Genomic DNA, 72,089 nt, shown 5'->3' on the forward strand with positions numbered 1-72,089 from the left:
CCAATCACGGCTGATCACAGTGTAAATAGGAAAAGCCGGTGATCGGCTTTTCCTCACTCGCGTCTGTCAGACGCGAGTAGAGGAGAGCCGATCGGCTGCTCCTCTGACGGGGGGTCTGTGCTGATCGATTATCAGCACAGCCCCCCCCCCAGGATGCCCACACTGGACCACCAGGGACGCCACCAGACCACCGGGATTGCCAAGGACAAGGTATGCCACCCTAGACCACCAGGGATTCCAGTCAGTGCCACAATGGATGCCAATCAGTGCCCATAATGGATGCCAATCAGTGCCCACAATGGGCATCACTGATTGGCATGCATTATTGATTGGCACTGATTGGCATCCATTAGTACAATATATTATAATACGATGCCGCCTATCAGTTCCCATCTGTGCCGCCTATCAGTGCCTACCCATGCCCACCTGTGCCGCCTACCCATGCCCACCTGTGCCGCCTACCCATGCCCACCTGTGCCGCCTAACCCATACCCACCTGTGCCACCTATCCATGCCCATCCATGCCAATTTGTGCCACCTATCAGTGCCCATCCGTGTCGCCCATCAGTGCCACCCATCAGTGCCGCCTATCAGTGCCACATATCGGTGTCCATCAATGCCACCTCATCAGTGCCACTTCATTGGTGCCGCCTTATCAGTGCCCATCAGTGCCGCCTTATCATTGCCCATCAGTGTAACCCCATCAGTGCCCATCAGTGAAGGAGAAAACTCCACAAGTATTACAGCTCTTTAGCTCTCAGGTAGATGGCGATAAAACACAGACCAGCCACTTCAAAGGCTGCAGCCCAACCTCTTCGTGCCACAGGGATCCTTTGAGGAGTGCCGGAAGACCCGACAGGGATCCTGTGAGGACTGGAACATCTGCAAAACCAATGCGTTTTCAGGGGCCACAACTTCACCTCCTTCATCAGGGCTACCATGTAAATCTAAGATAAAAAAAAAATGGACAAAAGTTCTTAGAGACAAGTCATTGTAACAAATCATTATAATGTATGTTACAGTGATTTGTGTATAAGAATATTTCTTTTGTGTTACATGGTGGTCCCTGATGAAGGAGGCAGAGTTGTATCTCCCCGAAACTTGGTGGCTTTGCAAACAGTCTACCATTGCTATAAACGTGGATTTGAATTTGACTGTGTGTCGCTTTAATTCTTTAACTGTTAAGGTTGTTACTTGTGCTTGATTACATTTATATGCATTTTATAGTCGATATGTAGTAAGAGAAGTAAATTCCATTTTGAAGGAAAGAGAGACCCTGGGAATAAAGTCCTAGAAGACATAGGAAGTCATTAAGTGATTCAGCAAGCTGGCGTCCGCCCAATACTCAGATATCTGTTCTGGGTGGATCGTTTTTGTTCTCTTTAATAACACAGGACATCGAATATCAACGGATGCAACAGACAGTTAAATAATATTTATTATTCTAAATGCCACATATAATGTTTTCTGTGCTCAGACTGCTACAGAGGGATGTTGGATCCGGGTACAATGTCATTGTCCTCATGGTGTTCTCTTTCCAGAGAGGAGGGACGACGCTTCCATTGCTGCCTCCGCAATATGCAATTGCTAGTTGCCTGGCTCTTGATAGAAGGGTCTATGTAATAGTAATTCAACCAGCATTTTAAGGCGGAGGTCAGAAGTGGTAACTTTCTGTATTTCTCAGACAAGGTGTACACCAGCAGGGTAGGTTCTGGTCTCCTGGACCACGGGCTAGTTTGGTCAGACCTAGTGTTTTCCCAACCCGTGGAATGTTTCTTCTAAGAGGAGTCTGTGCACAGCATAGCTCGGGAATGGTCAATATATTAGACTTTTATGGAGCATCAAGTTGTGGCCCTTGACATCCGAAGAGGGTAGTTTTGGATACAGGTTCCAAGAGCTGTACAATAAGAACTAAAGGGTGTCCAAGTCAGGGGGTCCCCATTTTTTGTAAACAAAGTTCACAGTTCATAATATATTTTTTTTTGGGGGGGGGGGGGGCTGGACCGTGGCCAGTGTGATTAAAAAATAGCTCAGGGAAAATAAGACAAAAATGACCTAGAACCTGTGATCAGTGGGGGTGGGGGGGATAACCCCCATTGTTGGTGTCAGTGGGAGGAATAGCGTCCCATCTTTGGTGTCAGTGGGAGGAATGGTGCCCCATAGTTGTTGTCGTAGGGAGGATAGTTCCCCATCTTTGGTGTCAGTGGGAGGAAATGTGACCTATCATTGTTATCAGTGGGAGGAATGGTGCCCCATAGTTGTTGTCGTAGGGAGGATAGTTCCCCATCTTTGGTATCAGTGGGAGGAAATGTGACCTATCATTGTTATCAGTGGGAGGAATGGTGCCCCATAGTTGTTGTTGTAGGGAGGATAGTTCCCCATCTTTGGTGTCAGTGGGAGGAATAGTGGCCCATAGTTGTCGTAGGGAGGATAGTTCCCCATCTTTGGTGTCAGTGGGAGGAACAGTGCCCCATCATTGGTCTCATTGGAAGAAGTTGTGCCTATTGTTGGTGTCAATGGGAAGAAAAGTGCCCCATCATTGCTGTCAGTGGAAAGAGTAGTGTCTGTTTGTGGGGTGTCAGTGTGAGGAATAGTCCCCGTCATTGGTATCAATGGTAGGAATTAGGGATCGACCGATTATCGATGTGCCCTCCGATATTCACTTGTATCGGTCAAAACACTGTGAGGAAGTGGGAGCTGGAACCCTCTAAAAAGAGGGTTTCCGCTCCCCCCCCCCCCACCCCAAAAGAATTATATGCCAAATGTGGCATGTCAGGGGGTCACCGTCCCCTAAAGCAGAAGTTCCATTTTTGGGTGGAACTCCGCTTTAATGCAAAAAAAATAGGGATCGACTGATTATGGGTGAGGCCAATTATCGGCGGCCAATATTCCCTTTTTTTTACGTATCGGGCAGAAACGTTCTTAATATTACCGATGTTGCTTCAAGGGGTTTTACTGGGGTGATGCTTGCAGCTGCATGCATCACCCCTGTACTGTTCTGTAGAGCGGACGGTCGGCTTTATTGTAATAACAACTGATGTGGCTCAGCAACTGCTCGGCTGTTATGACAAGTGGACGCCCCCCCCCCCCCACCACCTTCCGCTGCTAGCCCGGGCTCTCATTATTGTTGTCAGTGGGAGGAATAGTGATCCATTATTGGTGTCAGTGGGAGGAATAGTGCCCCATTATTGGTACAAAGAATTACCGCTCCAAGGTAATGACTTCCAAAACAGCTATGTCCACAATCCCACAGGGTGCTGGCTCTGTTTGCAACAGGAAATGAAGTAGAAAAGATGTAGCTGGATAGCCGCACTCCAAAATATTCAACTTTATTTCAAGCTATGACTAAGCACCGTGTTCGGTGTGAAACATGTCAGCGGCTGTGCAGTTAGTCTGTATACAAGCCTAGATGCCATGATTTTAATAAAATTTTTAAAATAAAGTTGAATAATTTGGAGTGCGGATATCCAGCTACATCTTTTCTACTGCCCCATTATTGGTGTCAGTGGAAGGAATAGTGCCTCATTATTGGTTATCAGTGGAAGGAATTGTGCCCCATTATTGGTGTCAGTGGAAGGAATAGTACCCCATTATTGGTGTCAGTGGAAGGAATAGTACCCCATTATTGGTGTCAGTGGGAGGAATAGTGCCCAATTATTGGTGTCAGTGGAAGGAATAGTGTCCTATTATTGGTGTCAGTGGAAGGAATAGTGCCCCATTATTGGTGTCAGTGGAAGGAATAGTGCCCCATAATTGGTGTCAGTGGAAGGAATAGTGCCCAATTATTGGTGTCAGTGGAAGGAATAGTGCCCCATTATTGGTGTTAGTGGGAGAAATAGTGACCCATCATTAATGTCAGTAGGAGGAACAATGCCCCTTCATTGGTGTCAGTGAAATGGTGCCCCATTATTGGTGTCAGTGGGAGGAATAGCACCCAATAATTGGTATCAATGGTAGAAATAGTGCCCCATTATTGGTATCAGTAGGAGGAAAAGTGCCCCATTATTGGTATCAGTAGGAGGAAAAGTGCCCCATCGTTGGTATCAGTGGGGGGAATAGTGACCCATCATTGGTGCCAGATAGAGGAATAGTTCAGCTTTGTTGGTGTCAATGGAAGAATTGGGTTGGTTAAATGGAGGTCATAGGCTGCAGTTTGGGGATCAGTGCCATGTAAGCAGGCCTAAAACATAGACTTAACCAAACGATAGATAATCTTCCCATGAGAACACAGGCAAAGAAAGTGACCTGACGGGGCTTCTAATTCTTCCATCTTAAGCACACAACGTAACGTTGGTGGTATACTAAAGTTTTGGAAACACGGGTCTACCATTATCCAGAAATAATGTAGCTGGCGCTGGATTGGAAGAGCCGCCGGCTCTGGCACAGCACAGCTCCTTATGCTGCTTCCTGTTTGTCGTCTTCTTTGAAGTTGATACTTTTGACCAGCTCAGTAATTAGCTCTTGCAGGACTTTTGATCTTTGCTTTCCCACTTCCAGCACGCTTGTGTGATCCACCGAATCCGCCATCTCATACGCCTGGGCCACGCGGTTCGTGATCAGAGAGAGGCCAAACACTCGCATCCCACAATGCTTTGCAACCACCACCTCGGGCGCTGTGCTCATACCTGCAAACAAGAGGTAATTTTACTTAAAAGCACATCATTAAAAGTCAGTTGCTTAAAGGGGACCTTTGTGGGGGTTCTTATCTTGGACTACAAAATAATTAGCCTTTATGATGTGGATATCTGAGATTGGAAGTAGTTGAAAGAAAATGGGCAGGGCTGACACCACTCAGTCCACACAAAAGTTGCGTGTTGTCAGCCCACAGCAGGACATTTAGGTGCTGAATACATTTCTGGAAGATAGACAGTTATTTCTCTGTAGTGTCTCAGGGTGTTTAAAGGGATAAAACCCAGGGACATGTGCATAGATTGCAGAGTATTCTGTAATATGCCCTGACATACATTTTATAATCTTCTGTCATTTATTGGAATACAGTCTATTTAAATTGCAGCCTTGAGCTTCCAATGGAGATAGATGTTCCTCTTTCAAAATATATATGGGTCATTGACCATTTCAAGTACACAATGTTTATTAAGTTCAGCCTTGAAAGTATCTGTCTGAGCAACATTACCATAGATGTGTCACAACAGGCAACAATAAACACAAAACTACGGACACTGATCTCACTGATATCCAGTGGCGGCTGGTGCTCAATTTTTTTTTTTTGGGGGGGGGGGGGGCGCAAACAAACTGAAAAATTAAACTGTTAGTAATGCAGGGCTGTAAATAGCCATTTGTCAAGTGATTATGTATCATTACTGCTAGATAAAACTGTGCCCATCAATTGCAGCCTCACTGTGCCCATCAATTGCAGCCTCACTGTGCCCGTCAGTTGCAGCCTCACTGTGCCCATGAAATGCAGCCTCACTGTGCAAATTAATTGCAGCCTCCCTGTGCCCATTAAATGCAGCCTCACTGTGCCTGTCAATTGCAGCCTCACTGTGCCCATCAATTGCAGCCTCACTGTGCCCATGAAATCTAACCTTACTGTGCCCATCATATGCAGCCTCACTGTGCCCATCAAATTCAGCCTTACTGTGCCCATCATATGCAGCCTCACTGTGCAGGTCAACTGCAGCCTCACTGTGCAGGTCAACTGCAGCCTCACTGTGCCCGTCAAATGCCGCCTCACTGTGCCCGTCAAATGCCGCCTCACTGTGCCCGTCAAATGCCGCCTCACTGTGCCCGTCAAATGCCGCCTCACTGTGCCCGTCAATTGCAGCCTCACTTTGCCCATCAAATGCAGACTCTTCGTGGTCATCAAATGCAGCCTCACCATGCCCATCAAATGCAGCCTCACTGTGCCTGTCAAATGCAGCCTCACTGTGCCTGTCAAATGCAGCCTCACTGTGCCTGTCAAATGCAGCCTCACTGTGCCCGTCAAATGCAGCCTCACTGTGCCCGTCAAATGCAGCCTCACTGTGCCCGTCAAATGCAGCCTCACTGTGCCCGTCAAATGCAGCCTCACTGTGCCCGTCAAATGCAGCCTCACTGTGCCCATCAAATGCAGCCTCACTGTGCCCATCAAATGCAGCCCCACAATGCCCAAGCCATGTTCATTACATGAACTTGCAGGGTAGTTGTGGTGCACCCCATTCATGGTGAAATGCCATTTAATTTTTTCCATTGAACAGCACTGAGTGGCTGCATCTCTTTTCAGGTGTGGTCAACTGCCTGCTTGTACTGCCCCTCCCAGCCATGTAAATGAGCCCCTAAGGTCTTATTTACAAGTGTGGTCTCAGATCTGGGCATTCCTCTCTAAGGGTCCAGTTACTGACTGTCTGCCTGACACCCTTTCCATCCCAGATTACTTTTTATCTCTATTACCTGTTCAGCAGCTCCATACATTCTCTGCACTCATTTAAGGTGGCCATAGAATAGATGATTCCTTTTTTATTATTTCATTCCTAGTATGGCCACCTTAAATTTATGCAGAGAATGTACTGAGCTGCTGAACAGGTAAAAGAGATAAAAAGTAATGTGGGATGGAAAGGGTGTCAGTCAGTGATGGAAATGGTCAGATCTGAAGGAGGGGGGAGAGGGGAGGATTGGTGTAAATTGGGAAGGTGTACAGACTTCCATTAGGGGGGGGGGGGGGGCGGAGATTGGTGTGATTGGGAAGGTGTACAGACTTCCATTACAGGGGGGGATCGGCATTACGGGGGATCGGTGTGATAGGGAAGGTATGCAGGTGTAAATCCGCATAGGAGCCGAAAAAGAAAACATAGTCCCTCCAGTTACAGTCTCCCCGGTTCTCCCGATGAACTGATGCCCAGCCCAGGGGTCCCGCCTTATCTGAAGCCCTGGATATAGCACTGGATGGATGACCAGTTAGTCACCTACCTATATGCAGGCTGGGCAGCGATTGCCCTGGGCACCCCACTGTTCAATCCTGTGTTCTCCGGGCTCGGTAGCAGCAGGTGGGGAGGTGTACATGAGTGTCTGATGGCCGGCCAGCCGACTCAGAGAGGCTCAATCCGGATGGCCGGACTTCCAGCCAAGAATCCCCTGTACGCATGCGCCGCTTACAGGTTTAGGAGATATTTTTTTTTACCTACAGGTAAGCCTTATACAGTGGGAACTACACTTGCGTGGGTTTCCTCTGGGTGCTCCATTTTCCTCCCACACTCCAAAGACATGCAGGTAGGTAAATTGGCCCTAGTATATGAATGGGACCTTGGATTGTGGGCTCCTTGAGGGTAGGGACATGTGATGTGAGTGTGCGATGTACAGGGATAGGGACAATTCTAGACACTCACTCAGGTTGGACTGGTGTCTTTATTCAACCTTACTAACTATGTAACTGCAGGGAGACCACATTTAAAGCTGAGTTCCGACATTTTTTTTTTTTTTTAAAGTCAGCAGCTACAAATACTGCAGCTGCTGACTTTTAAGATATGGATACTCACCCGTCCAGCGCGCTCCCCGAGATGTTGGCACTCGAAGCCGATCTGTCGCTCGGCTCTTGGGTGCTGGGAATGCTGGCATCTTGGGTATGGGAATCAGGAAGTGAAGCCTTGCTGCTTCACTTCCCGGTTCTCTACTGCGAATGCACGAGTCACGCTGCGCAATAAGGACAGTCCCTGCTGTCTCTGGGATCCGTGTGTTTCCCAGCAGACAGCGGGGGCCTGGAAGTGGGTGCAGATACCTGTGTTATACAGGTATCTGTACCCCCCCCCCCCCCCCGAAAGGTGCCAATTGTAGTACCGGAGGGGGGGAGGGTTCCGATGAGCGGAAGTTCCACTTTAGGGTGGAACTCCGCTTTAATACTGGTGACTAGCTCTTTGTTTGCCACCTATGTGATTTGGATGTGGGTTTCCTCACATCCAATTCATATAGCAGGAGAATGTGACCGGCTCTCTTTGGAGCCAGTTGACATATGTCCGGGGCGGCTGCGGAGCGCACTGCACAGAAAAGCTGTGCGCCTTTAGCTCTGTTTCAGGGCCGAAAATTCAGGCAAAGGTTTGGCCCTGATTCGTCCCTGAACCGGAGAATGGGGATGCAGCCAGTTCCAGTGTGAACTGAGCCTCAGGCATATTAAAGTGGCCCCCCAACCTGAATTATTGTATGTCACTTTAGCATGCCATTTGGCACACATTATGTGAAATTGAAACTTGATGAATTGGGGTCTATGGGTTTGCCCTCGTCTCTGATGTTCTAAGGAGCTTTGTTGGGGGAGGTAGTTGCTGAAAAAAATTCTTTATTTTTATTTTTAATTCATTCATTTCTATTTCTATAACACTTTTTACACTGGGGACCTAAAGCACTTTCACCTGGATCTGGGACAGAAGGGTAGGCAGCCATCTTGGGCACGGTCAGTAAAACATCATACTAGGGCCAATTGTAGACAGGAGCCAATTTACCTAACTGCATGTTTTGAAGTGTTGTAGGAAACCAGAGTACTGGGAGGAAACCTACAGGGGAGACATAGAGAATATCAGGACTCAGACAGTGTCACTTGACATATGCTGTAATCCAAACTCACCCACAGCATCAGCGCCCAGCCGCTGCAAGAACCTGGCTTCTGCGACGGACTCAAAGTTTGGTCCCCCTACCATACAGTACACCCCTTCATGGGTGAAGTCTGCATGGCCGAGCCGGCGAGAGATTTCCAAGGCTGCGGAGCGCAGGCCCTGATCGTATGTGTCCCAGAGGGAGGGGAAGCGAGGACCGAACCTGCAACACAGAAAGCAATATTACTTCTTCTTAGAGTGGCCATGTTATAGATCTGTACACTACTAACATTCAAAGCTTAATTACCTTTGTATTATTAAATGGCAAATATATAGGCTACTCGCTAGAGCCGCACGATTCTGGCCAAAATGAGACTCAAATTTTTTTTGCTTAGAATAAAAAAAGAATGATTCTCGTGGCATAAAATCTTTCACATTATACAAAAAAAATTGGGCTAACTTTACTGGTTATTTTTTATTATTATTATTCATCAAAGTGTAATTTTTGCCCAAAAAATTGTATTTGAACGACTGCTGTGCAAATACAGTGTGACCTAAAATATTGCAACAACCACCATTTTATTCTCTAGGGTCTCTACTAAAATTTTATATATATATATATATATATATATATATATATATATATATATATATATATATATATATATATATATATATATATAGAGATAGATAGATCTATATCTATCTATATCTATATTAATGTACGCTAATATGCGATGGTGCCACAACAGAAACTGAGGGAGAATCTTCCCAGGAGGAGGCTCCATCCAAAATAAAGTCAGAGCGATTTACACAGAGTTCCCCTTTAAAGTGTATCTGAACCTAAAACCAAACATGTAATGTATTATAGCTTATCAGTCAGATATAATGGTTGAATTTTTTTCCTTTATTTTTACCTGGTGACTATGCCTGTAACAGACTTCCTGTCCCGGGTGGCACTTTTGCGACTTAAAAAATGCGCAATTCCCATTGCGACTTTGATGCGACTTTGGATGAGTGCGAGTTTGGCCGTGACTAATGTGATTTTTTTGTATGTCCTCTACAAAGTCACTAGACATATGCAAAATTGAGAAATTCATTTTGTTTAGTTTTGGTTTCTTTCTTTCCTAATTAATTCCAAGGTTTCAGAACGATTTGAATTTGATCGGTCAAAAATTGATCAATCGATTTAAAATTCTGAGTGAAGAATAGCTGGGTGTTAAATAACAAATATGTTGTATTTACCTCCTCTGTGCAGTGGATTTGCACAGAGCAGCCTGGATCCTCCTCTTCTGGGGTGCCTCTTCTGTGATCCTGGCCCCACCCTCCGGTCGAGTGCCCCCACAGCAAGCAGCCAAGCCACTCAGACATGGAACTGCGGCCCCGGCCCACCCCCTTTCTCTCATTGGCTGAATGACTGCTGTAGCAGTAGCACCGTGCTCAGCCAATGAGGAGGGGAGTCCCGGGCAGCCGAGACACTCCGGCAACATTGATCTAGATGGACCTCAGGTAAGTATAAGCCCTTGTACACACGGTCGGACATTCCGACAACCAAATCCGTTGGATTTTGTAAAAAACTCGAAACTGTTGCATACACACGGTCGGACAAAGTTGTCGGAAAATCCGATCGTTCAGAACGTGATGACGTTATTTCGTTACGACGGGACTACGTTCACGCTAGTAGCCAATAGCTTTTATGTAGGAATTTGATCTGAGCATGCGTGGCACTTTGTCCGATCGGAATTCTCTACACATGATCGGAGTATGTCCGATAGGAGCATTTTGTCAGAAAATTTTACCAACAAGTTGGAAAACTTGGTCCGTCGGATACTCCGACAGAAACAGTCCGATGGAGACCACACACAGTCGGCATATCCGACAAAACGGTACGATCGGACACATTCCGTCGGAATCTCCGACCGTGTGTACAAGGGCTTAGGGGGGCTGAGAGGGGCTGCTGTACACAGAAGACTTTTTATCTTAATGCATAGAAGGAATGCAATAAGATAAAAAACCTTCTGCCTTTACTCTTTAACTCCTTTAAGGAGCGGCCTGAGAAGTTGGCCGTCGGGTCCTTAACAACCGATGACTCATCAGCTGTCAGCGAGTTTCACCGCTGACAGCTGAATGTAAAAAAAGACTGGCAGCAAAGAGAAAGAAATTAAAAAAGAAAACAGCGCTGCCCCCCCCCCCCCCCCTGCATACCAGGCACTTATCCGAGCGTGCAGTCCTGCAGGTCAGGAAAGGGGGTGGACGATGTCACTGGGTGGCCCCGCCCCTTAGTTATTCAAGAGCCGGCAAATGTCTTGAGCCTTCGTTGGGACTGTTTTTTTTTTTTCTTTTTTTCGGGTTGTCGGTGGCGGCAGGCATCGTGATTGATGATGGATCTACACTGGGGGCATTTTTTTAAAGAGGAAGTAAAGCCTGATGGGTATACTTCCTCTTTGATTCCCTGCAAAGGTAAAGCATAATGGACTACTATGCATCGCATAGTAGTCCATTATGTGTCACTTACCTGACACAGGAGCCAGCGAAGTCACCGCTGTCCCCTTGTGTACAGAACATCCATCTTCTTGGTGGGTCTCGCTGCTCCGACGCTGTCATTCGTCAGAGCCGTGATGACGTCACTCCCGCGCATGCGCACGGGAGCCGCCACTCGCGGCATATCGCCGTTAACTGTGGCACTCTCAGTGCGTCTGCGCACCGCTGTCTACGGCGCATGCCGTGGTGCCTGTCTTTTGACAAATATCTCCTAAACCGTGTAGGTTTAGGAGATATTTCTTGGACCTACAGGTAAGCCTTAATCTAGGCTTACCTGTAGGTCAAAGTGGTTTGTAAGGGCTTACAACCACTTTCAATTTTTTTAATAAAGGAATTGTTAAAAAATTGTGTTGTGTTTTTTATTTACTTTTTACACTTTTTTTTTTGTGAATGACTAGTACCCCATACTGATTCACATGGGGGGGGGGGGGGGGGGGGTGGATAAACATTATTACACCACATGTAAATGATCCCCACTGCTCAATGCATTTTAAGAGGAAGCTGGTCACAAATTTTTCTCCCCTCTCACCTCTCATCGTTTGGCCCTCTCAGGGGGTTTAAGGCAGCCAATCCCGGCATATTGATGTGATCTCGGATGATCATGAGGTCCCCTGGACTGTACGTCTCACATAGTGACCCCGCAGCATTTGTCACCATCAGGACCTTGACCCCCAGGAGCGTAAACACTCGGATGGGGAGAGTAACCTGGAAAGACATTGTCAGAATAACAGCGACCGATGGGGTAAAAGTGTGCTGTACAAGGCTGTATGTCCTATACAAAACACAGATAAGAGTGAGCCTGAAGTCCATGAACTGGAGTTAGCCGAGAATCCAATACAGGAATCCCATACACTGTACAGGACCAGAGACACCTCACTGCACAGTACTGACCCTTCATAAATGCTGGGGTTCCTAGTATACGGAATGGGAGATCTGATACTGTGCAAAATTACATCTACTATATATAGAACAAGAAGAAAGACTGAGACTTGAAACAAACAAACCTAGCAAGAGAAGTGCTACGGTGCTGTGCCTGTACATATAGAAGAAGAATAGATACAGAGATTTACACCCAGCATACAGGATAAGAGAAGTGGCACTGTGCTGAGTCCATACATACAGAATAAGAACAGATACTGAGAACTAGACCCGGCATACAGGATAAGAGAAGTGGTACTGTGCAGAGTCCACACATACACAATAAGAAGAGATACTGAGATTTACACCCAGCATACAGGATAAGAGAAGTGGCACTGTGCAGAGTCCATACATACAGAATAAGAACAGATACTGAGAACTAGACCCGGCATACAGGATAAGAGAAGTTGTACAGTGCAGAGTCCATACATACAGAATAAGAACAGATACTGAGAAGTAGACCCAGCATACAGGATAAGAGAAGTGGTACTGTGCAAAGTCCATACATACACAATAAGAAGAGATACTGAGATTTACACCCAGCATACAGGATAAGAGAAGTGGCACTGTGCAGAGTCCATACATACACAATAAGAAGAGATATTGAGATTTACACCCAGCATACAGGATAAGAGAAGTGGCACTGTGCAGAGTCCATACATACAGAATAAGAACAGATACTGAGAACTAGACCCGGCATACAGGATAAGAGAAGTGGTACTGTGCAGAGTCCATACACACAGAATAAGAACAGATATCGAGATTTACACCCAGCATACAGGATAAGAGAAGTGGTACTGTGGACAGTCCATACACACAGAATAAGAACAGATACCGAGATTTACACCCAGCATACAGGATAAGAGAAGTGGTACTGTGCACAGTCCATACATACAGAACAAGAACATATACAGAGAATGACACCCAGCATACAGGACAAGAGATGTGGTACTGTGCAGAGTCCATACATACAGAATAAGAATATATACTGAGAATTAAACCCAACATACAAGTCAAGAAGTGGTAATGTGCAGAGTCCATACATAGAGAATAAGAACAGATACCGAAAATTATACCCAGCATACAGGACAAGAGAAGTGGTATTGTGCAGAGTCCATACATAGAGAATAATAAGAGATACTGAGAACTACACCCGGTATACAGAACAAGAGAAGTAGTATTGTGCAATGTCCATACATACAGAATAGGAACAGATACTGAGAAATACACCCACTGTGGCACTGTACATGATGGTACACTGCTTTCTAGGCACTGACAATTAGGAAGGATGCCCGACTTTGTATCGGTGTAGTTGGGATTGAAATGAGAAGTAGGCAGCAGAGTACAAGGGATGTAATTCTCAGATAGAACTCAAAGAGTCAGTCATCCTCCTGTCACATGTGTACATCACAAAGTCTTACTTTCCAAAGTGGATATCCCTCGTAGAGGTGGAAGCGACCTTTCATAACAACGCATGACTTGCCTTGAAGGATGCCAAACACCAGCTGCCCCGAATGCCCAACCACTGGAATGACAGAGAATACAGAATAATGAGAGGTCTTCGTCAATAAGAGGTAGTGACATAGGTCAGATAAAGAATTGAAGGAAGTGGCCATTTTTTTTGGAGAATGAGCGAGGATTTTTGTGAATTCATGAAAGCAGCCATTGGGGGAAATTTGCTAAAACTGGAACGCTCAGAATCTGGTGCAGCTGTGCATGGTAGCCAATCAGCTTGTAACTTCAGCTTGTTCAATTAAGCTTTGACAATAAAACCTAAAAGCTGATTGGTTTCTATGCAGAGCAGCACCATTGTGTGCAGTGAATTGGAGGAAACTGAAATCTTTTAGTGGAAAATTTTGCACGCCGCCGTATTTTGTAGAGGGTTTCAGAAATTGGTCATATTCTTAAGTCATTTTGTAGAAGCCGCCACGTACCTGTGCTTGTAGGGAAATGTGGAATTTGGTTGTAGTCAAAGGTTTTTGCGTCAGTCAGCGTATCTGCGAGAAGCCCCAGACCAGAGCCACAGATGATGGCCATCACGGGAGGGGACTGTACACGGTCCATGAGCCAACGAGCTGTCTCCTCGCAGTCCTCATACCTGTCAGATTAATAGAAACTAATGTGAGTCAGGGAATTTTTTTTTTCATGCACAGTGGATGTTTAGCCCTGGTGTATCAGGCTCTGGTGTTTAGGTGTGGGTAAAGATACAGGTGCATCATTAAAGCGGGAGTCCGCCGGGGGTCCGCGTTTTTTTTTTTTTTTTTAAAAGCCAGCAGCTACAAATACTGCAGCTGCTGACTTTTAAAATAGTGACACTTACCTGCCCAGCGCGCCCGCGATGTCGTCACCCGAAGCCGATCTCTCGATCGTCTCTCGGGTGCTGCCGCCGCCATCTTGGGTATGGGAATCAGGAAGTGGAGCCTTTCGGCTTCATTTCTCGGTTCCCTACTGCGCATGCGCAATAAGGATGGACCCGCTGCCTCTGGGATCTGTGTGTTTCCCAGCAGACAGCGGGGGACTTTCGGAAAGGGGCGTAATCTACGCCCCTTTCCGCAGAGAGCCATCCCGGAAGTGGGTGCAGATACCTGTACTGTACAGGGAACGTCCCGCAAGCGCACCGCCCCAGTGTTAGAGATCACATTCGAATGAATAGGAGGCTATTTCCAGCGCTATAGCGCCTGAAAACCCCTCCAGTGTGAAAGGGATCTAAATGTCAGAGACTCGTGAGATGAGGCTAAATGCCTCACATACTTTGTCAGACAGTAGTACAAAGAAACCCAATGGTTTTCAACAACAGTGTTGTGGAAGTACACAGGTTATGATGTAGCAGTAGAAATGGGTGACTCAAATGTTAAAGGGAGAGGTTGGCATCAAGTAGTGGAGGTCAAGGTGAAAGCTAAGGTGCTACATGGGTGTGTAAATGATTGGGAGTTTAAAAAGAAGAAGGGTTCCCAGGAGCTCGCTGGAACCATTTGGGTAAGGGGAGGAAAGAAAAGAAAAGAGGTTCAAGAAAGTGGAGGGGTTGGGAGTAAAGTAGGGATAAGATGGCGGGGGGGGGGGGGGGAGAGAGGACACTCAAGAAGGAAAAGAAAAGAACAAGGGGAAAAAAAGGAGCGGGGAGTTGAGGAAGGGTTGGCATTATGAAGGGAAGGTGAAAGCTATGGTGCTACATACAGTGGGGAAAATAATTATTTGTTCCCCTTCACATTTTGTAAGTTTGCCCACTTACAAAGAAATGAAGGGTTTATCATTTTTATCATAGGTGTATTTTAAATGAAAGTGACAGAATATCAACCAAAAATCCATAAAAAACACATGATACAAATGTTATAAATTGAGTTGCAGTTCAGTGAGTAAAATAAGTATTTGATCCCCAAGAAAAACATGACTCAGTACTTGGTGGAGAAACTCTTGTTTGCAATCACAGAGGTCAGATGTTTCTTGTAGTTGGTGACCAGGTCTGCACACATCTCAGGAGACTTTGGTCCGCTCTTCTTTACTCATCTTCTCTAAATCCTTAAGGTTTCTTGGCTGTCCCTTGGCAACTCGAAGTTTCAGCTCCCTCTATACATTTTCTATATGGTTAAGATCTGGAGACTGTCTAGGCCAGTGGTCATCAACCCTGTCCTCAGGGCCCAATAACAGGCCATGTTTTATGTATTACCTTGGGGAGATGCAGACTAGAATACTACAATCACTGAGCAGCAAATGATATCACCTGTGATGTATTTCAGTTATCTTGCAAACCTGGCCTGTTAGTGGGCCCTGAGGACAGGATTGATGAGCACTGGTCTAGGCCACTCCATGACCTTAAAGCGGAGGTCCACCCTAAAGTGGACCTTCCGCTCATTGGAACCCTCCCCCCCTCCGGCGCCACAATTGGCACCTTTCAGGGGGGAGGGGGGTGCAGGTGCCTGTACAGTACAGGTATCTGCACCCACTTCCGGCGTAGATTCTGCAGAAGGTACGCCCCTTTCCGAAGGTCCCCCGCTGCCTGCTGGGAAACACACAGATCCCAGAGACAGCGGGGACCATCCTTATTGCGCAGTGCGACTCGCACATGCGCAGTAGGGAACCGGGAAATGAAGCTGCAAGGCTACACTTCCTGATTCCCATACCCAAGATGGCGGCGGCAGCACCCGAGAGACGATCGAGAGATCGGCTTCGGGTGCCGACATCGCGGGCGCGCTGGGTGGGTAAGTGTCATTATTTTAAAAGTCAGCAGCTGCAGTATTTGTAGCTGCTGGCTTTAAAAAAACGGCGGACTCCCGGTGGACTCCCGCTTTAATGTGCTTCTTTATGAGCCACTACTTTGTTGCCTTGGCGGTATGTTTTGTGTTATTGTCATGCTGGAAGACCCATCTTCAGTGTTCTGGCTGAGGGAAGAAGGTTCTCATCCAAGATTTTACAATACATGGCCCCGCCCATTGGCTCCTCAATGTGGCAAAGTTGGCCTTTACCTTTAGCAGAGAAACGGCCCCAAAGCATAATGTTTCCACCTCCATGCTTTACTGTAGGGATGGTGTTCTTAGGGTCATAGTCAGCATTTTTCATCCTTCAAACGCGGCGAGTTGAGTCAATGCAATTTCCAGTTTCCGAGACCCTTGACGTCACTTCTGCCCTCCGTGGAATGCAGGCTGAGTGGCAGCTAACCCAGAAAAGCCTAGTTTTATTATATGCCCATTTTTACTACTATTTTGTAAGTTGATCCTTTTAATGCGCTATTAAAAATCCTTTTATGCCGCATACAAACCGCACACGATCGGAATTTCGGCCGGCAAAAGACTGATGAGGGTTTTTTATCGGAAAATGCGACCGTGTGTATGCTCCATCGGAATTTAACTGGCCGAATTCCCGCCAGCAAAAATTTGATAGCCTGTTCTCAATTTTCCCGATGGAAAAACTTTCTATTGGAAATTCCGATCGTGTGTATGCAATTCCGAAAAACTCACGCATGCTCAGATTCAGCTATGAGATGGAAGCTATTGGCTACTAGGTATTGAACTTCCCTTTTCTAGTCCCGTCGTACGTGTTGTACGTCACCGCGTTCTTGGCTGTCGGAATTTGGTGTGACCGTGTGTAGGCAAGACAGTTTGAGCGTAAAACCATCAGAGCTTTTTCCGACAAGAATTCCGATCGTGTGTACGTGGCATTGCAGTACTTCACTATTAGTGCCCTTTTGAGCATAGTGGATACTACAGTTGTTAAAGAGCAGTTGTGGAGATCTGAACAGGAAGCCCGTGAGACCTGGTATTCCCTACACCAGATTCACGCCTGTTTGACCCCCAGACTGAAGAGCTGAGGGTCCATTCCTTCTGGTGAGTGGGGATACAAGAGGGGAGTGTGACACATGGCACAGCATGTTTCTTGAAGCGCTTCAGCACTTTTTTTGGACAGTTTGGAGCACTTTTAAAATAAGATTTTTTCATGAATTTTTGACTCTTTATATTGTGTTTTCACTGATAGTCACATATTTTTTAACTGCAAGCACTGTATTATTTCCTGTACCCTTTTCACGAGTTGTAGCAAGGGTACAGCAGCTGCAGGGTTTGAATTTATTTTGTTCATATATTGGTTGTGCAGTATTATTATATTTGTGATGTTTCCGTTGGCTCTCGGGTGCTACCGCCGCCATTCATGGTAAACCGGCAGTGAAGCCTTTTGGCGCTGCACTTTCTGAATGGCCCAGCGGCGGGGGAAGCAGAATAGGGCCAAACTTCCAAATGATCTCACCGTGGCAAGATCTCTTGGAATATGGGACAGATACCTGTCAAAAACAGGTACCTGCTCCCCCCCGAAAGGTGCCACTAGAATGCATTAAGATAAAAAACCCTGAGGGTTTACTTTAAGGCTGTTCAGCTTTGACAAAAAAAAATGTAAGCTGGTTGGTTTCTGTGCAGAGCTGCACCAGATTTTTGCACTCTCCAGTTTTAATACATCTCCCCCAGTATGTCAGACAAATGCAGACACAGAGCTGCTACCCCCCACCCCCCAGCTCCGAGCATTGCTATCAGCTCAACATTTAGGGGCCACCTCTTTAAAATTAAAAAAAGTAAATCTCTTTTGTTTTTGGACCTGCAGACATGGAAAATGGAAGCGTTCCCAAAGGAAGGGGAACTACAGTGAAGTTAAAGCGGTATTAAAAGAGAAGTCTAGCCTGAACTTTTTTGGCTGGGCTTCTACTAATGGTCACAGGAGTGCAATTCGTTTTCCACTCCTGTGACCCGTTTTTAGCGGAGAGAGGTCTAAAATCCGCTCTCCGCTGACATCAGTCTAGGCAGAGCGTCATCCCGACTTCCCGAAGTCTGGATCCACCACCTGCCTTGATTGATTGAGACACTGAGGCGGTCGCTCCCCGCCCCTCCACAGCTCATCCCTCCAATGAGTGTGGATTATCAGAGCAGGGGAGATGCTGACTAACAGGCAGCATCTCTCCACTCAGGGAGGAGTGAGAACCGAGCCATCGGCGATGTCGTGTGGCTCGGTTCTCAGTACAGAAGCGGCGGGGGACAGATGCAGCATCAGTCTGATGCTCCATCCACCGAGGTAAGTATGATTATGCAAAAAAAAACAAAAAAACATACTTTTCTTTTAAACCTTAAAGGGTAAATTCACCTTTACAGAAAATCTGTAAGGTAAACTTACATTGGACCCCCTCCCCAGGACCTCGCGATCACCCGTTGTGAGAGATCGAGACGCCACTTTACTGGTCCAGGGTTTTGAAATCCCCGTGGCTTTCTCTCCTCTTCTCCAGCACTGAAAGGATGGGCTAGACGGGTTCTGATTGTGCTGACCAATTAGAATGCCTCCTAAACGTACCTTTATGAGGTACGTTTAGGAGATTAAGCCAAGGGGACCGGTGAAACGGCAACCGAATGTGTCAGAGCAGGTATAGGTTCGCTTTAAGGTGAACTTACCCTTTAAACCCATTCATTACATATGATGGCTGCATTTGCTCATTTAGGTTTTTCCCCTCTGTTTTCACCTGGTGATCTAGCCAGTGATATAGTGCCCCCACTCTGCATGAAGGAGCACAGCAGACAGCAGCATTGTCAGAGGACCGATCATGCCATATTCCTATTACAAAGGATGTTTACATTCCATGTAATAGGAATAAAAGTGATCAAATTTTTTTTTTTTTTTAAAGTGTCAAACTAAAAAAATAAAAAGTGAAATTTAAAGCGCCCCTGTACCCGTGCACCCACACGCAGAAGAGAAAACATACGTTCCACCCACATATGAAAACGGTGTTCAAAACACACATGTGAGGTATCGCTGCGATCGGTAGAGCGAGAGAGATAATTCTAGTCCTAGACCTCCTGTGTAACTCAAAACATGTAACCAGTAAAAAAATTGAAAGCGTCGCCTATGGGGATTTTTAAAGCGGAGTTCCAGGCTTTTTATGTTTATTAAAAGTCAGCAGCTACAAAAAGTGTAGTTGCTGACTTTTAATAAACAGACATTTGCCTGTTCCACGGTCCAGCGATGCGGCCAAACGGAGTGTCGCTCCTTTCCCCCTCCTCTCCGCCGGCGCCTCCATTGCCACTCTGGGCACCCGACCGTGACAGCTTTTGGCTTCACGGCCGGGCACGCACGGCGCATGCGCGAGTCACGCTGCACTCCCAGAGTGGACAGGCAATCCCAGGAGATCGCCTAGAGGGAGGGGTCGTCTTGGCGGTCCCTGGGCAGAAGGAGGAAGTGGGACAGGAAGTCCCCCTCCTAACGAAGCCCCCCCCCCCCCAAAAAAAATTACATGCCAAATGTGGCATGTAAGGGGGCGAGGAGTGCTTAAAGCGAAAGTTCCATATTTGAGTGGATCTCCGCTTTAAGTACCGAAGTGTGCGCAATTTTGAAACGTGACATGTTAGGTATCTATTTTACTTGGCGTAACTTCATCTTTCACATTATGCAAAAAAATTGCGCTAACTTTACTGTTATGTTTTTTACAAAACTGTTTTTCCCAAAAAAACACTATTGAAAAATTGCTGCGCAAATACCGTGCAAGATAAAAAGTCGATTAGTCCATTATATTCTCCAGGGTCTTTGCTAAAAAACATATATAATGTTTGGAAGTAATTTTCTAGCAAAAAAAATGATGATTTTTACATGTAGGAGAGAAATGTCAGAATTGGCCTGGATGGGAAGTGGTTAACATTTCTTTAAATCAGACTCTCAACCTTTTCAACATGGAGGAACCCTTGAAATAACCTTTTCGGTCTCAGGGAACCCCTGTTAAAAATGTCTATATCTACAACTCACGATACATTGGTGTGATGGTCAGTGGAAGAGTGCTTCTTATATCTGTGGTCTTCTGGAAGAATCCCCACCTTACATATAGCTAAAAAGATCATTGGTGTCACTGGGAACTTATCTGAGAGGCAAAAATTGGTCATTGCTCAAGGAACCCCTAGCAACCACTGGAGGAACCCTAGGGTTCCACGGAACCCTGCTTGAGAAACCCTGCTTTAAATGAACATCTGAATAGGTCTGATCTGCTCAGCTCGCTGACAACTCTCAAAGTAGCTGATGCACCAAAATTGGAAGAAACATTTTATGAAAAAATCAGACAAGAATTATCATTGGTTGCTGTAGGCCAGCCTTTATCAACCTTTTCAACACAGAGAACCCTTGAAATAGTTCTCCGGTCTTGGGGAACCCCTTCTAAAAATGAGAAATCTACAACTCATGATACATTAGTGTGATGGTCAGTGGGAGGAATGCTCCTTACACTTGTGGTCATTGGGAAGAATTACCACTTTACAGATAGCTAAAAAGATCAATGGTGTGAGTGGGAACTTATCTGAGAGGCAGAAATTTCCGAATGCTGAAGGAACCCCTAGAGACCTCTGGAGGAACCCTGGTTGAGAATCACTGCTGTAGGCAATTGCTCAACTTTCCCCCCCCCCCTGGTTTTAATGAATCAAACCCCGGAGATTGCAGTTGTGACTTGCTTTTACTCTTATCATCTTTTGGGAGTCTCACACCCCCTGTTGCAATCCTCACAATGTAAGATGAATCAAACTTTCAATAGAAAAGGGGAACACTTAGTCCTCTGAGCTGCAGGTTTTCCTGAGAGATCTATCAGAGCGGCGTGAGATTCGCCTATCCTGCATTCAGCCAAAACGGAGAAATTCGTTTTGGGAGGACTTGCCAAAGACTGGAACGTTCTTGCCCCCCCCCCCCCCCCTCCCTGCTACTAGAGTAAGTAGTATCCACTTACCTGAAATCCTCTTTGCTCTGCATGGTCTTCCTGTCTCCCATCTGTCAGCTGCTGTTAGAATGTCACTGTGGACCAGATATATAAGGATCTCTTGTATTGCCTGGGGCTGCAGTTAATGATTTGCACGGGACAGTCTTTGGTTGGGAGGAGGGCAGTGGGCGTTGTGGTGTCTTCTCCCTTCAGTCAGGAGGGATGAGGCTGAAATTACTTCCTACACTTGCAGTAACTGTTACCTATACTTACATACCTGTAGAAGGCTCAAACCCAAGCTGATGACCAGCATGCAATGCTGGAACCAGGTCCTTTAGCACCGAAGACAAAAAATGTAAAACGGCCCCCCATTCCACCAATGACCTCTGAACTACCTTAGCAACATAGCTTGTGGGTGTTTTCCTTTTTTTTTTTTGCAGCCCCTTCTTTTCTTCTGGAGCACCCAAAGTGGCCTCCTCTTCTTTCTGCCCCTTGGCACAACCCTGTCTGATGACCCTGCGGTCACGATTGCTTGCCTTGGTTCCTAATACTCAAGATGGATCAACATTTTTAAAGTGATATTAAACACACACTGTTTAAATGACATTGTCCCTTCTCTTTTTTGTATGTGAATGACGGCACTGTCATTATTTTAATTTAAAAAAACAAACATCTAAGTACCTTTTTCCTAATCAATATCCAGCTGTCGCATGACCCAGCTCTCTCCCAGCCTGTCTGCAGGAGGACCTTCTTGTCCTCGTCTACTGGTCACACGTTCAAAATAAAAACAATATAAAAAACACTGCCTTTGGAATACAGAGTAAAAATAAATAATACCAATAAATTGTTTTAAATTGGCATACAAATTTATATTTGAAATCAAATGCTCATTATTTTTTGGCAATACCATGGTGTGGGGGCGGATTCACGCCAGTCATAGGCTCCTCTTAGCCCTTGTACACACGGTCGGAGAATCCGTCGGGATGTGTCCTATCGGACCGTGTTGTCGGATAATCCGACTGTGTGTGGTCTGCATCGGACTGATTCAGTCGGAATATCCGTCGGACCCAATTTTCCAACTTGTTGGAAATATTTCCCGACCAACCGGGCCGATCGGACATACTCCGATCATGTGTAGAGAATTTTGATCGGACCAAGTGCCACACATGCTCAGATAAAATTCCTACATCAAAGCTATTGGCTACTAGCCTGAATGTAGTCCCATCGTAACGAAATTACGTCATCACGTTCTGAAAGATCGGGTTTTTTGCCAACTTTGTCCGACCGTGTGTATGCAACAGTTTCGGACAAGATCCGACGGACAAAATCCGACAGGCAAAATCTGACGAATTTGGTTGTGGAAATCTCCGACCGTGTGTACAGGGGCTTAGAATAAGAGGGAGGTGAAGACTCCATTAATCTACATGTAATATCCCGCCCCCATTGTGTTTTGCTGGTTAGTGGGCATGGAGGAGGAGGGAGGGAGTGGGCTGTCATTTACCACTGTGTATACTCCCATACTACATTTACCACTGTGTATTCTCCCATATGTCTGATTCTATAGTCACTACTCCGATGTGATAGGGAGGAAATGCTCAGCATAGAAACTCACTGAAAAGTGAGCATGTGAAGAGTAGCCACCACAGCTGCAAAGTCCCTAGCTAAATTGGGGACATGGACAGCAGGGGGAGATGGATAGCAGCAGGATCAACCAAGTTTTTTTTGTAGAATATGGAAAATGTATCTCATAGTGACTGAGTGAGTATGAACAGCATGTAATCCACCATTTATTGGTAGTTTTTTTATGATGTGGGTTTAGTGGCACTTTAAAGTAAGAATAAATCTTCACTTAAAATAGAAAATTCTCCCCCCCCCCCCCCCCCCGGCCCATCCACCTGCAACCCCCTGGGACATATCATACATCCCATGTTCCGGGAGGCTGCGGGACCAGTTTGAAAGCGCCGAGTGATCTTACGCATGCGCTGTCGGGGGCCGGCTGTGACTTGCTGATGGTTCTCAGTGGGCTCCCCCACCACTGCACATGCGCAAGTTCACACAACACTTTCTGGTCCTATATCCAATATGGTGGTGCCAGAGATCTGAAAAATCAAAATGTTTTGAAAATTCGGATATTTGAGAATTCGAAAATCCAAAATTTGGAAATTCGAAAAATTCGGAAATTCGGCAATCCCAAAAAAATGAAAATTTGAAAATTCAAAAGAATGAAAACTCAAAAATTAGAAAATTTGAAATAGTAACGAATAATAAGTCAACTATTAGTAACTATTAAATTATAGGTATTGGAATTTCCTTTCAAATTTGGTTGTTTGTGAACGTAACAAATACAAATTTAGCCAAAGTTACGAATTATTCGTACGAACGAATGCCGTATCTAAAAGAATGGAATGTAACAAATGAATAATAATAACTACCAATAATAATAATAATAATAATAATAAAATGTATTATTATTATTTATTCCATTCCATTCCATTTGTTTAGCATCTTTATTTCGGATAATTAGTAACTTCAGATAAATTCGTATTCGTTACGTTCACCAACAGCCAAATTTGAAGGGAAATTCCAATACCTGTAATTACCTGTAACCTGTAATACCTGTCATTTAATAGTTATTATTAGTTAGCTAGTTAGTTATTAAAATTTTTAGATTTTTGGATTCTCGTTCCTTCTAATTTTTGGGTTTTCATTTCTTATTTTTGAATTTTCTGATTTTTGAATTTCCGAATTTTTGAATTTACGACTTCAGGAATTCCGATTTTTTTTTTTGTTTAAATGACAAATTTTCGATTTTACGAATTTCTAAATTATGAATTCCGAATTTTCGAATTTATGAATCTCCATATTTTCAAATTTACAAATTCCGATTCTTCAAATTTACTAATTTTTCGAATTTACGAATTTTTCAAATTGTCGAATTTATGAAAAAAACAAAAAACGAATGAAACGAAAACAAACACATTTTTGAGCAGTAAACATATCTAGGGAGTAGTAATCTTAGTTTTTTTTATTTAGAATTTTTTTATCATGACATAGTAGAAAATCTACCAAGATAATACAGATATACAGGCACAGGGAAGAAGAAAATATACTGAAACATTTCGGTTTGAAACCATAGAACCTGAAATAACACTATGTCCGTCTTCGTAGTTTTGGTAAAAATAAGGAAGATTTGTACAGAGATTGTACAGCCAGATTGTAAGATGTATGTCCTAGGGATGCACTGATCTATCGGCCGCCGGAAATTAACGTCCCGAAAATAGGGTTATCAGCGTTTGCCGATTAAAAAAACAAAAACAAAGGTGTCGATAATGGCATGCTGTGTCCCTTAGACTTTAATGTAAAATCGTGCCTCATAGACTTTAATGCAAAATCGTGTCCCATAGACTTCAATGCAAAATGTCCCCTAGGGACGTCAAGGCAAAGTCACGTCCCATAGACTTCAATGCAAAGTCATGGCCTAAAGACTTGAATTCAAAGTCACGTCCCATAGACTCCAATGCAAAAAAACGCCCCCTAGTGACTTCAATGCATAATTGCATGCCATAGACTTCAGTGCAGAAATCGCATCCTATAGACTTCAATGCAAAATCGTGTCCCATAGTCTTCAGTGCAAAATCGCGCACTATAGACTTCAATGCAAAATCACCCCCCCTAGTAACTTCAATGCAAAATTGCACCCCATTAACTGCAATGCAAGATCGCTTCGCATTGACTTTAATGCAAAAACGTCCCGCAGTGACTTCGATGCAAGATCACGTCCTATTGACTTTAATGCAAAAACGACCCGTAGTGACTTCAATGCAAAAATGCTAGTCACATTAATTACATAAAAAAAAAAAAAAAAATGAAATACTGTTCATTTCGTTTTTCGGCCGAGTGCATCCTCAATTTTCGGTTTCGGCACTGGAATTTTCTTTTCAGTATACTACAAGTATGGCCTGCTTAACCACCTAAGGACCAGGCCTCTTTTTTAGATGTGGTGTTTACAAGTTAAAATATTTTTTTTTTTGCCAGAAAATGACTTAGAACCCCCACCCTAGAGAATAAAATGTCTGTCGTTGCAATACTTTCTGTCACACCGTATTTTCGCAGCGGTCTTACAAGCGCACTATTTTTTGGAACAATTCACTTTTTTTAATTAAAAAATAAGACAACAGTAAAGTTATCCCAAATTTTTTTTTTTATATTGTGAAAGATAATGTTACGCCGACAAAATTGAAACCCAACATGTCACGCTTCAAAATTGCGCCCGCTTGTGGAATAGCGACAAACTTTTACTGTTAAAAATCTCCATATGCAAAGTTTAAAAAATTCTACAGGTTACATGTTTTGAGTTACAGAGGAGGTCTAAGGCTAGAATTATTGCTCTCGCTCTACCGATTGCGGCGATACCTCACATGTGTGGTTTGACCACCGTTTTTTCATATGTGGGCGCTACTCACGTATATGTGTTCGCTTCTGCACGCAAGCTCGTCGGGATGGGGCGCTTTTAAAAAATAATTTTTTTATTATTTATTTTACTTGATTTTATTTATTTTTTCACAGTTTAAAAAAAAAAAGTTGGGTCACTTTCATTCCTATTACAAGGAATGTAAACATCCCTTGTAATAGAAAAAAAGCATGACAGGTCCTCTTAAATATGAGATTTGGGGTCAAAAAGACCTCACATCTCATATTTACACTAAAATGCAATAAAAATAAATAAAAATAAAATCCTTTAAGAGCACCGGGAGGAAGTGGCGTTTGATGTCGCTTCCGCCCTCCAACTCTGTGGAGCTGGGCGGGGGCCATCTTTCCCTCTCTCGGCATCTAGGCAGTGGGGGGACAGGACGCGATCATCTCCGTTGCTACCGGCGAGTCCGGTAAGCAGCAGAGATGGCTGGCATGTCTCCCGCCACGATAAAAGTGATCCTGCGGCGAATCAGCCACAGAGACCACCTATATCTTAAAGAGAAATGCACGGCATTCCCGAAAACACTGGGGGTTATGGCAGCTAGCTGCTGCCATAACAACGGTATTTAGCGCCAAAGTACCGACGTACGGGTACATCGTTTTACATGAAGTGGGAACCAAACTCACACGACAATTGGTTATTCTGTCGTCGTCCCCTTACAAAAATATTAGAAATTGTTAGGCCCCTTTCACACATCAATGTCCATCAATGCCGCTTCACCACTGCCAATCAATGCAGCCTCACAGGAGGAGGGGCTGAACACATGTCAGAGTGCCAGACTCAGAGCAGAGAGCCGCTGGGGGGGGGGCTGCCTGAACACATGTCAGAGCGGAGGGCCGCTCGGGGGGTCTGCCTGGACACATGTCAGAGCGGAGGGCCGCTCGGGGGGTCTGCCTGGACACATGTCAGAGCGGAGGACCGCTCAGAGGGTCTGCCTGGACACATGTCAGAGTGGAGAGCCGCTTGGGGGGGGGGGGGTCTGCCTGGACACATGTCAGAGCGGAGAGCTGCTCGGGGGGTCTGCCTGGACACATGTCAGAGCGGAGAGCTGCTCGGGGGGTCTGCCTGGACACATGTCAGAGTGGAGAGCCGCTTGGGGGGGGGGGGTCTGCCTGGACACATGTCAGAGCAGAGAGCTGCTCGGGGGGTCTGCCTGGACACATGTCAGAGCGGAGAGCTGCTCGGGGGGGGGGGGTCTGCCTGGACACATGTCAGAGCGGAGAGCTGCTCGGGGGGTCTGCCTGGACACATGTCAGAGCGGAGAGCCGCTTGGGGGGGGGGGGGTCTGCCTGGACACATGTCAGAGTGGAGAGCTGCTCGGGGGGGCTACTTGGACACATGTCAGAGCGTAGAGCTGCTCGGGGGGTCTGCCTGGACACATGTCAGAGCGGAGAGCCACTCGGGGGGGGGGGTCTGCCTGGACACATGTCAGAGTGGAGAGCCGCTCGGGGGGTCTGCCTGGACACTTGTCAGAGTGTAGAGCCGCTCGTGGGGGGGGGGGCTGCCTGGACACATGTCAGAGCGTAAAGCCGCTCGTGGGGGGGGGCTGCCTGGACACATGTCAGAGCGTAGAGCCGCTTGTGGGGGGGGGGGCTGCCTGGACACATGTCAGAGCGTAGAGCTGCTCGGGGGGTCTGCCTGGACACATGTCAGAGTGGAGAGCCGCTCGGGGGGTCTTCCTGGACACATGTCAGAGTATAGAGCCGCTCGTGGGGGGGGGGCTGCCTGGACACATGTCAGAGCGTAGAGCCGCTCGTGGGGGGGGGGGGGGGGCTGCCTGGACACATGTCAGAGCGTAGAGCCGCTTGTGGGGGGGGGGGGGGGGCTGCCTGGACACATGTCAGAGCGTAGAGCCGCTCGTGGGGGGGGGCTACTTGGACACATGTCAGAGCGTAGAGCCGCTTGGGGGGTCTGCCTGGACACATGTCAGAGCGGAGAGCCGCTCGGGGGGGGGGGGGGTCTGCCTGGACACATGTCAGAGTGGAGAGCCGCTCGGGGGGTCTGCCTGGACACATGTCAGAGCGTAGAGCCGCTTGTGGGGGGATGCCTGGACACATGTCAGAGCGTAGAGCCGCTCGTGGGGGGGGGCTGCCTGGACACATGTCAGAGCGTAGAGCCGCTTGTGGGGGGGTCTGCCTGGACACATGTCAGAGCGGAGAGCTGCTCGGGGGGTCTGCCTGGACACATGTCAGAGCGGAGAGCTGCTCGGGGGGGGGTCTGCCTGGACACATGTCAGAGCGGAGAGCTGCTCGGGGGGGCTACTTGGACACATGTCAGAGCGGAGAGCTGCTCGGGGGGTCTGCCTGGACACATGTCAGAGCGGAGAGCCACTCAGGGGGGGGTCTGCCTGGACACATGTCAGAGTGGAGAGCCGCTCGGGGGGTCTGCCTGGACACTTGTCAGAGTGTAGAGCCGCTCGTGGGGGGGGGGGGGGTCTGCCTGGACACATGTCAGAGTGGAGAGCTGCTCGGGGGGGCTACTTGGACACATGTCAGAGCGTAGAGCTGCTCGGGGGGTCTGCCTGGACACATGTCAGAGCGGAGAGCCACTCGGGGGGGGGGGGGGTCTGCCTGGACACATGTCAGAGTGGAGAGCCGCTCGGGGGGTCTGCCTGGACACTTGTCAGAGTGTAGAGCCGCTCGTGGGGGGGGGGCTGCCTGGACACATGTCAGAGCGTAAAGCCGCTCGTGGGGGGGGGCTGCCTGGACACATGTCAGAGCGTAGAGCCGCTTGTGGGGGGGGGGGCTGCCTGGACACATGTCAGAGCGTAGAGCTGCTCGGGGGGTCTGCCTGGACACATGTCAGAGTGGAGAGCCGCTCGGGGGGTCTTCCTGGACACATGTCAGAGTATAGAGCCGCTCGTGGGGGGGGGGCTGCCTGGACACATGTCAGAGCGTAGAGCCGCTCGTGGGGGGGGGGGGGCTGCCTGGACACATGTCAGAGCGTAGAGCCGCTTGTGGGGGGGGGGGGGCTGCCTGGACACATGTCAGAGCGTAGAGCCGCTCGTGGGGGGGGGCTACTTGGACACATGTCAGAGCGTAGAGCCGCTTGGGGGGTCTGCCTGGACACATGTCAGAGCGGAGAGCCGCTCGGGGGGGGGGGGGGTCTGCCTGGACACATGTCAGAGTGGAGAGCCGCTCGGGGGGTCTGCCTGGACACATGTCAGAGCGTAGAGCCGCTTGTGGGGGGATGCCTGGACACATGTCAGAGCGTAGAGCCGCTCGTGGGGGGGGGCTGCCTGGACACATGTCAGAGCGTAGAGCCGCTTGTGGGGGGGGGGGGGGGGGTCTGCCTGGACACATGTCAGAGCGGAGAGCTGCTCGGGGGGTCTGCCTGGACACATGTCAGAGCGGAGAGCTGCTCGGGGGGGGGTCTGCCTGGACGCATGTCAGAGTGGAGAGCTGCTCGGGGGGGCTACTTGGACACATGTCAGAGCGGAGAGCTGCTCGGGGGGTCTGCCTGGACACATGTCAGAGCGGAGAGCCACTCAGGGGGGGGTCTGCCTGGACACATGTCAGAGTGGAGAGCCGCTCGGGGGGTCTGCCTGGACACTTGTCAGAGTGTAGAGCCGCTCGTGGGGGGGGGGGGGTCTGCCTGGACACATGTCAGAGCGTAGAGCCGCTCGTGGGGGGGGGGCTGCCTGGACACATGTCAGAGCGTAGAGCCGCTTGTGGGGGGGGGGGATGCCTGGACACATGTCAGAGCGTAGAGCCGCTCGTGGGGGGGGGCTACTTGGACACATGTCAGAGCGCAGAGCCGCTTGGGGGGTCTGCCTGGACACATGTCAGAGCGGAGAGCCGCTCGGGGGGGGGGGGGGTCTGCCTGGACACATGTCAGAGCGGAGAGCTGCTCGGGGGGTCTGCCTGGACACATGTCAGAGCGGAGAGCTGCTCGGGGGGTCTGCCTGGACACATGTCAGAGCGGAGAGCTGCTCGGGGGGGGGGGGGTCTGCCTGGACACATGTCAGAGCGGAGAGCCACTCGGGGGGGGGGGGGGGGTCTCCCTGGACACATGTCAGAGCGGAGAGCCGCTAGGGGGGGGGGGGGGGGGGTCGGCCTGGACACATGTCAGAGCGTAGAACCGCTCGTGGGGGGGGCTACTTGGACACATGTCAGAGCGTAGAGCCGCTCGTGGGGGGGGCTACTTGGACACATGTCAGAGCGTAGAGCCTCTTGGGGGGTCTGCCTGGACACATGTCAGAGCGGAGAGCCGCTCGGGGGGGGGGGGGGTCTGCCTGGACACATGTCAGAGCGGAGAGCCGCTCGGGGGGGGGGGTCTGCCTGGACACATGTCAGAGCGGAGAGCCGCTCGGGGGGGGGGGTCTGCCTGGACACATGTCAGAGCGGAGAGCCGCTAGGGGGGGGGGGGGGTCGGCCTGGACACATGTCAGAGCGGAGAGCCGCTAGGGGGGGGGGGGGGGGTCGGCCTGGACACATGTCAGAGCGGAGAGCCGCTAGGGGGGGGGGGGGGTCGGCCTGGACACATGTCAGAGCGGAGAGCCGCTAGGGGGGGGGGGGTCGGCCTGGACACATGTCAGAGCGGAGAGCCGCTCGGGGGGTCTGCCTGGACACATGTCAGAGCGGAGAGCGCCCTGAGGGGGGTTGCTGGACACATGTTACATGTCAGAGATGTGTCAGAGCGGAGAGCCATACGGGAGGAGATTGATGAACACATGTCAGAGCGGAGAGCGTCCTGCTGGGAGGGGGGGGGGGGGGGGTGCTGGACACATGTCAGAGCGGCTGCCTGGTGGATAGTTGCAAGCTCTGTGAACAGTGTGGGAGTAGGATAACCAGCGGCCGGGTGCCCTAGGTGGCAGTGTGCCCTAGGCGGCTGCCTTGTCCGCCTAATGGTAGCACCACCCCTGGCCACAATTTGGCCACACTCGCCTTTCATTGTGGCGCACTCTCCTTGGGGCAACCAAAAGTGTCCCCGGTCTTTTACAATCTTATAGTGTATACTAAAAATAAAAGAAAATAGTGTTTGGATTGAAGAAAAGGTTGCAACCCTACTGTACAGTCACGTGTATGGCGAGCTTTATACAGGAGCGACCGGGAGTATTAAACATAAGAGTTCTCATTTTAGAATCATCGATGAATACAACAAGTGTAAAACCCATTCTACATATAGAATCCAACTTGTGACTGCTCCAGCTCTCTCCCAGAATGATCCTGTGCTCTGATTTAATTTATTTATTAAAGTTCAGCCCCCACTGCGTTCCTCATCAGGAAGGAGAAGGAGCTTGTGCCCGCTATTATAAAACACTGGCTGGATTGTTGTGTGTGCACTTCTATTAAGGCCATACTCCATGAAATATCCGTTTCAAGTTATAAACGCATAATGTAATTTTGTACTTGTAAGCATACAGCAGGAGATGGTTAAAGACCGTGGCCATGCTACATCCCATCGCTATGAACTCTTCAAAAATAAACAGTTTTATGTAGGATTCAGATTTTCACATAATTCCTCTAACTCTATATAAACACGGTCCTTTTATTCTCATTGTCCATAAATGCTGGTAGGTGGTGAGTAGCTTGAGCCTGGCATGATGTGATGAAGAGAATAGTTCAGAGACCTGACTGCCCGCTTCTCTGAGCTTCATCCAGAGAAGTGCAGCCCACGCTCTACAGCAGTGGTTCACTGTTAATTTTAGTCTTAGGACTAAAATGGCATTTTAGTTTTAGTCCCATTTTAGTCTTCCGCAATTGTTTTCGCTTTAGCCGTATTTAGTCGACTAAATCTCCAGTACATTTTAGTCTACTAAAATGTCCTATGTTTTAGTCGACTAAAATCTCCAGTACATTTCAGTAATTGCAATTTAGTTGTAGTCTTAGTCTTTTGACTAAAATGGCATTTTAGTTTTAGTCTCATTTTAGTCACCTCAATTGTTTTAGTTTTAGTCGTATTTTAGTCGACTAAAATAGTATTCATTTAGTCAACTAAAATGTTTTAGTCATTTTAGTCGACTAAATTAACACTGCAGTAGTTCTCAACCTTTCTAGTGCCGTGACCCCTTGATAGGGGTCTCCATTACTTGGGAAATTTTAGCAGTAAAATTATTTTCATAGCGTGGGTTGTCAGCACCCAAGGCAAGACAAGTAATTCGCGCCCCTAACCCATGGACATTTAGCGCTGAGTCCCTTCTACTCGTACAGTATTAAAGCCCCTTCTGGTACATTTTAGGATGTACTACTCTCTTTTTTTTCTCCTTTCTTTCCCTTTTATCTCTCTCTATCCTAATCTCTTATTTTTTCCTCATCCCTCTCTCTAGCTGTCTTTCTTGTTCTTTCTCCTATACTTTCTCTCCCTTTTTATTTGTTCCTCCCCCTCTTTTCCTCTCGCTTCCATGTATTCTCTATTTGTATTCCTTTTCTTACTCCTTTGTGGGGGAAATGGGATGAGTAGCAGCGCTGGCGGGGAGTTGGGATGAGTGGCAGCGCTGGGGGGGGGGATCAGTAGCAGTGCTGGGGTGGAATTCTGATCAGCCAACTTAGGTGCTCAAGGTCATTGATCAAGGTCATCTGCTGATCTGAGAACTGTAGTGGAGACTTTTAATGGCATGTATAATCACAGGTAGTGTTGCTCACTGTGTCCCTGGCTTCACTGTGTCTCAGACTTTGTGGTGTCTCGTAGCAGTGACACCTATGCCGAAATCACGAGATGGGGTCTCCTCCAGCATCTCCCACTTCGCATTCCTCACCAGTCAGCTGACCTCTAGTCTCTGCCCCCCAGCCATGCCATGAACTGAATGGGCCACTGTGAAGAGGCTGAGTGGGCAGCAGCGGGTTCCAGGAACAGCCCTGCTGGGTGGCCAAGAGAAGGTAGGGAGAGGGGCGTGGGCTTCAGGAACAGCCCAGGATTCGGGCAAATCTTCATTCGACCCCCAGGTTGAGAACCACTGCTCTAAGCCCTTGTACACGCGGTCGGAGATTCCGACAACCAAATCCGTCGGATTTTGTCCGTCGGATTTTGTCTGAAACTATTGTATGCACCCGGTCGGACGAAGTTGTCCAAAAATCCGATCGTTCACAATGTGATGACGTTATTTCGTTACGACGGGACTACATTCAGGCTAGTAGCCAATAGCTTTGGTGTAGGAATTTGATCTGAGCATGCGTGACACTTTGTCCGATCGGAATTCTCTACACATGATCGGAGTATGTCCGATCGGAGCATTTTGTTGGAAAATATTTCCGGCAAGTTGGAAAATTTGGTCCGACGGCTATTCCAACGGAAACAGTCCGATGCAGACCACACACAGTCGGAATATCCGACAAAACGCTCCGATCGGACACATTCCGTCGGAATCTCCGATCGTGTGTATAAGGGCTAAAGGGAAGGTAGGTATATTACCGAAGGCAGGGCTGCTGTTAGAAATCACAGGGCCCCATACAGCCTACCTGACAGGGCCTACCCCCACCCTTTCCAGTTTACACTCCAAATTACGAAAATCGAATTTTTTTTAAATAATTTTTCTAAAAAAAAAATTTTTTTTTACAATTTTAAAAAGACTTTTAGTTTTAAGATTTTTTAAAAGGATTTTTAAAATTTTCTTTTACAACTCTGTTGATGAGGGGGGGTTAGGGGTGTGCTTGGGTGAAATATCAGCGATCTAATTGGGCCCCTGACATCTCTACTTTGAGACACCAATCGCTTACTGTATCCATTTCAGGAAAGGAAGGGGCCAGTAATTGACATATTTACCGGCTTCTTCCCCACTCTCTATCTGCCTGTGCACCCACAGCAGCTGGCACTGCTGCGGGGGGGATGAGGTAGGGCCCAGGCAGATGGGGGGGGGATCAAATGTGGGCAGCACAGGGAGTGGGAACAGGAGGAAAATTACAGACTGATGCATTGTGTCTGCATCTCTCCCTCCAGCAGCTGAAAGCCAGCAGAAGGGAGGGGGGGGCTGGCTTTTAGCTGCTGGAGGGAGAGACACAGCGCATCCTTCTGTAATTGTCCCGCTGCCCTGATCCCTTCCCTGTGTTGCCCACATCTGATTCCCCCCTGTGTGCTCGGCCCCCCTGCAGTGCTGCTCACTAAATTAGGGGAACTTGCAGTTTTTGTGAAAGGTCCACTTTAAATTTAATGTGTATTGTAGACTGTTTATATAACTGAAGCTCAGATTACACGCACAGCTACACGAGTACTGCTGCATTTCAGATTTTCAGCTGGAGAGGAACGATTTTAAAGCAATGTGTTACAACCTGAAATCTTCTTTTAACCAGGTCAGTGAGCTGGGAGAGTGACCTGACTGAAGCCAGGAAGTGACCAAGCCTCAGCCGGCCTTCAACATGACTGTCAAGGTATTAACTGAATCTACCACAAAGTTTTAGACCTGTGAGAGAAGCCTCAGATGGAAGCTGTCATTCTATTTTATTTGAGTTTGAGGGCCGTCAAGGGCAAGCTAAGGTCACATCTCAGGGCAAAGAATGGCAACTTCTATCTGAGGTTTTCTCTCACAGGTCTATAGGTTTGTGGCAGATTAGCTTTAATGTTTTTTGCTTTGTGATAGAACACAGTAAGGAATTCCTACTTTATTTAATGTTAAAATTATACGTTTGTTAATACAAGAGTTGTTTAAGATGCACCATACACATTACAATCTGACCATACACTCTATGTACAACCAGCCTTTGCTCTAACAAAACGATGTAAAAGAAGGATCTATCTGGGCTATGTGATCAATTTGTATCCAATCAGGCAGATCATTGCAATGTATACTTAGCCACTTGCCCTCAGGAAGGTTTTACCCCCTTCCTAACCAGGGTTTTTTTTTTGTTATTTGGCAGTGCGCTACTTTAACAGGTAATTGCACAGACATGCAAGGCTGTACCCAAACTAAATTTGTGTCCTTTTTTCACACCAATAGAGCTTTCTTTTGGTGGTATTTGATCACCACTGGGTTTTATTTTTTATTTTTTATGATCTAAAGAAAAAAGGCTGCAAGTTTAAAAAAAAAAAAAAAAACTATATTTTCTACATTTTGTTAAAAAATATCCAATAAACTAAAATGTTGTCATAAATTTAGGCCAATATGTATTTGATAAAAATAATCCCAATATGTGTATATTGACTGGTTTGCGCAAAAGTTATAGCGTTTACAAACTATGGGATATTCTATATATTTTAATTGATACAGCTTTTACTTTCTATCTGCCAATCACATTTTGTGAGGTGCTAAAAACGCCAGGGCAGTTCACACCCCCCACCCCCCAAATTACCCCTTTTTGGAAAGTAGACACCCCAAGGAATTTGCTGAGAGACATGTAGAGCTCATGGAAGATTTTTTTTTTTTTTTTTTTTTACACAAAGTTGACACTTCAGATCATGCAAAACAAAACCAAAGAAAATTCCCAGCTCAACTCACCAAGCAGTCTGCTTACTAACCAAATTGACCTGTCCGACAGTGTACTTTAAAAGCAAGGGTTTTGTTAGCACACATTTGCAAACATGCATAAGCTGCAGAGCCTCTTCACGACATCCCAGTATAATCTGCAGTCCTAACTGTTGTAAATTTATATAAGCCTTCACAGTGGAAACACATGCATTCTAATGGATAGATGGAGGGAGGTGAGCCTGGAGGTAGCACATCCCTCCTTAAAGCGGATTTCCTCACCCCCTAGCATGCCACACTTGGCATGTCATTTTTTGGGGGGGAGGGGGGGAGTGTGTACCCTCTTTTTAGTGGGACTTCCTGTCCCACTTCCTCCTTCTTGTTCTCGGCCACCTAGCCTAGGCGACTCCTCCTCTCGTCCTAGGTGGCCCCTCCTCTTGCCCTAGGAGACTCCTCCTCTCCCCCTAGGTGGCCCTTCCCTGCCAGCGATCTTTTTGGACACTACACAGGTCCCAGAAGATTGGCTGGCCAATAACGGAGCGCATTGCAACTCGCGCAGCGTGCGCTCGGCCGTGAAGCTGTAAGTTGCTATGACAGCTCCAGGGAGAGGAGCGAGGCTCCGGGATTTTTTTTTTCTCTGACACCACGCCGGTCCTGAGGAGCTGCAGGCAGGAGTTTTTAGGTGAGGCCGCGGCTTTGGCCTAGTCGGCGAGGACGGACGCTGCGGACTAGGCCGAAGCCGCGGCCTCGCTTAAAAACTCCTGCCTGCAGCTCCTCAGGACCGGTGCGGTGTCCATCAAAAAAAAAAAAAACTCAATTCGAATTGTGAATCAAGTTTTTTTTTTTTTTTAAATCGCAGATCCTTTTTTTTGAGAAAATGGCCCAGCTCTAGTACATTTACTGCGGGGCAGCGGCTCCTCTGCACACAATCACAGACAGGTAGGTGACTCTGCACTCTCAGGTCTGGGGTGCACACGCACTCCACTGGCAATCCGCTCACTTTGTGATTGGACACAGCTGGAACCAATCAGCGGGTCCGGCGGATGCAATGTCCGGAGGAAGAGCCTGGCCTGGCTGGCTGAGCCCGATGGACTGTAAAATCCAATTAGTAAACCTTACTTAAAAAAAAGCATGCAAACTGATTGTCTAAAAAAAAAAAAAAAAAAACAAGTAAACTGGAATAGGAATTGTATTTTCTACCTACAAATGTTTATTGAGTGTGGTGTACTTACAATTTAGTATACGCAACTAAAAACAAATCGTGTATAGTACTTGAAAAATGTACTTTAGGCAAACTCTTATCTCAGTATGGAGTACTCAGATTTGTTATTTCAAATAACAAAATAATTTCAAGTTAATTTTAGTGCTGATTGTATTCCAAATGACACATTTATTTCAGTTGGGCTAACTAATGTGATATTTTCTGCAACTTTAAATGTTTGAGTTGCCTTTAATTTTCACAGAAATCCGCTTTACTTGTTAAAACCATGCAAACCGATTGCCTTAAAAAGACCAAGTAAGCGTTACGTGTGTTCTCTTCGTTTTTTCCAAATATCCATTTCACATTAATCTCTTGCCACTTGCCGAAATTTGACTGCAAACACCAGACCATGTAACTGTACGGCATAGACCTATTTCTGGGTTAAGGGCGCGTCACAAGTTAATCAACAAGTTTCAGCCACGGATTGTGGCTGAAACCTGCTGACCAGCTCTTTCAAATCACACTTACAAAGACACGGGACTCTGTTCATAGCACAGGGATCTGGCTGCTTCCTCTCCCAGACAGATAAAGGCAGCACATATGACCCACATTACACTTCACAGACAACCCCTTCCCAACCAGTGTCATCAAAGCAGAGTTCCACCCACAAACTGAACTTCCGCTGATCGGATTCATCCCCCCCTCCGGTGTCACATTTGGCACATTTCAGGGGGGAGGGGGGAGCAGATACCTGTCTAATACAGGTATTTGCTCCCACTTTTGACAAAAGATCGCCGCAGGCTCCGTGATGATTTATGCCATGTCCGGCCCCTCCTCCATCCCCCCCCGCTGTCTTCTGGGAGACACACAGGTCCCAGAAGACAGCAGGGCCCAGTCAGGACGCGCAGCACGACTCGCGCATGCGCAGTAGGGAACCAGGCTGCGAAGCTGCAAGGCTTCACTTCCTGATTCCCTTACCGAAGATGGAGGCACCTCCACCCAAGAGCCGAGGGCTAGATCGGCTTCAGGTGAGGACATCACGGGTGCCCTTGACAGGTAAGTCCATATTTTAAAAGTCAGCAGCTGCAGTATTTGTAGCTGCTGACTTTAAAAAAAAAAAATGTTGGCGGAACTCAGCTTTAATACAGTATTATTATTAACTGATCACTATATTAGTGTCACTATTGATGTCAGTCAGTTAGTGTCCCTCCCAGCCAGCGTGTTAGCTCCAGATTGCCCACCACACTATCACAACCACACTGTATGTCACTGATCACTGCCAGCACAGTAAAACCTTGGTTTGAGAGTAACTTGGTTTGAGAGTGTTTTGCAAGGCAAAACTTGATATACAAGCGATGTCTTGATATAAAAGTAGCATCAGCATTATAGCAATGTGAACAGGTTGTGTATCCATTAAAATGTCCATCCACAAGGTCCAGAGTATAAAAGAAAAGGGAGGTGCCTCTAAGTGAAGAAATATGTTTCACACTGGGGCGATAGGTGCGTCGGCGGTAAAGCGCAGATATTTTTAGCGGCGCTTTACCGTAAATTTTGCAGTGCTATTCGGCCGCTAACGGGGCGCTTTTACCCCCTGCTAGTGGCCGCACCGCTCTCACAACTGAGTATAAAAGAGAAGAGAGGCGTTTCTAACTGTAGTAATACGGTTACATTTAATGAAGGTACAACATTTACACCCCTTTCACACTGTGCCGCTTTACAGGCGCTATGCAGGCTCTATTTTTAACGCTGTAGCGCCTGTAAAGCGCCTCAGTGTGAAAGGGGTGTAAATGCTGTACCTTCATTAAATGTAACCATATTACTACACCTAGAAGCACCTCTCTTGTCTTTTATACTCAGTTGTGACCTGATGCTACTTTTATATCAAGACATTGCTGGCATATCAAGTTTTGCCTTGCAAAACACTCTCAAACCAAGGTTTTAGTGTAAAAGCCTGGAGCGGCAGAGCGGTGCGGCCGCTAGCAGGGGGTAAAAGCACCTCGTTAGCAGCCGAATAGCACTGCGAAATTGACGGTAAAGCTCCGCTAAAAATATTGGCGCTTTACTGCCGACGCACCTACCGCCCAAGTGTGAAACATATTTCTTCACTTAGAGGCGCCTCTCTTCTCTTTTATACTCTGGAGCTCCTGCTGGATTTTGCTTCTAATCCCCTTGTGGAGTCTTCCATTTGTGGATGGACATTTTATGGTTACACAACCTGGTCACATTGCTATAATCTTTTTATATGGACTATAAACTGAAGGACTTATGAATAAATGGTTGTGGAACGAATCATCTGAGTTTACATTATTTCTTATGGGGAAATTTGCTTTGATATACAAGTGTTTTGGATTACAAGCATGTTTCCGGAACAAATTATGCTCACAATCCAAGGCTTTACAGTAACTATAGCTGTGTTAATCCCTTATTTGTAGACGCTATAGCTTTCACACAAACCAATTAATAAACACTTATTTGGATTTTTCTTTTTTACCTGTAACAGAATACATATTAAAAGGAATACAATTTTTTATTTTCTTTATTAGGAAATTAGATTTTTAATGGATGTTTTATAACAAATCTATATCTAGATAAAAAAAAAAAAAAAGACCGCACAATTGTCAGTTAAAGTAGCACAGTGCTGAATAACAAAAGTGGTTCCATTCTTAGTTACACATAAAATAAATGACAAAGTTCAAATGTGATTTTTTTTTTAAATATTTTTCTTATTGTTCTAAGAAATTACATTGCTCTTTAAAATGTTGTTCCATAACAACTTGCTTTTGAAAACATTCTTTAGGCTTTAATGAGACCATGTACAGAGACATGAGTTTTTCTGCACCTTTTTCTGCAAGAGCACAATGAAAACCATTGTTTTTCTTTGTTTCTGTTATAATATAATTTTGTAAATTTTGCATCTCATCTCTTGAGACCCTAACACGCCAGGAAAGTACAAATACCCCCCAAAAGACCCCTTTTTTGGAAAGTAGACATTCCAAGGTATTTAGTAAGAGGCATGGTGAGTTTTTTGAAGTTGTCATTTTTTCCCACAATTCTTTGTAAAATCAAGATTTTTGTTGTCTTTTTTTTCCCACAAAATTGTCATATTATCAGTTTATTTCTCACACACAGCATATTCATACCACAAATGACACCCCAAAACACATTCTGCTATTACTCCCGAATTTGGCGATACCACATGTGTGAGACTTTTACCCAGTGTGGCCACATACAGAGGCCCAACATGCAGGGAGCGCCATCAGGCATTCTTGGAGCATAAATTACACATTTCATTTCCTGACTACCTCTTAGCCCTTGTACACACGGTCGGACATTCCGACGGAAAATGTCCAATCGGACCGTGTTGCCGGATAATCCGACCGTGTGTGGGCTCCATCGGACTGTTTCTGTCGGAATATCCGACCAACAACGTTTTAGAGCTGGGCTATAAAATTTTCCGACAACATGATCCGATCAGACTTTGTCCGATCGTTTGTAGAGAATTCCGATCATAACAAAGTCCCACGCCTGCTCAGATCAAATTCCTAGACCAAAGCTATTGGCTACTAGCCTGAACGTAGTCCCGTCGTAACAAAATTACGTCATCGTGTTACAAACGATCGGATTTTCCGACTACTTTGTCCGACCGTTTTTATGCAACACCAGTTTCGGACAAAATCCGACGGAATTTGTTGTCGGAATGTCCGACCGTGTGTACAAGGGCTTACACTTTTGAAGGCCCCGGAGAACCAGGACAATGGAAACGTCCCAAAATGACCCCATTTAGGAAAGAAACCAACCCAATGTTATAATCTACGAGGCACAATGAGTCTTTTGAGCATGTCATTTTGTTCTACAAGTTTTTGGAAAATGTGTTAAGAAAATGAAAACGCATTTTCTTTACACAACGTTGTTCATTTACACAATGTTTCTAACACATAACATGTACATACAAAAAATTACACCCTGAAATAGATTCTGCTACTCCTGAGTACGGCGATACCACATGTGGGAGACTTTTCCACAGCCTGACCGCACAGAGAGGCCCAACATGCAGGGAGCACCGTCAGGTGTTCTAGGGGCATACGTTTCAAATCTAATTTGACTACCTATTACACATTTGTGAGGCACTGTAGTGGCATGGATGTGGCATTGATGATATCTGATGTGACATGGATGAGCATGAATGGGTATGGGTGAGCCGGGGATGGGGATGGCCGTGCATGAATGAGTATGGCTGAGTATGGCTGGGTACAGCTGAGTATGGCTGGATATAGATGGGATGGCTGGGTACGGCTGTGTGCGGCTGGATACGGCTGAGTATGGCTGGGTATGGCTAATTATGGATGGGGGTGGATGGGATGGCTAAGCATGGATGGATGGATAAGAATTGTTGAGGATGGATGGATGGCTGAGCATGGATGGATGGATGAGTATGGATGGCTGAGCATGGATGGATGGATGAGTATGCTGAGTATGGATGGCTGAGCATGGATGGATAGATGAGTATGCTGAACATGGATGGATGGATGAGTATGCTAAGTATGGATGGGTATGCTGATTATGGATGGCTGGGTATGGATGGCTGTAATGGACACATATCAGTGCTGTGGGCAGCACACAACCAGCCCACAGCGCTGCTGTCACCGATCTCTCCCCTCTCCGCTCGCCCTGTACCAATAGGTACGGGGAAGGGAGAGAGGAACCAGACGTGACGCCGGTTTGTTTACTAGTGATCTCTCCGTCATTTGATGGAGCGATCACGTGGTAAATGGCTGCTATCAGTGGCCGTTTACTGTGATCCGTGATGCGCCGGGTCCTCTGGAACGTCCTCTGGATGTTCCCGGGTGCGCTCCCCAGGGGGCCCGCAAGAGCGGGATTCTGGGAGGACGTCAATGTATCCAACCATGCTGCAGCCATCATTCGGCTATAGTGCGGGCCGGCAATCGGTTGATTGTAGTTTTCCTTCATACCATTTTACACCATAATGAAAATAGGCCCACAAGTGGTTGTCCACAATTGGTTGTAAACCCTTTTAAGTGACTTCAACCTATGGGTAAGCCTAGAATAAGGCTTACCTATAGGTAGTGGAAATATCTCCTAAACGTGCGCCGAAGGAGAAGGAGATATTTCACTTGTAGTGTGGCAAAGTCGTCATTGGCGCATGCGCTGTGAAGAAACGGACCACCGTGCTGTTTCTTCCCCCAGCGTGTGCCGTGACTGAGAGCTCCCGTGTGCATGTGCGGAAGTGACGTCACGTGGCTGTGGCCAGTCACAGAGCCGGAGTCCGGAGGAAGAGGGCGAAGATGGACATGGCCTGCACAGAGGACAGCGCAGGCTTCATTTGTAGGCAAGTGTCATATAATGGGCTAGTATGCAATGCATACTAGCCCATTATGCTTTTAATTTGCAGACCTTGCGGGAGCAAAAGAGGAAGTAAAACCCAGCGAGGTTTACTTCCACTTTAACTCTGCTTGCAAGTAAAGGACCTTTTACAGGCAGAGTAGGGACTACTCAGAGAGAGATCACTTTGAAGCAGTTGGCCAGCTTGTACATCTCTATAATATATACAAAGTGATCTGTCTCTGGTCCTTGCATACCAAATCACCACAATAAAAAATATAGGCATACCTCATGGTTGTACACCAATACAGGCTAAAGTCATTTCCTATATATTGCAATTGATGTTCAATATGTCCAGCTGCCTCAAAGGGATCTCTGAACAAACATACTTGAGTGATTGTATAGTACCAATTTGGACTAAACTCATTGCATATATCATAATTGAGATTAAAGATGACCATCTGCCTCAAAGTGATCTGTACTTACATGGAGTGAACTCATTGCATATATTTATAGAGATATAAAAGCTGGCCTTGCAAGTACAGATCATTTTAATGCAGTTGGCCAACTTGAACATTACAATAAATCTAAAAGTAACACAGCACACAAACACAAGGTTTCTGGGCTCTGTGATGTCAGTTAACTTTAGTATCTTGAAAACAGGTTACAGGAGTGCAATGGGGGCTGGTGCTCAAACTGGAAAATACTTAAACACCCACCCTCCCCCATCAATTGCAGCCTCACTGTGCCCATCAGCCGAAGCCTCACTGTGCCCATCAAATGCAGCCACTGTGCCCATCAAATGCAGCCACTGTGCCCATCAATTGCAGCCATTGCGCCCATCAAACGCAGCCACTGTGCCCATCATATGCAGCCATTGTGCCCATCATATGCAGCCATTGTGCCCATCATATGCAGCCACGTGTTCCCATCATATGCACTCACTGTGCCCATCATATGCAGCCATTGTGCCCATCATATGCAGCCACGTGTGCCCATCATATGCAGCCATGTGTGCCCATCATATGCACTCACTGTGCCCATCATATGCAGCCACTGTGCCCATCATATGCAGCCACTTGTGCCCATCATATGCAGCCATTTGTGCCCATCAAATGCAGCCATTGTGCCCATCAAACGCAGCCACTGTGCCCATCAAACGCAGCCACTGTGCCCATCAAACACAGCCACTGTGCCCATCAAACACAGCCACTTGTGTCCATCAAATGCAACAACTTGTGCCCATTAAATGCAGCCACTTATGCCCATCAAATGCATCCACTTGTGCCCATCAAACGCAGCCACTTGTGCCTGTCAAATGCAGCCACTTGTGCCTGTCAAATGCAGCCACTGTGCCCACTGACCCCCCCCCCCACTCGCGGGGCTTGCAGCACCCCCTCCCCCGCAGCTCTGACAGACCCCCCTGACACTTACCACCAGGCAGCAGCTCTTCTCTGTGCAGTGAGTGCACCAGAGCGGTGGCGACCTCCACTCCAGCGCGTCTCCTCCGCTGGGTCCGCTTCTCTTCCTAAGTGCCAGGCAACCAATAGGGTGGCCTGGCGCTTTGGCCAATCAGGAAACAGGTCTGACGCCCTGCCTCCTGATTGACTTGGAGGAAGGTTAGTGTTAAAATAGTGAAAATTAATTAGCTATCGTCGCACAGTTGGGTGGGATCAGGGCGCACTCTCTGCACCCCCGAGCCCACCCTATTTTGAAGCCTATTAGAGCCTCTGTCTCTAATCAGATGCTTCAAAAAGTACCACCCCCTCCCACGCCTGCCATAGGAATCCAAGCGTCTGGCATCCTGAAAGGCGCTGGGCGCATGGATGGGGGGACGGCACCCGTGCGCCCACCGTGCACAGGCCGCCAATGCAGGAGTGCATAAAAAAAAAAGTTAACATTATAACTCAACAGGAGATTCTTAAAACTTTGCAGTTTTGGAGAAAGTTTGTTCTCTCCAAGGCCAAACATCACTCTTTGAATGAGTTGAAAGTATTTTTCATGGCTTTAGGGTATTTCCAGGTGTAAAGCATATAAATGTCCAAAGTGCTTGAGGTAGGTTCTGGAGACCATCCATTAGAATACCTCCCTCGGCTATGATACTGGGTCAGGGTGGAGAGGATTTGGTGAAGCAGGCATATTTTCCTCAATGACAGTCAGCAGTCCATCAGATAAACGTGCCCAGACCTCATCGCCGCTGTCAGAAGGCTGTACAAAAACAACAAACGTGATCATTTGTCACTGCGTCACGTAGGGTTAGGGTCAAGGTCAGTCTATTTTGGTTAGGTTTTTTTTTTCTTTAAACCATTTTTTTTAACTACTTAAACAACAAGTGTCAAAAAGAAGCTTGGTCCTTAACAAAATAACTTTTTTTTTTATAGAATATTACTTAGAACAGTACGCAGTTTTCAACCGTAGCATGTTTGGTATCTATTTACTCCATATAACATCTTCTTTTACAATAAACAAAAAAACTGGGCTAACTTTACTATCTCGTTTTTTGTTTTTTTAATTCAGTGAAGTGTATTTTTTCTTTTCTTTTAAATTGCATTTGAAAGAGCACTGCGCAATACCGTGTGACATAAAATATTGCAATGACTGCCATTTTATTCTCCAGAGTCTTTGCTAAAAAAAATATATAATGTTTGGGGGTGCTGAGTCATTTTCTAGCAAAAAATACTGATTTTTAACATGTAAACAACAAGTGTCAGAAATGGGCCTGGTCCTTAAGTGGTTAATAACTGCCCTTACTATATCAAAATTAAATCGTTTTTTGCGTTTAGATCTACTTTAACTCACATTGCTAATTATATATTTTACTTCATTGTGACTGAAAGTGGTTGTAAACCCTTACAAACCACTTTGACCTACAGGTAAGCCTAGATTAAGGCTTACCTGTAGGTCCAAGAAATATCTCCGAAACCTACACGGTTTAGGAGATATTTGCCAAAATACAGGCACCGCTGTCTACGGCGCATGCGGCGTAGACAGCGGCGCACTGAGCGTGCTGCTGTCAACGGCGATATGCCGTGAGTGGCGGCTCCCGTGCGCATGCGCGGGAGTGACGTCATCGTGGCTTCGTCGAATGATAGCGGCGGAGCAGCGAGACCCACCGAGAAGATGGATGCGGCGGACTACAGGGGACAGTGGTGACTTCGCTGGCTCCTGTGTCAGGTAAGTGACACATAATGGGCTACTATGCGATGCATAGTAGTCCATTATGCTTTACCTTTGCAGGGAATCAAAGAGGAAGTAAACCCATCAGGGTTTACTTCCTCTTTAAATACCTAATGGGATTGTAGCCGTATTAGTGCAATTGTGACAGAGAAAATTGAGTACTCTCCGTGATACTTTTTTTATTTGCACTAACATACAATTTTTCAGGACAAGCTTTCGGGGTATGTCCCCTTCTTCAAGGTCCAAGCAGTACTGCTTGGACCTTGAAGAAGGGGACATACCCCGAAAGCTTGACCTGAAAAATTGTATGTTAGTGCAAATAAAAAAAGTATCACGGAGAGTACTCAATTTTCTCTGTGACTTAAATACCGAAATTTGCACTTAAAACTGTATTTGTTGAAATGTCAGTAGAAATTTGGCTTGTTGGGCTTTAAAGGGGTTGTAAAGGTTTGTGTTTTTTCACCTCAATGCATCCTATGCATTAAGGTGAAAAAACACCCGACAGTGACCACCCCCCCCCCCCCCCATTTTACTTACCTGAACCCCCAAACTTGATGCACTGTCTCTCTGTCTGGGGTTCTCGGCTGTTGATTGGATAGATTGACAGCAGCGCGGCCATTGGCTCCCACTGCTGTCAATCAAATCCAATGACGTGATCACTGGGGAGCGGGGCCTAGTCCTGCATTTAGCCTCTATAGACGCCGAATGCTGAGCTCTGGAGCGCGCCCGCAAGGTAACCCCCCCCCCCCCGGAAAGCTGATGTGGGGTGGAGCTGCGGGAGCCGCCGAGGGACCCCAGAAGAACAAGTTTGGGGCCACTCTGTGCAAAACAAGCTGCACAGTGGAGGTAAGTATGACATGTTTGTTATTAAAAAAAAAAAATACTTTTAGTGTCACTTTAAGGACAGTTAATGCATTGCTGCCTCCTACTGGTTTAGTATTGCCACTGTGTCTTTTGTTACAACCTGATTTTTTTTCTTGCCAAATTTGTTTATTGAATTTTAAAAATTAGTATACAGAAGTACATATGGTGGCAACAAAGGGAAAGATCACATATATGGTAATAATATTGGGGAGGTTTTTCCGAAAGGCAAATCCACTTTGCACTACTAGTGCAGTCGCTGTAAATCTAAGGGGTAGATCTGAAATGAGGGGAAGCTCTGCTGATTTTATCATCCAATCATGTGCAAGCTAGAATACTGTTTTTTTATTTTCCTTGCATGTCCCCCTATAATCTACAGCGACTGCACTTCCAAGTGCACTTTCAGTGCAAAGTGGATTTGCCTTTTGTAAATAACCCCTATTGAGTTGTAGTTCTAACATAAACTAAAAGTAGTTTAACAAACAATTTTAGCATGGATCTAACTACTCAAAAGATTGTGTTATACATTGTATAATAGAGGATAAAACCAATTTGCACCAGATTAATATAAGATGACCTCATATAAATAAAAAAAGGTCTTAATTATTATCAAGAGTATAGTTTTTAAATAAAAAAAAAAAAAAAAAAGAAAGAATTTATTATAGAATCTAAAATCTTATACTACATATTGGAACTATGTACAATTTCTATAATGATAACCAAGGAAATAAAAGTTCTGCTACCAGAACTATATAAAGAGTAAATTGAAAGAGGAGAGAGAGAATAGGGGGAAAAAGTAGAAGAGAGAGAAGATAAAAGAAAAAGTAATCTTAAGTAGGAGAAAAAAAGTGATTGGGAAGAAAGAAATGAGCGGTAGTCGGGGTCCCCGGGGTAGTACATGGTAATAAACACATACCATGAATGCAGAGAATGGAAGTATAAATCGAGATTACCGATAGTTCTCAGTAGGGAAGCATCGAAATTGGAAGGAAAAAAGTGAGATTCCATATATTCTCAAAGTTGGATATTTTATCTTGAGTTATAGCCTCCATTTTGGCATGGATCATTGCTTGATTGACTCTATTTTTAGTTTAAGCAATTATTAAAGCGGTTGTAAAGGTCCGTGTTTTTTTCACCTTAATGCATCCTATTCATTAAGGTGAAAAAACACCTGTCAGTGAAAAAAAAAAACATAAAAGGAAAAAAGGGATGAAGGGCACAGAAAAAAAAGTAATAAAACAACCCATTTAACTACTGTTATATTTTCACTAATATAATATTTTGAGTCTTTGAGTAAGCACCTAGGCAAGGAGACTACTGCCTGCAGGGGCCTATAGGGCTGCATGCGGCCCCTAGGCTGCAGTTTGGGTACCAGGGGCTCCTATTTTCAGGGGATGGAAAGTGGCTCCAAACCATTTAGGAGAGCCCCTTAATGGTTAAGCTCAGGACCCATCAGTTCAAAAGGGGGGCTCAGGCACCTGCCAAGCAGGAATGCCAGTTGTACTGCTTTATTGCTGACACCAATGTGCTTGTGCCTCCCCCTGCAGCACTGCTTCTCCTCCTCTTTTCCCCTCTGGCTGGCTGCACTGCAGGGGTATCAGTTCCAGTATCTGTGCCCCCTTCAACATGCTGTCCAAGCCCCCCCCCCCCTCCAGCACTGCTGGCTTCCCTTCTCTTTTCTTCCACCAGCAGCTGCTGCAAGGGGATCGTGTCTAGTATAGCGCCCCCCCCCCCACTTTGATCACCCCCACCCCCTTGCTGTACAGCCCCGTTGTTTTTGCCCCTTCTACCTTCTGTCTGCAATCCACCCACCCCCACCTCCTTAGTCTGCCCCGCTCCTTCCCTGCAGCTGGTTTACTTCCTCTCCTCCCCCACTGGCAGCTGCTGCAAGCACACAAGGGGATGTTTCAGGATGGAGAGCAGGGGGGCCAGTAAGTATGTCATAGTTACTGGCCTCTTCCTTTCCTGAATGAACACAGTGAGCGACCGGTACCAATCGCCCCTGTGTTCATTAATTCCCTGAGGCATTGTAAACTGCGTTTACTATGCTTCAGTTTGTGAGTGAACAGGAAGCCTCAGAGCGCTTCCTATTCAATCATCTCCAGTGCAGCTGAGGCTGCAGAGAAAGGGACTGATGATTCTGTGTCCTCAGTCCTTTTCTCTGTCTCAAATGTGAAACATCTCAACAGAGCAGTTAAAAAAAATCTAAAAACAAATAACTAAAAAAATAAAATTCTAAACAAAAATGTAAATTAAAAAAACGAATACATTTTTTTTTTTAAAGAACGGCACAGTACAAGGGGGCTATGAGATCACAACCCAGTATAGGTGGGCCAGTATAGAACAGTATATGGGCCAGGAGGGAACAGTAGAGGGGAGGCATTAGAAAACAGGGTAGGGGGGGCCATTAGAGAACAGTATAGGGGGCAGGAGGGAACAGTATAGAGGGGCTAAGAGAGCACCGCAAAGTATAAGAGGGTCAAGAGAGCACAGCCCAGTTCGGGGGGGGTAGAAGGGAACAGTACAGGGGGGCCATTAGAGAACAGTATAGGGGAGGCAGGAGGAAACATTATAGGGGGGCCAGGAGAAACAGCACAGTGCAGGGGGGGGGGCAGAGGGAACAGTACAGGTGGCAAGGAGAGAACAGCACAGTAGAGGGAAGCCAGAAGAGAACAGTATAGGGGGTGCAGGAGAGAATCGTATAGGGGAGCACAGTACAGTATAGGGCAGCCTTTCTCAACCTTTTCAACACAAAGGAACCCTTGAAATAGTTTTCCGGTCTTGAGGATCCCCTGCTAAAAATTTGAAATCTACAACTCATGATATATTAGTGTGATGGTCAGTGGTAAGAATGGTCCTTACACTTGTGGTCATTGGGAAGAACTACCTCCTTACAGATAGCTAAAGATCAATGGTGTCAGTGGGAGGCAGAAATTGCCCAATGCTGAAGGAACCCCTAGCAACCTCTGGAGAAACCCTAGGGTTCCACGAAACCCTGGTTGAGAATCACTGGTATAGGGGGACCAGTAGAGAACAGTGTAGGGGGGCAAGGTGGGCGTAGTATAGGGGGGCAGGAGAGCACAGTTCAGGAGGGGGAGGAGGAAACAGTACAGGGGGGCCATTAGAGAACCGTATAAGGAGGGACCAGGAGAGAACAGTATAGGGGGACCAGGAGAGCACAGCACACTATAGGGGGCAGGAGAGCGCAGCACAGTATAGGGGGGCAGGAAAGCACAGCACAGTCTAGGGGGGCCAGGAGAGCACAGCGCAGTATAGGGGGGGCCAGGAGGGCACACTACAGTATAGGGGGCGGGAGAGTACAGTATGGGGGGGGGCAGGAGAGCACAGCACAGTATAGGAGGGCCAGGGGGAACAGTACAGGGGGGACATTAGTGAACAGTATAGGGGGGCCAGGAGAGCATAGCACAGTATAGGGGGACCAGTAGAGAACAGTATAGGTAAGCCAGGAGGGAACAGTAAAGAAGGGCCAATAGAGAACAGTATAGGGGGTCTATTATAGAGCAGCACGGGGGGGGGCAGGAGGGAACAGTATGGGGGGGCAGGAGAGCACAGCACAGTATGGGGGGGGGCAAGAGAGCACAGTATAGGGGCAGGAGAGCACAGTATGGGGAGCCAGGAAACACAGCACAGTATAGGGACAGGAGAATGCAGCACAGTATAGGGGGGCCAGGAGAGCACAGTATAGGGGGACAGGAGAGAACAGCACAGTTTAGGGGGGAAGGAGAGCACAGCGCAGTATAGGGGGGCACGAGAGCACAGTATAGGGGGTCAGGAGAGCACAGCGCAGTATAGTGGTCAGGAGAGCACAGCGCAGTATGGGGGGGGGCAGGAGAACACAGTGCAGTATAGGGGGCAGGAGAGTGCAGCACAGTATAGGGGTCAGGAGAGCACAGTATAGGGGGGCCAGGAGAGCACAGTATGGGGGGGCAGGAAAGCACAGCACAGTATAGGGGGGCCAGGAGAGCACAGTATAGGGGTGGGCAGGAAAGCACAGCACAGTATGGTGGGGGGAGCAGGAGAGCACAGCACAATATAGGGGGGCCAGGAGAGCACAGCACAGTATGGTGGGGGGGAGCAGAAGAGCACAGCACAATATAGGGAGGCCAGGAGAGCACACTATTAATGATTTTAGTGTCTTTGTAGCGAAAATATGCTTTGATCTTTTCAGACTGAGGAGGGAACAGTATGGGGGGGGGGGAGCTGGAGAGCAAAACACTGTACAGGGAGGCCAGGAGAGCACAGCACAGTATGGGGGGGAGCAGGAGAGCACAGCGCAGTATGGGGGGGCAGGAGAGCACATTGCAGTATGGGGGGGCAGGAGAGCACAGCACAGTATGGGGGGGAACAGGAGAGCACAGCACAGTATGGGGGGGGGGGACAGGAGAGCACAGCACAGTATGGGGGAGGGACAGGAGAGCACAGCACAGTATGGGGGGGGACAGGAGAGCACAGCACAGTATGGGGGGGAACAGGAGAGCACAGCACAGTATGGGGGGAGCAGGAGAGCACAGCACGGTATGGGGGGAGCAGGAGAGCACAGTATGGGGGGGGGAGCAGGAGAGCACAGTATGGGGGGAGCAGGAGAGCACAGCTCAGTATGGGGGATCAGGAGAGCACAGCGCAGTATGGGGGGGAGCAGGAGAGCACAGCACAGTATGGGGGGGGGCAGGAGAGCACAGCACAGTATGGGGGGAGCAGGAGAGCACAGCTCGGTATGGGGGGAGCAGGAGAGCACAGCACAGTATGGGGGGAGCAGGAGAGCACAGCACAGTATGGGGGGGAGCAGGAGAGCACAGCACAGTATGGGGGGGGAGCAGGAGAACACAGCGCAGTATGGGGGGGCAGGAGAGCACATCGCAGTATGGGGGGGGCAGGAGAGCACAGCACTGTATAGGGGGGAGCAGGAGAGCACAGCACAGTATATGGGGGGGACAGGAGAGCACAGCACAGTATAGGGGGGGGAGCAGGAGAGCACAGCACAGTATGGGGGGGGGGGGCAGGAGAGCACAGCACAGTATGGGGGGGAGCAGGAGAGCACAGCACAGTATGGGGGGAGCAGGAGAGAACAGCACAGTATGGGGGGGAGCAGGAGAGCACAGCACAGTATGGGGGGGAGCAGGAGAGCACAGCACAGTATGGGGGGGGGGACAGGAGAGCACAGCACAGTATAGGGGGGGAGCAGGAGAGCACAGCACAGTATGGGGGGGGGAGCAGGAGAGCACAGCACAGTATAGGGGGGGAGCAAGAGAGCACAGCACAGTATGGGGGGGGAGCAGGAGAGCACAGCTCGGTATGGGGGGAGCAGGAGAGCACAGCACAGTATGGGGGGGAGCAGGAGAGCACAGCACAGTATGGGGGGGAGCAGGAGAGCACAGCACAGTATGGGGGGGGAGCAGGAGAACACAGCGCAGTATGGGGGGGCAGGAGAGCACATCGCAGTATGGGGGGGGCAGGAGAGCACAGCACTGTATAGGGGGGAGCAGGAGAGCACAGCACAGTATATGGGGGGGACAGGAGAGCACAGCACAGTATAGGGGGGGGAGCAGGAGAGCACAGCACAGTATGGGGGGGGGGCAGGAGAGCACAGCACAGTATGGGGGGGAGCAGGAGAGCACAGCACAGTATGGGGGGGGGCAGGAGAGCACAGCACAGTATGGGGGGGAGCAGGAGAGCACAGCACAGTATGGGGGGAGCAGGAGAGAACAGCACAGTATGGGGGGAGCAGGAGAGCACAGCACAGTATGGGGGGAGCAGGAGAGCACAGCACAGTATGGGGGGGGACAGGAGAGCACAGCACAGTATAGGGGGGGAGCAGGAGAGCACAGCACAGTATGGGGGAGCAGGAGAGCACAGCACAGTATGGGGAGGAACAGGAGAGCACAGCACAGTATAGGGGGGGGGGCAGGAGAGCACAGCACAGTATAGGGGAGCCAGGAGAGCACACTATTAATGATTTTAGTGTATTTGTAGCGAAAATATGATTTGATATTTTCAGGCTGGGGGGGCTGTCAGGTAGGCTGTACGGGGCCCAGTGATTTCTAACAGACAAGCACACACGCCTGTACAGTTTGGTCCCATAGACGGCTATGGGTCTGGTAGATGGATTGGCTCCTATCACAGACTTTGGACCAAGAAGCTGGCAGAGGGATGTAAACAATGCTCCTGTCATAAAAGCGAGATCCGTGTAAGTATATTGAGAGGGCCAGTCCCTCGTAGGGGGGTGAGGACACGGATAAGGGAGCCAGACCATTGAATCGTGAATGGTTGCCATAGTACATTGCACTTTACATGCCACTATCTTTACACATCCTTCTTTGTTTGGTACATCAGTGGTAAACACTTTGAATGATGTTTAGTAGCAGGTAGCAGCCAATCAGTGTTGACATTTCTGTAGCCAGATTAGTTAAGTGATTTTTGATTGGTCCTATCAAACCAAAGCCAAATCATTGGAAAATAATAATTTTTTTTTTTTTTGGGGGGGTGGGGTGGATTTTTGACTGGCCTTTTTATATTTATATATATATTATTATATTATATTTATATATATATATATATATATATATATATATATATATATATATATATATATATATATATATATATATATATATATATATATATATATATTTCAACTTCCAACTAAACCCAATATAATGGTAATTAGGATTTTCAGCAACATTATTATATTATTTTTTCATCTCTTCTTTGAAAATGTGTCTGCTTTCAAACCACCCAGCTATGTTGAAACAAAAGAATGATGTACAATTGATGAATGTGTGGCTTGCATAAAGGCATCATGCAGCTAGAAGCAGGAGCCTGCTGGGTCTTTTAGTGCCCAGCTTAATAATCAGGCTGCTGGTCCTTGTGCACGTAGCAGGCATTGTGCATGCCATCATCCAGGAGTGACACACCGCAGGTGACCGTCCCTCCCACCCGCGACATGACACGTGCTGGCAGTCCCCTCCGCCACACACAGTCTCTGGGCTGTAGCTGTCTGAGCTGCTCTCCTCTCTTGGCTCATTAACAAGCTGGTGCAGACTTAGAACCGCCCAGCAACCAATAGCTGCTCAGGAGAAGAATATGGTTATGGAAGGGGGGGAGATGCAGACTTGTGTTTACACCGACCCCCCCAGACTGAAGTGGGGAGACAGGCAGTGAGGCAGCGTCTGGGACACAGCAAAGGATGAGAGAGAGCAGAGCAGAGCTATAGACAAAGGAAGGGAAGAGGAGAAGAAACACTGAAAACTCCTGGGCACTGATTGGGACTTATGACCTTCTCCTGCTGTGCCAGCTTCCAATCTTCCAGTGCCAGAATTCTGCTACCCTGCTTCCTGTCTGCAGGTATTTCTCTGCTAACCCCTTCATAGCCTCCTGACTCCGCTCTGCATCCTGTTATTGCCCTCTGCAGCATCCTTCCACCTCTGTGCCCTCCACACCACCCACGTGCCCATCTTGCCTTCCAGACAGTCTAGTGATGCCACTGTGCAGCACTTTCTCCTAGGAAAACTCAGCATGGTTCAGCATAAATCTGTTGGGGGCAACCCAAAGAGCCAAGATGCCGCCCCTGGGGGCCCAAGCTGGTGCAAGACCCCCAGCGGGCATATCAAGCGTCCGATGAATGCCTTCATGGTGTGGTCTCAGATCGAGAGGAGAAAGCTGATGTCTCTGTGCCCCAACATGCACAACGCTGACATCTCTCGCAGCCTCGGCCAGCGGTGGAAGTTACTGGAGGACACAGATAAGATCCCTTACGTCCGAGAAGCCGAGCGCTTACGCCTCAAGCACATGGCCGACTACCCCAACTACAAATACCGGCCACGCCGGCGCACACGGGATCCGGCGGGCAGGACGCGCGCCAGGCTGCCCCGGACCACATCAAGGTGCCAACCTGCTTCTTCTCCATGCCAGTCGGAAGTGAATCTGGGATCCAGAATGCACTGGGGGGAGGAAAGCTCCGGATGGGGGGGGCACAAAGTCGGCCAATCAGAAGAGACGCCGAATCAGGAGTCGTCAGAACGCAGCCCGGAGGTGCCCCCCTACTCTCCTGCCCAGCCCCCCCATGCCCGCTCCCTGCCATCTTCACCAGAGCCAGTGGAAGAAGATGAGGGACCGGACGAAAGTCTGCCCGGGCTTTGCTCTGGGTCGCTCTACGTCCCATCGGACAGGGACCACCTGCCCAGCAGCGGGTCTCACTTCGAGTTTCCTGATCACTGCACTCCGGAGGTGGTGGAGATGATCTCCGATAGCGGTCTTCTCGGAAGTGTCTCTGACCTGGTCTTCTCCTTCTAGACCGTTTTGAGAGGACCCAGCAGCAGGCAACACCTTGTTGAACTATATACAGACTTTTTTTTTCCCGAGCAACAAAAAAAAGGTGATTCGCATGGAACGTTCTCTCTCTCCGCAGTCTCTCAGCACTATCCGTCTTAACCGTCTCTCTCCGAACATTCATACTTCAGTTTCTCAGGGTGCTCTCTGCTGTCTGCCTAAGCTTCTGACTCTCCAAGCTATATCTGACGTTGCCATCTGATTTCCTGGCTGTCTCTTTTTTAAGCACTCTCATGCTGTCTCTCTCAGTGCAACTCTCTAGCTGCCCCTCAGAACGAGCTGTCACTGTGGTTGGAGCGCTCTCTGTTGTGCTGACCTCCTCTCCGCCTAATACTAATACAGACAGACAGACATACTGCGCACACTTCTGTTAGTTCTATGCATGCATCGGTGTCTGTCTGTCCGTCTCGCTGTCTCCTGTCTCTGATTTCTGGGAGTCCAGCCCGGTGCAGACCCCCTCCGTCCGAGTCGAGGGGTCACCCCCCCCAGCCAGGTAAGGACATGCATACCTCTGTGTATGTATGTGCGTGTGTATGTGGGCCTTTATTGGCCGAAACCAGTCTGTCTATGTGTACGTCTGTCTATCTATATATCTCTCTATCTATCCATCTATCTATATATTGATCAATTACCTATCTATCTTTCTATCTATCCATCCATCAATTATCTATCTGTCTATCTATTGATCAATTACCTATCTATCTATCTATCTATCTATCTATCTATCTATCTATCTATCCATCAATTACTTATCTATATATCTAGCTCTCTATCTTTCTATCCATCAATTATCTATCTAGCTATCTCATATTACTGTAATGGATCTCTATCTATCTATCACCTATCTACCTCTCTATCCATCCATCAATTACCTATCTATCTATCTATCTATCTATCTATCTATCAATTACCTATCTATCTATCTATCTATCTATCTATCTATCAATTACCTATCTATCTATCTATCTATCTATCTATCTATCTATCTATCTATCTATCTATTACCTATCTATCAATTATCTATCTATCTATCTATCTATCTATCTATCTATCTATCTATCTATCTATCTATCAATTACCTATCTATCTATCTATCTATCTATTACCTATCTATCTATCTATCTATCTATCGATCAATTATCTATCTATCTATTATTACTGTAAGGGATCTATCTATTTATCTATCTCTCCATCTATCCATTCAACAATTACCTATCTATCTTACTAGCTCTCTATCTATCGATCAATTATCTATCTATCTATATATTACATATCTACCTCTCTACCTATCTATCTATCTATCTATCTATCTATCTATCTATCTATCTATCTATCTAACTATCGTCTATCTATCTATCTATCTATCTATCTATCTATCTATCTATCTATCTATCATCTATCAATCTATCTCCCTATCTATCGATCAATTATCTATCTATCTATATATTACATATCTACCTATCTATCTATCTATCTATCTATCTAACTATCGTCTATCTATCTATCTATCTATCTATCTATCTATCTATCTATCTATCTATCGTCTAGCTATCAATCTATCTCTCTATCTATCTATTTATCCTCAGGACAGTTGCCACTCCCCCCTCTATACAGCGATAAACCTCAGGACATATCTCAGGACACCTGCCCTGTATTCCAGGGTCTCAAACACTTTCAATAAAGAGCCTCAGGACCCCCCCAGCCCCTGCGTGCACAGAAACCCCTCCCCCTAATGTCTCAGTTTATCCTCAGAAGCTCTCAGGAACCAAATGACCTCAGATTCCCTCCTCTAGAAGGGGGGCTACCAGCCACTCTCCACCTCCCCACAGCCTCAGCAATGTCTGAATCGCGTGTCTGCCTTCTCTGACGTGTCTGCGCAGATGAGCGCTTTGCCTCTCTCTGTGTCTGAATCTCTGAATGTATGGCTCTCAGCGTACGCCTGAGCTGCACTTCACCCACACAGCACACACACTCGGGAAGCCTTTTCTTCAGGCCCCCTTCGCCTACACAGTCTTTATATATTTACACTGCGAACTAGAAGGTCAGCTCAGCAGAGAGTGCTACTGAAGGGCACCGATGCATTCCGTTGGGTGGGGGGGTATTGGGAGATGTAGTCCTTAAAGGAAAGCTCCAGTCAAAGAAAAAAAAATAGATAGGCCCATTCTTAAGCCATAAAAAAAAATGTCCGCCACCTGCCTGTACAATATTTCTTTTGGCTGAGCAGTCAGTCGCTGATTCTGCCTCCATCCTTTGTACTTCCATTTTCTGAACCCGCTTGCTCGTTAGCGATGTATACTGAAAAAAAAGAACAGACTGCCTAGAGGATTCTGTTTTGAAGAGGTTCTCAAGAAAAAAAAAAGGAAACTCCTTCTACTTATTCACAAAGGGATTCTCATCCTTCAGCTTGTTCATTTCCACAGTACTTGGCTTTACTGTGGAAGCTGAGGGCTGCATGAAACCTGGACATATCTGAAATCAAAGAGGTGCTGCCATAGATCAATAACCAGCCCTCACATTCAGAGAGCTTACAAGATATGCAACCTTTGATATAAAAAAAGCAATAGCTTCTATAATATATGCAGGTAAAAGGGGAGCACATTTGTGAACATGACCTTTTATCTTACCCTTCATGGTCTTCAAAGACCAAGTTCCGATTTTCTTATTAGACCGTCTTCAGGCATACTTTAGGTAGGTTTAAAGGCACTTTTGAAACACCAGCTTGTGAAGAAAGCTCACAAATGATTGGCAAGGATTGGCAAGGATGTTCCAACAAGAAAACAAGGCCACATTGCCGCTGCAAGTATGGGGGAGTCATTTCCTTTCAAACCTTTCTACTTCCTGCTGCCCATTGGTGGCAATCCCACAGGGATGTCCTACTGGTGGCCCTCCAGCTGTCAAGAAACTACAAGTCCCATCATGCCTCTGTTTTTGGGAGTCATGCTTGTAACTGTCAGCCATGCAATGCCTCATGGGACTTGTAGTTCTGCAACAGCTGAAGGGCCACCAGTTTGACACCTGTAAACATCTAATGCAGGGGTCTCAAACTGGCGGCCCTCCAAACTATAAGTCCTGTCATGCCTCTGCCTGTGGGAGTCATGCTTGTAACTGTCCTTGCAATGCCTCATGGGACTTGTAGTTTCGCAAACAGCTGGAGGGCCACCAGTTTGAGACCCCTGATCTAATGGCTCCTGGAATTGACTGTGCGAAGAGTATAGAGAGAAATATGATAGGCGCTCATGATAGGCCTCATTCACACAAGGCACACTAAAGCATGTGCCCCTTGGAGGGCCACTTTTAGTGAGTATTGAGACAAACACCCACACAATTGACAAATTGGGAGTAGAAGCTGTCTCCATGGAACTGCTGCTTCCCAATTGACTTCAGTGGGGTTGCCTGCACAGGGGGGCACAGAACACTCTGCTTTCCCGTGTGGGTAAACACAGCCCTCCATAGGCATATGCTTTGGTACAGCCGGTGTGAACATGGCTTTAAGGTTGAACTTCCTGCAAACTGCTAAACACACATTGGGGTTTGGAGAGTGCAAAATCTGGTGCAGCTCTGCATAGAAATCAATCATCTTCTAGTTTTTTTTAGTTTTTTTTTGGCAAAGCTTAAGGTATAACCAAGGGCAAAGCTTTTTTTTTTTTTAGTTTTGTATGGAGTGGAGAGGGATTAGAACACCTGACACTTTTTATTGTTGTTTGTGCCCCTGTTTTGTCATATATGGCGACCCATCACATTTGACTACCCGCTAGACTGCTCATGCGTGACGCCGCCATATGCGCTCCAACACTGTGGCGATCTGTGCTTGCGCAGAATTTTTTGCCCACGCCCCTGAGTCCAGGTTCAAGCCCCACCATCCAAGTCCACGTTAGATTATAATTATGCTGAGCAAAGTGAGGCCGTGTACGAAGCGTGGCGATCGAAGCAAGCCCGCGAGGGGCCCTGTTGCAAAGTGGTCTTACAACAGTGTTGTAACGCATATGGCGGCGTCACGCATGCACACTCCAGGGGTAGCAAAATGTGATGAGTAGCCGAATGTGACGTGACACCCCCATTAGGAAGGTTCCCCCTCTCTATTTGTCCTGTTTACCATTACCATTGAAAGTGAAAGTAAAAGAAATCCCACATTTTGGGTTGTCCCCACAAAAGTAATAGAGGGGAAATATTCCAATCGGTACACTAGTTTTGGTGAACTAGGGTCCCCAACAGATTCCCTTAGTGTGCATTGATTTCCATTGGCTTCTATATTGGCTATGGGACAGGAAGTAAAGGGAAATGTCCCCTATAGGACAGAGATGGCAAACAATAAACTGGCAGGGGTTATGCCCCTCCCTTACTTTAGGCAAAATTAAAAAAAAAGTTCTACTTTAATGGAACAAGCTGAATTTAGAAGCTGATTGGCTACCACCCACAGCTGCACCATATTTTGCATGCTCTAGTTTTAGTAAATCAAACATATAGCCATACTAGAAATTGGGGCCCATTCACCAGTATTTGTTGTGGCATTGCGCAAATAAATACACGTATAACATGCCATGCCATAGCACATGGCATCATACCTTTGAGCAGTGCGTTGCAGGGGCATTCATTGGGAATGGCACCCCAGTGCATTGTACAGTAAGGCTTGACGTACAGCAGTACACCACAATGCACATACCATGTGTTGTTGTTTACTATAATGGCAGACTATTCATATTGAATGGGCAGCGTTAATCCGTGCCCTAACCTGTGTGTGTTAATGCACTGCAAAGGTGTGAATGGGCCCTCAATGTCCAATGAGCGGACACCAGTGTGGTAAAAGCGTGTAAAGAAAGGATTGGGTGAATTTCACCATGTGTGTTTAGCCGCCTGCCTGGGGTTCTTCTTTTAAAACTGAACTTAAAAGAGAAGTTTTTTTTCATGAATCATACTTAGTTAGGTGGCTGCAGCATTGTCCCGATGCTGCATCTGTCCCGTGTCGGCTCTAACTCTGAGAACCTATCGATCAAAGGCCGCTGATTGCTCAGTTCTCAGAGCTCCATGAGCAGAGAGCTGGTGACTGTCAGTCACGGATTCTCTGCTCTGCCCTCCTCGCTCAATGGAGCGCTGGGCTGTGAAGGGGAGAGAGAGGCCGCCTCAGGCTCTCAACCGCTCGCTGAAAGGCTGAGTCAGATGCCGGTCCAGGGTTGTGGGCGGATCCCGACTTTATTGTCGCGATCTTGCCCCAGTCTGGACCAGCTCTGTGGAGTCTGCTGAGAGCGGGTCACAGGAGTGCAGAACGAACTGCACTTTTGTGATCCACAGGAGAAGTACAGCCAAACGAGCTTTCCCCCATACTTCTCCTTTAACTGTATCTGGGAACCACAAACAGACTATGCTATTGAATTCATTTTTAATATCCAAAGCAAACTTATCCATCCATCCATGCTTTATTTTGTTGAGAAATTACTTTGAAAAACAACCCCCTAGCATTAATAGTTGCAGCCATCTTGAGTAAGGGCAGATGATTCATGTAGCACTTACTTCCTGGCATCTATCTGCCCTTAGCTCAGGTATGCAGGCAGGAGGGTATGCTTAGCTGAGAAAACCCCTCCTCTAGAAAAAAAAAACACACGTGAAGACTCCTGGGATGTATGACATCATTTTGGCCTAGGCCAGAAACCAGGAAGCAACAGAACAAATGTAAAAAAAAAAAAAGTTTAAAACAAGGAAATATAATATACCTTCCTATCTATATGACTATACATACAAATAAAGAGCACGATCTATATACTAATGCTAGCAGCATGAGGATAAAAAGTAGTTATGATTGATTAAGAGAGTTTAGTTCCACTTTAACAATCTGGAGAACATCTTCAATCACTACTGCTCTCTTCCTCCTCTCCAGTGTGGTCACTCCCACCGTCTGCTTGATTTGAAGTTTCAGCTGATGTGCAGCAGACAAAGCCGCTGTTTTCTCTGTTGAGAGTCTTACCTCTTCTGGGCTGTCTAGGAACCAGTGCATACCAATACATAACGTAGACCAAGAACATGTGGTGGTTGCAGCGACTGAAGATATCAGTTGCCTCAGTCACTCCTGCTCTTTCCTTCTCTTTCCAAAAGCCAGGGCAGGCGCTGGCACCAGTGTGTAAAAGATGCTGGGAATTTGATGACACCCAGCAAGGCTTAAACACTTAGTAGTTTTCAGTCACTACAGATATGGATCGAATGGAGTATTTTTTTTTTATTGCCTGGAGTTCTCCTTTAGTGGTAGGGGATAATGTATTTTTGGGGGGTGGGGGTGGGGTGGGAGTCCAAGCTGGGGTTCTCTCTTTGACGCTGGGGTTATGCCTCTTTGGGGGGGTAGGGTATTTTTCACTCTTTTTTGAACCCTCCCCACTTGGGAAACTCTCAGGCTTGCTCAGGAACTGAAGATTTTAGTGCAGGGAATTCCTATTTGATTGTAAGGACCATGGGTGTCGGGTGGCATTGACCAAAACTGACAAAAAAAAAATGAAAGGCTTGTGTTCCAATGATGCCAGCAGGGCGGAGACAATGAGCAGTTGGACTTCCATCAGGGCTGGGGCTTTTTTCGTAAGGGGGTTCGGGTTACCAGCGAACAGTGTTATCATGTCCCCCCCTGGGATCACGCTATTTGCACATTTTTTGGGGTTTACTTGGAATGGAGCCAAGTGGTGACTTTTTACGGGGCCAACTTCCCTGAGCCCTTGACCTTGTATGCCGGCCAAGCAGTAAAGGGAACGGGAAGAGGGGGGTGGAGGGGAATAAGGGCAAGTGATTGGGTGGGAGGGATATATACGGGTTTGATCTCACATTGGATAATGAACAATATGTTGAAAATAAAATGCAAACATCAACTTGTGTTTTGTGTCGTTCTTGCAGTCATGTCTGGGATGGTGGAAGCCGAAGGGACACCTAATATACCCCATCAATTCCTGTGTATGTGGCACCATATCACTGGGGAAGGAAGTATGGGTAAATTTCCACAAATGGGGACACACTCTGCAATAAACCGTTGACAGAGGTTATAACTCTTCCCCTCCCTATACAATAAAACAGGGGTAGGCCCCCCTTAGAGAGGTGGAGATACAACCTGAACAACACGGGAGACGTCAAAGATTACCGGTCACAGTGCCGCCTCCTCACACCTGATTTAAACTTCTAATTGCAGCACTACCGTGTCGAAAATGCGTGCATTGCGTGACAATCATGGGTTTAAATCGGGTGTTGAGAAGGCAACGTATCGCGTCCTCACCACCTATCACCACACACTGAAGATCTCTTCTTTCCTGCTGCTGGCACCACTCTGGAGACCGTAAGCCCAGATAAGAGGTGTAGTGCAGCTGGTATCACTCCGCATGAAACAGAAGTCGGCACTACAGAGGAGGCCTTGGCTTATGCTTTTGCTCCCTACTACAGCTCTAGCTTTACAAGTAGTCCCTCTGCATTACACTCTGTTTGATGCTCTGGAATGGCAGGTCAGCAAACCCAGACCAAGATCTACCAGCCACCTGTCCACGATCTACTGGTAGATCGCGATCTACAGGTTGCTGAACCCTGCAATAGAAGTTTAGCTACTTATTTTCCCATAGTGACAAATTATTTTCACAGGTCACCCCCACACCCCCACCTTCGACACACTGCTCCTCTGCTCCATTTGCCAATCAAAGCTCTTGGAAATGCCCACCACTTATGCCGTGTACACACGACCGGACTTTTCGAGGGACTAGGTCCGACAGACTTTCGACGGAGTTCTGACGGAGTTCTGATGGACTTTCCGAATGAACGGACTTGGCCACACACAATCACACCAAAGTCAGACGGATTCGAACGTGATGACGTACGACCGGACTAGAATAAGGAAGTTCATAGCCAGTAGCCAATAGCTGCCCTAGCGTCGCTGTTTTGTCCGTCGGACTAGCATACAGACGAGCAGATTTTTCAATAGAAAACTGGATCCGGCGGAGTTCCGGCGGAAAAATTTGAAACATGTTCCATTTCTAAAGTCTGTCGGATTTTTGCAAATCAAAAGTCCGCTGCAGCCCACCCACGATCGAATAGTCCGCCGGAATCGTTCCGTCGGACCTTTGATGTCGAAAAGTCCGCTCGTGTGTACGGGGCATTATGGGTACGGGGCAGCATGTGACCTCCCCTTCTTCCCAGGATGCACTGCTCGGGCCTAAGAAGGCAAAATCCAGGCCAGAACACTGTCACATGGGCAGAGGGGAAGGTCATTAGGAAAAGTGTTGGTGGACCCACCACAGGGATTTGGCTGAGGGCACTGGCAAATAAACCAGGGAGCACAGTGAAGGTTCGTATTAGTGTGGGGAGAGGGGTTGGCGGGCCTGATAAGGGAATCTGTTGCTGTGCCCCTTCGTCACACTTCCCCGCTGCTCCATTTGTCTGTTGGAGCCCTTGGAAATGCCCACTACTTCTGGGTATGGAGCAGCATGTGACCATCTCACCTTCCTTCCAGGATGCACTGCTCTGGCCTTAAAAGCCGATATCCAGGCCAGAACACCGTCACAAGGGGGAGAGGGGAAGGTCATCATTAGGATAAATGTTGGAACGTACACAAGGATTTGACTGAGAGCTCTGACAGATGAGCCAGGGAGCATGGGGAAGGTTAGTTAGGAGTGGTGGCCCAATGAAGGAATTTGTTGCTTTGCCCTGAATGGTCAAAGTGACAAAAGCTGTACTCCTTCCCCGCCATACACAAAACTGGTGTTTTGCTATAAAGTAGAAGTTCAGCTTAAAACTAACTCTAAAGGCTCATTCACAGCATACACGCATGAAAACTGATAGGAAAACCATGCAAATTTCACATGCAGAGACATCACTTTCACACCAGTTTTCATGCATGTGGACATCAGCTTTTATGCTCATCAGTTATGTGCCCTGTTCGCAGCAATGTTGATGTCATGTCAGTTTTTTTCCCATGCAGAAAACTGCAGATTCCTGCACAGAAAAAAATCCACACATGATACCAGTGTTGTGGTGTGAACAGGCTACATAGGGAACCATTGTTTTTTTTTTGTTGTGCCCTTGTAGGACGTGTGCAGAAAAGCTGACATCTCTGCACCATGGTGGGAACGAGGCCTAAATCTACTCACAGCCACATTCTAATGCCGTGTACACGCGGCCAGACTTTTTGACAGCAAAGGTCCGACGGAACGAATCCGTCGGACAATTCGACCGTGTGTGGGCTTCATCGGTTCTTTGCTGTCAAAAAATCAGACCGACTTTAGATTTAGAACATGTTTCAAATCTTTCTGACGGACGAAAATCCGTTCATCTGTATGCTAGTCTGACAGACGAAAACTGACGCTATTGGCTACTGGCTATGAACTTCCTTTTTTTAGTCCGGTCGTACGTCATCACGTTCAAATACGTCGGACTTTATGTGATTGTGTGTGGCCAAGTCCGTTTGTTCGGAAAGTCCGTCGGAAGTCCGCCAAAAGTCCACCGGGAAGACCGCCGGACCTAGTCTGCCGGAAAGTCCGATCGTGTGTACACGGCATAAGACTAAGCTACAGTGCCTTGCAAAAGTATTCACCCCCCTTGGCATTTTTTTCGTGTTTTGTTGCTTCACAACCTGGAATTAACATGGATTGTTTAAGTATTTGCATCATTGCCCACAACTTTGAAGATTTTTTTTTTTTTTATTGTGAAGCAAACAACAAATAGGACAAAATAACAGAAAAGGTCAATGTGCATAAGTATTCACCCCCTAAAGTCAATGCTTTGTAGAGCCGCCTTTTGCAGCTATCACAGCTCCAAGTCACTTTGGATAAGTCTCTATGAGTTGCCACATCTTACCACTGGGATTTGTGCCCATTCCTCCTTTCAAAACTGCTCCAGCTCCTTCAAGTTGGATGGTTTGCACTTGTGAACAGCAATATTTAAAGCGGTTCTGCACCTTAAAAAAAAATATTAAAAGCCAGCAGCTACTAATATTGCAGCTGCTGACTTTTAATAAAATCACACTTACCTATCCAAGGGTCCAGCGATGTCGGCGGCAGATGACGAGCGATCGCTCGTCTTGCTGCTGCCCCCGCCGCCATCCTCTGTCAGGGAAACGGGAAGTGAAGCATTACAGCTTCACTGCCCGGTTTCCTACTGCGCATGCGCGAGTCGCGCTGCGCGTCTCTTATGGTCCCCCGCTGTGTCTCTGGGAACTGTGTGTTTCCCAGAACACAACAGGGGGGGGGCGGAGCGTCTGCGGGGGTCTGTGGCGGTCTGCCCGGAAGTGGGTGCAGATACCTGGATTATCCAGGTAACTGCACCCCCCCCCCCCTGAAATGTGCCGATTGTGGCACCGGAGGGGGGGAGGGATCAGATTAGCGGAACTTCCCCTTTAGGGTGAAGAACCGCTTTAAGTCTGACCACAGATTTTCTATTGAATTGAGGGGGCTTTGACTAGGCCATTCCAACACATTTACATGTTTCCCCTTCAACCACTCAACCTCCGTCCTAGCCTCAAATCACACACAGAGTGGTACAGGTTTGCTCAAGAATATCCCTATATTTAGCACCATCCATCTTTTCCTCAACTCTGACAAGTTTCCTAGTCCCGACTGCTGAAAACATCCCCACAGCATGATGCTGCCACCACCATGTTTCACAGTGGGGATGGTGTTATTTGGGTGATGTGATGTGTTGGGTTTGCGCCAGACATAGCGTTTTCTTTGATGGCCAAAAAGTTAAATTTTAGTCTCATCAGACCAGATCACCTTCCTCCATACATTTTGGGAGTCTCCCACATGCCTTTTCACAAACTCAAAACGTGACATTTTGTTTTTTGCTGAAAGTGATGTCTTTCTTCTGGTCACTCTGCCATAAAGCCCAACTCTATGGAGCGTACGGCTTGTTGTCATCCTATGTACAGATACTCCAGTCTTTGCTGTGGAACTCTGCAGCTCCTCCAGGGTTACCTTAGGTCTCTGTTTTGCCTCTCTGATTAATGCCCTCCTTGCCCGGTCCGTGAATTTTGGTGTGCGGCCGTCTCTTGGCAGGTTTGCTGTTGTGCCATGTTCTTTCCATTTGGTTATGATAGATTTGATGGCGCTCCTAGGGATCATCAAAGATTTGGATATTTTTTTATAACCTAACCCTGACTTGTACTTCTCAACAACATTGTCCCTTACTTGGAATTTTTTTATTGAGTATAACCTCATATAATAGGGTCAAAGGGAGGTAAAAACATGCCATCATCCAATTTGAAACATTGAAAGGTGGAAGGGTGAAAATGTGAGGATAGTTGCTGATGCTGACCAGTACACAAGGAAACCCAGACGGGCTAATGGACTATCACCACACTGATACACAGAACCAAGGTTTAAGATAAAAAAATATAAATTTTAATACAATTCAATCAAAAATAGAAACATATTAAAAAATATCCCACACATACACAAATTCCCACCAGGTTAGAGTTGAGGTGGGGTATACAGGGATCCTCTACCGGTTTTGCAGTGTACCCTTCTTTAGCAGGAAATCGTCTACAGGATAAGAATTACATTAAAACAAAGCATACATATATTTAATTAACAGATTGCAGTTCAACGTGAAGAAGGAGAGATGCTCACCCATCTGGACACGATCAATGGCGAGAGGACTCAACAAAATTACAAAATCCCCCCCCCCCCCATGAAGGACAAGGGGATTGCAAATGACCATCATTAATGACAGGTTACTGGGAATAATAGAAATTGGTAAATTTACTACATAAGCAAGTATGTGTTAAAATAGGGGGGGGGGGGGGACAACCACATTGTCCCTTACTTGTTTGGAGAGTTCCTTGGTCTTCATGGCAGTGTTTGGTTAGTGGTGCCTCTTGCTTAAATGTTGCAGCCTCTGGGGCCTTTCAAAAAGGTGTGTCTATGTAATGACAGATCATGTGACACTTAAGGCCCGTACACACGGTCGGACTTTTTGACAACAAACATGCAAATTAGCTGTTTTGGAGCAACATCCGACTGTGTGTACGCTCCATCGGACAAACTTTTTCCGTTTTCATCAGACTTTTGTTGGCTGTGCGAACGGACAAACTTTCTGGCAACAAAAGTCCGATGGAGCAAAGTCCGACCGTGTGTATGCAAAAGCATCGGACTTTTGTACAAGGTACAAACACGCATGCTCAGCACCAATGCAAACGATCGAACTACAATACAGAAGTTGACCAAAGGTGGCGCTGGAGTCATTGAACGTCCTCTTTTGAAGCGGCGTCAGTACGTTGTGACGTCATTATGTTCGTGTTTGTTGTCAAAAAGTCCGACAGTGTGTATGCAATACAAACTTGTGGACCACGCCCTTTGTACAAAAGTCCACGGAAAAGTTTGTACAAAGTCCGATCGTGTGTATGGGGCTTTAGCTGTGTGAACGGACAAACTTCCTGGCAACAAAAGTCAGATGGAGCAAAGTCTGATTGTGTGTACAGAAAACCATAGGACTTTTGTACCAAGTACAAACAGGCATGCTCAGAACCAATGCAAAAGATCAGACAGCAATACAGAAGTTGACCAAAGGTGGCGGTAAAGAGCAGAAAAACCACATGATTTGGTGAAAGTTGGCTGAAAAAGTCCTGCTGTGTGTATGCAATACAAGTTCTCGGCCGACGCCCTTTGTAGAAAAATCCAAGGGAAAGTTTGTACAAAGTCCTATCGTGTGTATGAGGCTTTAGACTGCACACAGGTGGACATCATTTCACTAATTATGTGACTTTTGAAGGTAATTGGTTGCACCAGAGCTTTTTATGGGCTTCATAACAAAAATACATACGCACATGCCAATTATCATTTTTTTTTTTTAAATTGTTTTATGTATATATTTTTCTAATTTTACTTCACCAACATAGACGATTGTGTTCTGATCCATCACATTCAGATTGAAAAACATAAACTAAAGGCTGTAATGTAACAAAATAGGTAAAAAGCCAAGGGGGTGAATACATTTTCCATGCATTGTATCTAGCCCTGTAAAGAAGAAATTGCTATAGATATACGTTTTTCTGAAGCCGAACCGGTCCGGTCCTACGCTGAGCTGTCAGCGATGGCTTCTGTGTGTGGGAGTGTGCAGAGAAGGCAGCCGACAACGGAAGCCCCATAGTAAGTCTGTGGGTGACGTCACTTTCCAGCCATTTCCCAGCCGCTGTCAGTTGTCGCCTCCACACAGCATCCGCCACTGGAGACTGGACCTGATCGGCTTCAGAAAAGGTATGCATAGCGATTTTCGCTTTACAGTGTTAGATAGTTTAGTCTAAGATTGTGATAAATGAAATCCTGTATAATAATAATACTCACCTTCACCATACTGTCCTGCTGCTCCATTTTTCTATTGGAGGGTTGGAGTCTTTGGAAATGCCTGTAACTTCTGGATATGACGCTACATGTAGGGTTACCACCTGTCTGGGATTCAACCCAACAGTCCGGGTTTTGAATCATGTGTCCGGGTTTCAGTCCGCCTAAAACCCAGATGCATTGTTCAGACAGGAATGTGGCTCGGAACAGGGCTTGACACTATGTGCGCAGCGTTACTATTCTCTATATACTATTCCTAAGTCTGTTACAATCCTATAGTGTAAAAAACGAAAACAAAGAAAATTTACTGTGCGGGTTTGGCTTGAAGAAAAGGAGGCAACCCTTGCTATATGTGACCTTCTTCCAGCTCGCCCAGGATGCACAGCTCTGGCCTGAGAAGTCAAAAGCCGGGACAGAACAATGTCACATGGTGGGGAGAGGAAGGTCTCTTTCATTTTACTGAGGCCTCCAACAGATGAACGGGTGAGTGCAGTGAAGGTTAGTATGGTCAAAAGTGACAGCACAGGTCAACTGTAAAGGCTTGTTGACACCATATCCGATGAGCCGCATTAATCTGCATTAAACAACACAAGGGGACATAGAAAACAATTGTTTCCTGTGTGCCCTTTTTACACCACGCATTAAAGGAGAAGTACAGCCAAAGCTCATTTGGCTGTACTACTCCTGTAGATCACAGGAGTGCAGTTCATTCTCCTCTCCTGTGACTCGGGGCTGAAGCCTGCTATCAGATGGCATCACAGAGCTGGTCCAGGCTGTGGAAAGTTAGCGACAAGTCAGGATCCGCCCCCACAACCCTGGACCGGCACCCAGCTCAGCCTCTCAGTGAGCCGCTGAGAGCCTGAGCCAGCCGTTCTCGCCCACTCCACAACGGTGCTCTGAGAACCAAGCGATCAGCGGTCTTTCATCACTCGGTTCTCAGAGCTCCATGAGCAGTCTGCTCACATAATTTGTAATAAAAACATCTTTGCCATTCTGAAGCTTCCCTCCAAATATATATATACTGTGATTCTGTACTTACCAAATATGCTGCAGAAATCTCCCTCCACTGCAGCCATATTAACTGTGGGCAGCTGAAGCTGCTGCCTGTTCACTTCCTGGGTTTACACAGACACACACCTCCAGCTCTGCAGCTCTCATTGGCCCTCTTATCACCCCCCCCCCCCTCCTTTCTGTCAAACTCTCACGGGAGTGGGAGAGAGAGCTGTGTATGATGTCATAAGCCTAGGATAATGACCAGACAAGAAACAGGAAGTGGGCTGTATAAGGGATTTACTGACAGAAAAGAAATGTTTTAATATCCAAAGTTAAAACAGCAACAAGGACAGAGGATTTAATAGATGGGAAGATGAAAAATATGACTGAAGGTCCGCTTTAAAGAGATTGTAGGGATGCATTTTAGGCCTCCCCTGCATTTGTAGCAGCTTTTAGCCTCTCATAGTTTGATAGGCTGCAGGGCCTGTGCCTACACCTAAACGCTGGAGCCTCATGTACCAGGCTCATTACCCAGAGTGCATTGGGCCTTGGATAGGTTATTTCTAATTTGCCAATGCCTGTTACATTGTAAGACTGCCTTCTGTTGTATAAGTTTGCCCTACAGCACTGTCATCTTGCCCAATGTGTAATGCCCTGTACACACGATTGGAAATTCAGACGGAAGAGGTCCGATCGGAGCATGTTGTCGGAAAATCTGATCGTGTGTGGGCTCTATTGGAGAGTTTGTAGAGAATTCCGACTGACAAAGTGCCACGCATGCTCAGATTAAATCAAAGCTATTGGCTACTGGCCTCTGCGCAGTCCCCTCGTACGCAACGAACGTCACCTCGTTTTGAACGATCAGATTTTCCAACAACTTTGTCTGACCGTGCGTATGCAACACAAGTTTCGGCCAAAAATCGGATGGATTTTGTGGTCGGAATGTCGGACTGTGTGTACAGGCCATAAGAGATTCATTGTAAAACAACTTGCAAAGTGCAGTGACCATACCTCCCAACATTTTGAGATGAGAATGAGGGACACCTACTAACAAACGCATGTAGGCATAGGACACGCCCCCTGCCACACCCCCTTAAAGGAAAATTAACCCAAAAAAAAAAAAGGTTAATTAAATCCACAGGGACTTTTTTTTACCACTACTATTCCTTTATATTGGCTCTTAAAATGTGTAAATGAAGCAATTTAGTAATAAGGTGAAAGGTTTAGTGCTGGGAAACACTTTTTGATAGATAAAAAGTAAATTTTATATACAACTCTATAGATCAGACCAAAATGAGGGACAAATGAGGAGGAAAGAGGGACATTGTTCCAAATCAGGGACAGTCCCTCGGAATCAGGGACAGTTGGGAGCTGTGCAGTGACCCATCGCAGCCAATCATCTTTTGTTTCTCATGATTATGATTTTCAGGAGAGACGTTCCTCTCCAAATACGAGCAAAAACAGGCGCTGGTGCTTTGAAAGATTTTGCAGAATCGTATAGAACATCTGGAGCAGAAACGTTTCTGCAGTAAGACTGCAGGCCTTCCAGGAGAGAATGATGTGTTTGTAATGAATCAGCTTGCCTTGCTGTGATCAAAGTGCGGCGTCCTTATGTCAAGATCATGCAGTATCATTCTGCAGTCTCTTTTCAGAGACCTGAGCACAAAGGCATTCATGTCTGCACTGTCATTGCTGCATTAGCTAAGAAGGAGCAGTGCTGAAGGTGGAGGGGGAAGGAAGGGAGAAGGGTGAATCTAGGTCCTTAAAGGGAACTTGTCAGGACAACTGCTAGCTGTCCAATCCAGTGATGGAGAGTGACGCTGCCTGATTCCTGGAAACAGTGCTAATTGTGGGGCAGGGCACGTCACTCCGCGTGATTCGGCAGACATTTGTCTGCCCGTGTAATAACACTACGTATCGGAATGAGATAATGGTAGCTGGGGAATTGTTATATGTATGTATATATATATATATATATATATATATATATATATATATATATATATATATATATTTTTATTGTTCTTGTGTTTTTTTTTTTTTTATATATACATGTGAATTTAGTCAGCTTAAAGGGGTTGTAAAGCTTTGTTTTTTATTTTCTAAATAGGTTCCTTTAAGCTAGTGCATGGTTGGTTCACTTACCTTTTCCTTCAATTTCCCTTCTAAATGTTTATTTTCTTTGAAATTCTCACTTCCTTTTTCTCCTCAGTAAACTTCACACCATCATCCGAGCGGTGTTTAGTCAGCCAGAACAGCTTACTGAACAGCTTACTGAGGAGGAACAGGAAGTGAGAAATTCAGACAAAGAAAACAAAGAAAAAAAACATTTAGAAGGGAAATCAAAGGAAAAGGTAAGTGAACCAACAATGCACTAGCTTAAAGGAACCTATTTAGAAAATAAAAAACAAACCTTTACAACCCCTTTAAAGAAGAACTCTCCTTTACTGTTAAAAAAGAACTCTCATAATCACTAAAAAAATTAAATGCAGGCCCATACATTCTTATCTAAATACCTGTATTGGTTCTTGGTTAAACAGAATTGGAATGTGAAGAAAATACCTTATTTTTTCCTTGCGTTACAGATTCTCTGCTCCTCCCCTGATGGAAGCCCAATTTGTGGGGAATATGATCCTTGAGCTCAGACAGAGCTCAGCTGCTACTGCCCCCTGTTTAGTAAATGAGCCTGGGGGGGGAAGGGACATGTTGGCTAAAGGGCTTCCAACAAGTTTTACTGTACCTCCCCAGCTGTTGACAGGATGCAGGTGTTTCATCAGATTCGGCGAACCGTCATAGTGGAGCTTATATAGTCAAATTCGGTATTTTGAAAGTGTTTTGATGTTGAGTATTCAAAGCAGCCGTGTTCTGTCGGATTAGCAAACCTGTGAGATCAGCAGGATTGTTGCTGCTTTTTAAATTCCTCATCCAAATACTTTTGTTTGGGTAAAGCGTCGCACGACCACACAATTGTCAGGCCGCGTACACACGCGGGGACTGTTCGCCCAACTTTGTCCGTCAAACAGTTTCAGCGAACAGTCCGCTCAAAATTAGCATGGACGGACTTGCCCACACACGACGAACGAACAGTCCGCTGAAACCGTGCGTGATGACGTGAACGGCACGTACGACGGGACGAAAAATACGACGTCCTATACACTGCAATACAACTTTCGGCGTGTAAATCCTTTCTGAGCATGCGCGGAACTTAGTTTGACGAACAAGCCTACACACGAGGGGACTGTTCGCTGAAACAAAGTTTCAGCGGACAGTTTTTCGGAATTTCCGAAAAACTTTGTTCAGCAGACTGTCCGCTGAAACTGTCCGCTGAAAGCCCACACACGAGCGGACTGTCCGCCGAAACACTGTTCAGCGGACAAAGTTGGGCGAACAGTCCCCGCGTGTGTACGCGGCCTCAGTTAAAGCGACGCAGTGCCGTATTGCAAAAAATGGCCTGGTCATTATGGCTGCTTTCACACTGAGGTGCTTTACAGGCGCTATAGCACTAAAAATAGCGCCTGTAAAGAGCTTCTCCAGTGTGATAGCCCGAGTGCTTTCACACAGGAGCGGTGCGCTGGCAGGACGCTAAAAAAAAGTCCTGCAAGCAGCATCTTTGAGGCGCTGTAGGAGTGGAGAATACACTGTTCCTAAAGCACCCCTGCCCATTGAAATCAGTGGACAGCGCCGCCAAAGTTCCGGAAAAGCGCCGCTTTTGCAGGCACTTTTAACCCTTTTTCTCCTGTTAGAAGGGTTAAAAGCGTCTCGCTAGCGGCCCGAAAAGGGCCGCAAAAATGCTTTTAGCAGTGCTTTACCTCCGACTCCCCAGTGTGAAACTAGCCTATACTAAGTGGTTAATTAGTACGCTTTTCGTCTTAAAAAAATCACAAGAGCAAGACTACGCATGCTCAGAAACAAAAGAAT

General features: G+C 46.8%; 2 protein-coding genes across 2 annotated transcripts; one reads left to right on the forward strand and one right to left on the reverse strand.

Moving 5' to 3' along the window:
* Positions 1–1,420: 1,420 nt before the first annotated feature.
* On the reverse strand, positions 1,421–21,347 carry LOC143936128 (purine nucleoside phosphorylase-like). Its single transcript, XM_077460490.1, has 6 exons — positions 21,196–21,347; positions 13,910–14,073; positions 13,397–13,500; positions 11,587–11,762; positions 8,549–8,739; positions 1,421–4,625 (listed from the first exon to the last, which is right to left on the reverse strand). The coding sequence occupies exons 1-6, from the start codon at positions 21,234–21,236 to the stop codon at positions 4,396–4,398; spliced, it is 906 nt and encodes a 301-aa protein (XP_077316616.1). The 5' UTR covers positions 21,237–21,347; the 3' UTR covers positions 1,421–4,395.
* Positions 21,348–52,514: 31,167 nt separating this feature from the next.
* Positions 52,515–54,746, forward strand: LOC143936129 (transcription factor Sox-12-like). The gene has a single exon (XM_077460491.1). It carries the CDS (start codon positions 53,086–53,088, stop codon positions 53,860–53,862), a length of 777 nt encoding a protein of 258 aa, XP_077316617.1. The 5' UTR covers positions 52,515–53,085; the 3' UTR covers positions 53,863–54,746.
* The last annotated feature ends 17,343 nt before the right edge of the window (positions 54,747–72,089 follow it).

Source organism: Lithobates pipiens, unplaced genomic scaffold, assembly GCF_037356315.1.
Source record: "Lithobates pipiens isolate NorthernLeopardFrog02 unplaced genomic scaffold, aLitPip1_a1.2 Scaffold_28, whole genome shotgun sequence".
NCBI classification, from domain to species: Eukaryota; Metazoa; Chordata; class Amphibia; order Anura; family Ranidae; genus Lithobates; species Lithobates pipiens.

Bases quoted from the DNA above. Each gene is read 5' to 3' on its own strand.
- LOC143936128 (XM_077460490.1), bottom strand. From the start codon at position 21,236: ATGGGAGACAGGAAGACCATGCAGAGCAAAGAGGATTTCAG. The intron at 11,763-13,396 runs GTAAGACTTTGT...ATGTCTTTCCAG, and splicing joins AGGGATATCCACTTTGGAAA to GTTACTCTCCCCATCCGAGT. The intron at 8,740-11,586 runs GTGAGAGGGGAG...TCTGTGTTGCAG, and splicing joins AGAGGGCCAAACGATGAGAG to GTTCGGTCCTCGCTTCCCCT.
- LOC143936129 (XM_077460491.1), top strand. From the start codon at position 53,086: ATGGTTCAGCATAAATCTGTTGGGGGCAACCCAAAGAGCCAAGATGCC.